Here is a 72089-nt window from a genome sequence, read left to right as displayed (position 1 = left end):
TGTGTCCTCTCGTTAGTCTGGCTAAGGGTTTATCTATCTTGTTGATTTTCTCAAAGAACCAACTTTTGGTTCTGTTGATTCTTTCTATGGTCCTTTTTGTTTCTACTTGGTTGATTTCAGCTCTGAGTTTGATTATTTCCTGCCTTCTACCCCTCCTGGGTGTATTTGCTTCTTTTTGTTCTAGAGCTTTTAGGTGTGCTGTCAAGCTGGTGACATATGCTCTTTCCTGAGTAACAACTGTTTTAATTAAAAATAAAAAGGGCGGGGGGGGGGGGGCAGTGCCAGACAGAAGGCTGGTTCCGCTGTTAGGAGCAATGACTGCTCTTCTAGAGGACCTGAGATCACTTCCCACATGACAGCACCCACATGGCAGCTCACAACCTTTTCTCACTCTAGACCAGGGCATCCGATGCCCTCTTCTGGCCACTTGGCCTTGCACACTAGTGCTGCAGGGACAGAGATTCAGGCAAACACTCATAAACATAAAATATAAATCTTTTTTAAAAAGCAAAAAAGAGGACAATTCAAAATCCTCACACAGGACCTGCACAGACATTTCTTTCTCTAAAGACGTCCATTAGACACCTCTTTTGATGTAGACAAGCTCAGCGCCAAACCTATGATGTCTGTGTGCGTGTGTCACAGCTTCGCAGCCTGAGGTGTTAAGGCAAAATCAGAACAATCCGGTAGAATTTCATGGGTAGATTCATTCTTTCCTTTTTTTCTTTTTTTTTTTTTTTTCCTTCCGGAGCTGGGGACCGAACCCAGGGCCTTGCGGTTGCTAGGCAAGCGCTCTACCGCTGAGCTAAATCCCCAACCCCGGGTAGATTCATTCTTAAAACTGAGCACATTCCCTTCTTTTCTTCCACTGGGAGGAGACAGGGCCCTGAGAGCCACTACACTACCCTCCCTCTGACAGATCACGAGGGTCACTTTAACTCCAGTCCTCCACAGGGGTCAGTGTACCATGAAGCGACTGTGTGACTCACAGGCTGAGGTAAGCAGTGTGGATATGGAGACAAAGGGTGACTCACACCTCAGGCAGAAAGAAAAAGACTGGGGCAGTATGGCACAAGATTCCATCAGACTACCCAGACCAGCACACAATTGTAAACAGCTACACTTTTTATTTCAGGAATCCTCCATTGAGTACTTTTAAACCTTGGCAGACTTAAGGTAGCTGAAACGTTGGAGAGCAATGCCAAACATAAGGGAAGGAGCAGTGCACACAAGTGAGCAGTATGGACGCTGTGTTATTCACAAAGGAAGCAAATCAAATAAAACAGCGCACGTGACAGAGGCTGGAGAACTGGCGCTGGCTGCTCTCCCAGAGGACCCGGGTTCAATTCCTAGCACCCAATGACAGCTCACAACTGTCTGTTTCAGGGGATCTGACACCCTCATACACACATGCAAGAACAACAGTGTATATAAAATAAACATGTGGGCTGTACTGATATCTGAGGAGATGGCGGTACAGGGTAGTTACACACCAGACTATGCCTCTCTTGCTTAATGACCTGGAGTTTCAATCACCAACATCAAGAAAATACCCTTGTGCGCGACAGTGGGACCATGAAAAGTAGTGTGGCACTGGCGACTGAGCTAAGGCTAAAAGCCCCAGAGACCCTAAAGGGATGGCAGAAGCTTTGCCCATTCCGGGGCACCAGGCTCCTGTCACATCAGTCACGTAAGGGCAACGCCCCAAGCCCCACACAGGTAGGCAAGGACATGACCTCTGGTAGGCTCAAGACAGATCTCCATTTTAATGAGGTACCTAAAGGCCTGGAGTTACCAAGCCTTCCTTCTCAGACATTCCTCCCTGCAAAAGGTATTTAATCTCGGACCCACCCTGAGAAGTGCAGTTTTATACATCTACTTTCTGTCCTGACAATAAATGCCTTAAAACCACGGACTGCCTCTTTTCATCATGGTAGAGAGGGCCTTCACCCACAGAGTCACCATCTATTCTCCAGTAGAAGGTCTCTCTGTGCTCCCAGTCATGACTGCCATCAAGCTCAAGCCTTCTACCATCAAGCCAAGAACTCTCCCCAAGGGATCAGCTGGAGCTCCTCCCTTCACCTTCCAGCCCCAGGCTAGATCCAGCCTGTAGGCCCTAACTCCATTCTCAGCTCTTCCAGGGCTTCCAGTGGCGACTGGATGTCCAAAAGCCTGAGAATCAGATGGCTGGCTGTTGCAGGCTTGGGGACCCACAACCATACACACTGCCATTAGAAACCTATTATACTGGACAGGCACTATAGCAGAGTGGTTTCTTCAAAAATTAACATTGAAATTACGACATGAACAGCAATTTCCCTTCTATGTATGTAGAAGCCAAACTGAAGCAGTCTTTAGACAGTCACCAATGGCTAGTCACATAATTAAAAGCTGGGGGAAGCCTTGTGGAACAAACCTATATTACTAGTTGCTCCAGAGGCTGAGGAAGGATGACTGTAGTAGGTTAAAAGCCAGCCTGAACTACAATGTGAGTTCAGGCAAAAGGGCTGAGGATGTATCTCAATTGTTAAATGCTTAGCTGGCACACATTCCTTGCACCCCAGAAAGGGTCCATGGGGGCAGAAGAATCAAAAGTTCAAGGTCATAAACTGCTTTTCTCCAGTTTCAGGATAGCCTAGGCCACACCATCCACTTAGAGCACATATTTAATCCCTGTACTAGAGGTACAGTTAGGTGTGAAACTCTGTGACTTACTGGCTAGACTACTCACCTGACTCAGGTTTCTGAGGAGGCTAGGGAGAGAGACTTGTTTGTTTGGGACCAGGAGTCTACGCTTATCCTGAGCAACCCCAGTTGGTGGTGGCATGCGCATAATGGGCTATTAGTCAACCTTTAAAAAGCAACAACAAGGAGGGGTTGGGGATTTAGCTCAGTGGTAGAGCGCTTGCCTAGCAAACGCAAGGCCCTGGGTTCGGTCCCCAGCTCCGGAAAAAAAAAAAAAAAAAAAAAAAAGAAAGAAAAAAGAAAAAAAAAAGCAACAAGGATATTCTGTCATCTGTTCCACTGGATAAAAGGTGAACATGGAACCATTTCTAGACAATGCCTACATCAGTCAGTCATAGAGTAGAAGCACTGGAGAGATGGCTCGGCGTCTAATAGGACAGGCTGCTCTTTCAGAAAACCAAGTTCTCATTCCCAGCATCCACTTGGTAGCTGACAACATCTGTCACTCTACTTAGAAGGCTCTTCTAGCCTCCATGGTGCATGGACATTAAATGTAGGCAAAACACCCACATACAATAACTTTCCTTAAAGAAGAAAATGGGATGTCGATTAGAAGGGCTGGGTGTGGGATCCAGAACACACTTTACGGAATCTAGTTTATTCCCAAGATGAAAATGCCCTGCAGACCGATGATCAAAGACGGCAATGGTTATACACTCTAGCGGGTTTGGTTTCCAGACAGGTCTTGTTATGTGCCCCAGACTCCCCTCCAACTGGGGATCCTCTGCCTCAGCCTTGTGAGCCCTGAGATTACAAGTATGTGCTGTCATTCCCAACCAAAGATGAATGAATTTAGTATAACAAAACAGTGGGACTGAACTTGGGGTTCCCTGTCTAAAATCAGCTCAGCCCAAAAAGAGCATTTAAAACACACATCGCAGAAAGGTTAGTCATACCATTCAGATCTGCATTCTCAAACCGGACCCAAACTATCTTCTCCTTTTCTTCCGTTAGGGGTGTCCCACTGTAAGCCTGCAGATTAAACAGAAATGTTTTCATTAAAATACGGTATGGCTCTAATACCACAGAAGTTCAAAACAAAAGATGACACCAACTTCTACCCCTCTCTGTCCCTCCCTGCTGGTGACCAGCACATTCTGGAATGTCATTACTCCCAAAACATGCACGTCGGGGAATACTACCAGTCAAAGGCAAGTTTTTAACCTCCACAGACTCATAGATACCTAAATACAATAATCACGATAAGCCATCCGCCACCATCTCTACCCATCAATAAGGCGTGCAGAGTAACCAAGCTCTACCCAACACCTACACTTCTCAAGAACGTGGCTTTTTAATCAGTTATCTGGCTTCCACACCCAAAGTCTCAGTTAATTCATGCAAGCCTGCAAGAGTCAGGAAGATAAGCATTCACAGATAAAGAATGGTGCCAGCACCATCAGTGAAAAAAAGAACCCATCTCTCCACATAGAGCACACTTTCATCTAAAGTTCTCAGGATGGGGGTGTAGCTCAGCTGGCACTCATCTCTCTTCCACGGAGCCCTGGGCTTGATTCCTGGTGCTACGTAAAACAAGGGTTGGAAGGGAAGAGACAGGAGGATCAACAAGTTCAAGATTGGGCTGGAGAGATGGCTCAGTGGTTAAGAGCACTGGTTGCTCGTCCAGAGGTCCTGAGTTCAAATCCCAGCAACCACATGGCGGCTCACAACCATCTGTAATGAGATCTGATGCCCTCTTCTGGTGTGTCTGAAGACAGCTACAGTGTACTGATATATAATAAATAAATAAAATCTTTAAAAGAAGTTCAAGATTATGGGCTGCATAGGAACTGTCTCAAAACACTCACATGCACGGACACACAAAAGTGTAAGATTATATAGAGGAGCAGTGGTCCAAGCTATGAAATCCAAAACTGCAAATGAGGCTGAGAGGGAAGGTGCCAGCCCAGGCAACCTACAATTCCATCTCAAAGGTGGGACATGGGTTAGGTACTAACTCAGTAGAAAACCTGCCTAGGATGAAGAACACTCCAAGTTAGAACCCCAGTACGAGAAAATAAATTGCGTGTATGTGGCTATGTGCTTGTCTTCCTCAGGAGCCACGTTATCTGCTTTTAGAGACAGGGCCTCTCACGAAACTGGATCTCAACAATTAGGTAAGGCTGGGCCATCAAACCCTTGATATCCTCTGTCTTCCCTTCCCCATGCTGGGAAAGTGCTCGCCACCATGCCTGTCTTTCTAACGTGGGTCCTGGAGCCAAACTCAGGTTCTCCTGCTTGCCTGACAAGCACTTAACCAAATGAGCTCTCCCCCCAGATGAGCTTCAGAGTGCAAGCCGGATCAAACTGGAAAGTCTCTTGCCTCAGTCTCCCAGTGATGGGATCCCAGGCACAGCTGTGGTGGTCATCTTGACACACTAGGAAGAGGGCGCCTCAGCTGAGCAACTGCCCTATGAGACTGCCCTGTGGGCAGGTCTGCGAAGCTAACTGATGTGAGAGGGTCCAGCCCACTGTGAGCACGTGGGACGGGACTGTGGAAGAAAGCTAGCTGAATGAAGCCTGGAAGCAAACCAGTGAGCAGCCTTCCTCCACAGCTGCTGCCTCCAGTTTCCTGCCTTGGCTTCCCTCAATGATAGACTTCAACCTGTAAGTCAAAATCCCCTTCCTCCCCAACTTGCTTTTGGTCCGTGACAGAAAGCACAGTAGGACACCAGTTTTAGCTGAGGGGAGGGATGTGGCTCAGGAAGAAAATGACTTCTCTGCGTAAGACCTAGTATAATCCTAGCACTGAGACACCAGAACTAAGCAAGGGTGTGGTGGCTCACGGTTGTTCTAGGACTCTGGAAGCTTTGAGAAGGATTGAGAATTCGGAGCCACTCTGGGACACACAGCAACATCCAGGCCTGGTGGTGCAGACCTGTAAACCCAGCTTGTTACAAGGCTGAGGCAAATAGCCTAGTTTAAGGCTACAGAGTAGGTTCACTGCAAGTGTGAACAACTATCTCAAATAAAGTAAAAAGAGGCCAGGGACAGAGGTCAGTGGATAAACGAGCCTGCAGCAGACACCTGACAGTCTGAGTCAAAGCTACTGCTCACTGACATTTGGCTAGCTACAATTTTACACTGAATTTTATACGCACAAAAGTCAAAGTTTAGCACATGTCTGTGCTGCATTTAAAATAAATATTCCTAACTGAAATGAGCAGATCAAGGGCACAGCAAAGGGTTCCTTCTAGTAAGCAACACTATCAGTTCAGCACAACTCTGTTAGTGGTGACAACGAAGCCAGTATCTAGTAACACGCTCGCCCTCTGTGCAGGGACTCTGCCTTTCCTCCCAGTACTCTGGAGACGGAAACAGGTGGATCTCTGTGAATTTGAGACCAGCCTGGTCTACAGAGTGAGACCCTTTCTCAAAATAAATTTTAAAATGTCACCAAAAGAGAAATTACAGTGTTCAAGGGACAATAAGATCATTCACCTGGATCCTTGGGACACACTGCTGAAAGCAGAAAAAAAGAACCTCCTAAAAGTTGTTCTCTGACCTCCCTGCATGTCCAAACATAAACACAATAAATACACGAAAGAAAATTGTGTTGTTCAGATCCTGTAACCAAGCCTCTGTCTGGGAGGCTAAGTGGGGGAGGGCTGAGAATGAAGCCAGCCTGGAATACAAAGACTCTGTGTGAAAAACATTAGACGGAGAGAAAAGGAGGGGCAGGGAGAAGGAGAGAAGGGAGAAATGAAGCAGAAGTGGGGAGAGAGGAGAAAAGAGGGCTCTCCTGATTAGGCTCATCTGAAGTGCTGCAGCCACTTAAGTAAAAACCATAAACCTACATCTCTGGCTTTGGATCCTCGGTCTCCTGAGGATCCCTCCAAGAGAAACGACTTAATATTTGTTTCACTTTATTTCATTCTCTATGTACCTAGCTTCCTTTAAACCTCACATGAGCCAACAGTGAATACAATGAGCTGCTGTACAAACAAGGACAGTGAGTTGGAAGAAGGGTGCAATAGCTTGCCCAGGGCCAGTAACACACCCTCTAATGTGTCACCAAGTGTCACTAAGGTACCCTCAGCCTGAAACACCCCTACTATCTCTATTTCCTACCCAAATTCACCATGCTTACCTGTGGCACGACATCCTGCAGAAAAGTCACAACGCTTTCCATGTAGGACTGCTCCCTGGCAAAGGACAGACAAAAACTGTCAGAGAGAGAGATGCATAATCTACAAAGTCTAATAAATTCACTAACACAGTAAAATGACAGGGAAGATGAAGAGAGAATCTTATGTATTGGCTGGGAGGCAGAACCAAGTATAACTTCAACAGGAGAAAAAAAAAACCAAAACAAAACAGGCTAGCTCTCACCTTCTTAGCTGCTCACCCCTCGTCTCATTCATGAGTCTGTACACACCATTCTGTCGTGATTTCTACATAAAGCACCTCTTCCTAAAAGCTTGAACCCAGGGACTGTGGAGGACTCCCTGCAACAGACCTAACTAAGAAGGCAGGGCTGGATGATCACTCCCTAGCCAGGCAGAGTAAACTGTTACTGGGAACTCAGAATTTCCTGACCTCTCTTTAAATTGGCTATGAACCTTGTCCCTTACCTCTGTGTGGCAACGTGAATGCACTTTTCTATAGATGCAGACAAGTATCTGTCATCTTATAGCAGCTGAGGAGATGGCTTACTGTGCTTGGGCCTGTTCAATCCCCAGAACCCACATTTAAAAAAAAAAAAAAGTTGGCAAGGTGGTGCAGACATAAAATCCCAGACTGGAGAGGAGAGACAGGAGGGTCCCTGAAGCTCCCTCATCAGCCCCTGCAGCCCACCCAGCTAGTCCAGGATAGTATAACCATCTCAAAAAGAGAGCACTACAAAAGGGCAGGTAGTGTGACATGTGCTGTAACCCCAGCACTTGGAAAGCTGACACGGGAGGATCACGAGTTCCACACTAGCCTGGCCTATATAACTAAACCTTGTACCAAAAACCAAAACAATCAGAGATGGTAACATATGCTGTTAATCCCAGTCCTGGGGAGGCAGAAGTAGAGGCAGATCTCTGTGAATTCAAGGTAGCCTGGCCTATATAGTGAGCGCCAGGACCGCCAGGGTTATGGAGAGAGACCCTTTCTAAAAAAAAAAAAAAAAAAAAAAAAGCATAAAATTAAGTTGTTATAAAAGGGAGAAAAGGGAGATGGGGAAGCAGCTTGATGGTAGAGCTCTTCCTTCTCTTCCTTAGTATGTATGAAGCCCTAGGGTTAACGTCCAGCATGGAAGGAAGGGAGGGAAGGAAGGAAGGAGGGAGGGAGGAAGGAAGGATATAAATAAAAATAATAATGTTGGGCTGGAGAGATGGCTCAGTGGTTAAGAGCACTGACTGCTCTTCCAGAGGTCCTGAGTTCAAATCCCAGCAACCACATGGTGGCTCACAACCATCTGTAATGGGATCTGATGCCCTCTTCTGGTGTGTCTGAAGACAGCTACATGTATTCATAAATAAATCTCAAAGAAATAATTAAGTGTTAAGGACATTAAACGATAATGTTTTGTTTTCGTTTTTGCAGTCCTAAGGATGGAACCAGAGTCTTACACAGCTAGGAAAATGGCCTATCACAAAATGAAAGCCCCAGCTTTGAAGACACGTGAAATAGTAAGTATATGGATGTAAGTAAGGAGAGAAAAATGACTTCTTCAAAATACTAAATATTTCTGCAAGATGTGCGTAATGGCTTATGCCATCATCTCAGCACCTAGGGAGGCCATTAGTTTTGCAGGCCAATTTCAGCTACATAGTGAGATCTCGTTTCAAAGAACCAAATTAAAAGAAAAAAATGGGGCTGGAGAGATAACTCAAAGGTTAAGAGCTCTGGCTGTTCTTCCAGGACCCACCCAGCAGATCTTAGCCATCTGTAACTCCAGCTCTAAGGGATCCTACATCCTCATACAGACATACACACAGGCAAAACACCAATGCATGCGGAATAAAAATAGGTCATAAGTGTTTAAATGTCAGGCATGTGGGCTAGTTGTTAGAGTTTGGCTGGCTCACACCATGTCCTGGGTTCCACCCCCAGCACTGTGGAAAGCTGGCACGGCGGTGCACACTTGTTATGTCAGCACTCAGGTAGAAGGAGGGGATCAGAAGTTCAGGAAGGCCAACCTGAGCTGAGGCACTACCTCAGAAAAGAAAAAAATAAGAATTTTCCTTCAAAAATCAAAACAAAATGCCTTAGAGACCTAGTAGGTCAAGAAAAAACAAAATCGATCACTGAGCCACCTCTACCAGACTCATTCCTCATCACCTCCCTCCTGTCCTCAGTCACAGGCAGCTGCATTTCCTAAGACTCACCACCCTCTGCCCCATCAGGATCTTACACCGCCCTCCATCCTCCGCTCTGCTCCTTCTCTTCTAACACCCCTTCCTCCCACCCACGTTTCCAGCTTCTGTGTGGCTTCCTCAGGACACCCTTGTACATACATTCCCTTCCACCCTTTACCAAGGCTCAGACAGCACCCTGTCTAGTTCCCCAAGTAGACTACAGGCCCCCTTAAGGGAAGTAACCCATCTCTCACATTTACCTTTTACATCAGAACCTGTTAACCAGCACAAGTAAGAAGTTGGTGTTCAAGCATTATTTGTCAAAAGAACGCCAGATGCTGTACCCAAGATTATTTTTCCTAACCCTAAAAACATTTATGTGACAAAAATACTCACTCACTCTGGTGTAAACACCCCATGGTGGGGTTGCAGAGACTACTACATGAGAATACGAGACGCTGAAGACCCACTAACTGGACTCCATCCCAGCTCCCATCCTGGCTATTCCCGATGACAAGTTAATTCCTCTCTGCTTTGTGTCCCTCACCTATAAAAGAAGATAAAAATAGTAGCCTAACTCACAGCTAATAACATGTTTTAACTTGATGCCACAGCAAATATCACAAAGAGACTCAACTTGAGAAAATACAGAAGGGGAATGGCAGCACTGGGATAGCACTGTGTATATAGACATTCTAGTCTGCAAAGACTGTCCTTGTAATGGACTAAATTCCAAAGGAAACCATCTAAAATATTATTCCCTCCAGGCAATTTTTTGAGGCAGCATCTTGCTGCATAAGCCAGACTGGCCTAGAACTCACTCTCTCTCTCTCTCTCTCTCTCTCTCTCTCTCTCTCTCTCTCTCTCTCTCTCTCTCTCTCTCTCGTCCAAGATGCCCTCAAATGCAGTATACAGCCTCCCAAGTACTAGGATTACAGGTCTGAGTCACTGTCCCTCACTTGCTAAGAGAATTTTAAAACACATAAGATGTGGCCTGCATTTGTGACCCCAGCACTATGAACGCAGAACACAGGTGAGTACTGTGAGTTTGCAGAATGTGGACTACACACTAAAACAGCTAAAAAATAAAGCCAGATGAGCATAATGGCCCACACCTTTAATCCCAGCATCCAGCAGGCAGAGGCCGGGTGGGTCACTGCCAGCATGGTCTACATGGGTCTAGGGCAGTCAGAGCTACATAGGGAGACCCTGTCTTGAAAAACACAAGATGAACAAATAATAAAAGTCAGACAGCGTAGCACATGCCTGTGATCCCAGCATCTGGGAGGCTAGGCCAGGAGTGCTAATGGTTCAAGGACAGCCTGGGCTCAAAAGTCAGTGTCAGCCAGGGCCACACAGAAAAATTCCTTCTCAAGAACTTTAAAACGGGGGCTGGGGAGATGGCTCAGCGGTTAAGAGCACTGACTGCTCTTCTAGAGGTCCTGAGTTCAATTCCCAGCAATCACATGATGGCTCCCAACCCTCTGTAATAGAATCTGATCTAAAAACAGCTACAGTGTACTCGTATAAATATAATAAATAAATCTTTAAATTTAAAAAAGAAATTAAAACGGTTGGGTATGGCAGTGCGTGTCTTTAATCGCAGCAATCGGAGGTAGAGGTTGGTGAACCTCTACCAGCTTGGTCAATATATAGTGTGTTCCGAACCAGCCGGGGCTACATAGAAAGAACCTGTCTCCAAAACAAAAAACAAAGCTGGGAATGGGGAATGGCAGCACAGGCTTGGAATCTCGGCTCTGAAAAATGGAGGCAGAACAGTTCTGCTATAGAACAGGTGTTAAAGCAAACTGTCTCAAAATCCAAGAAAAGGAAGTATGCCTATTCCTTATGTCTGTTCTATTGTCTTTGCCAAAAAAGCGCCAGAGTCCAAGCATCCAAAGTCTAGCCTTCAAAGATAAACTCAAAATGTTAAACCTTCTTTTAAAATTTTTACTGTTTTTTACTTGTTTATTTACTGGTGCATGGTGGGAGGGGCCATGTATATGGAGGTCAGAGGACAGAGTTGATCCCCTCCTATCATGTGGGTCCCAGGGATCCAAGTCAGGTCCTCAGGCTCATGGCAATCTCTCACCACGAGCTATCTCAACAACCCCCAAAATGTCACCTTCTTGTGACGCCTCACTACCACTAAAACACCCTCTCTAAATACACATGCTGGTTGGCTGGCATTTCTCTTTCGTACAGATTACAATAATTTCAAGTATATATTTCTTTAAACCATGATGGTTCATAAAGTCCAAAAAAGTATGGCTGTACTGTCATAGAATACATAAAATACAGAAATGCCCTCTTTGTAAGATTTATATTGAGACCGGGAGATCCTTTTACAACACAGTTAAGTAATCATATACGTAAGTACAAATGTATAAATATAACTCAACACACAACAAATATCTAACTTCCTGTTGTGTTGTAGGTGTCTGTGTCTGTCTGTGGTACTAGAGATGGAACCCAGGATTTGAACACTCAAACTCTGACTCATACTCCCAATTCCTATTTCCTTCTATTTCAGATACTGATCAAGGCCATCACAACTAACTGAATGATCCACTAACTCGTGGAACTGTAAGTTTTTAACTCCTTTAGACTTTACCTTTTTGGTGATGCTAGGAACCACACTCAGTGCCTTCCACAAGTTAGGCAAGTGCTCTAGCACTGAGATGCACCCCAAGTCCTCACAGTCACCCCCATGTATAGATGTAGGTCGAATACATCAGCTTAACCCTCCAATTGTTTATTTGCCCTTGACAGTGACATTCATTTCACCTGCATAGCCAAAAAGTAAAAAATGTTTATAGAAGCAAGCACTATCCAATGGATGTTCTGGAAGTTTTGGAGGAGGAGCTGTTTGTTTTCAGACACGGTTTCTCTGTGTAGCTCTGGCTGTCCTGGGACTTGTTCTGTAGACCAAGCGGGCCTCAAACTCGGAGATCTTCCTGCTTCTGCCTCCCAATTGCTGGGATTAAAGGCCTGAACTACCACCACCACCCAGCTCAAACAGATATTCTGAGTGGGAACTGTTTTCTAGAAAACTGTTTTCTTCCGCTTACGTGACGGCCTGAGGGCGGACCACAACTCCACCAGTGCAGCGACTGGGTCTTCTAGGAGAATCTGTAGCCATGGTTTCATTCATAAGACCTGTTTCCAGAATAGAAGAAAAAAAACCCACCATTAGTGTCAGGAAAGAGCGTTTCATGCGTATTCACTAAATATCCCTTTCCCAAACCATGGATTTTCCCAGAAACTCACTATTTAGCTCCAGCTGGCCTAGAACTCCTAGAGACCTGAGTGCCAGACTGATAAGATTATAGGTGTGTACCGCTACACCCAGGAAATTTCTTTTCTTTTAAGATAGGGTCTTACCCTGTAATTGAGGCTGGCCTTGAACTGCCTAACATCTGAAAGTGAGAACAGTTCACTCTTTTGCTGAATCTTTCTTCCTATAATTTAAAACTAGAAAAATAAGAGGAGGATTAAACGGGAACTAGGTAACACAGGGTCACTTAGAAAAACAAATATGAAGCTCACTGTGACATAACATACCAGCAACATACCCAGGAGGGTAAAGCAAGGGAACTGCCATGAGTTCAAGGGCAATGTGAGCCTGAGACTCTTAGTATTACCTTAAAAAATAGGCTGGGGATTTAGCTCAGTGGTAGAGCGCTTACCTAGGAAGCACAAGGCCCTGGGTTCGGTCCCCAGCTCCGAAAAAAAGAACCAAAAAAAAAATGATGATGATGATGATAGGAGGAGGAAGAGAAGGAGGAAGAGGAGGAGGAGGAAGAGGAGGAGGAGGAGGAGGAGGAGGAGGAAGAGGAGGAGGAGGAAGAGGAGGAGGAGGAGGAGGAGGAGGAGGAAGAGGAAGAGGAGGAGGAGGAAGAGGAAGAAGAAGAAGAAGAAGAAGCAGCAGAAGCAGAAGCAGCAGCAGCAGCAGCTGCTAGCCACAGGTGGTGATGCATATGAACACCTGAGAGGAGTCAGGAGGATCAGGCACTCAAAGCCAACCTTAAGGGCGCAGCCACCAATGTAAAGGCCAGATGGCCCATGTGAGCCTAAAAACAAACAACGATACCACTCTGCCTTCAGATAAATCTGCTAATGACAATTAGTAAAACTGTGTGGCTGCATTTAAATAATATTTTACCTCCAGCTACTGTAACGTAATCACCAGCGTGTAAACAAATACAGAATATAAACTCATAAGATATAAGGAGTCCCTGGCTTTTTCCATGGTCCAAGTAAGTCCTGGTCCTTGATTATCTAATGAGCTTCTGAATCACAGAGGAGGTTTGGAGAATACAGAGTCTACTCGATTAAGGTTAAAGAGGGACTGACAACAGGACCAAGGATTTCTTACAAGGTTCAGGAAAGCCCCATAGCCTAAAAGCAGCACTTTTAAGAAGGGTTCACAGTGCCACCTCACATGAAAACTCCCAAACTGATGATCCCCACATTCCTACACAACCCAAACACCACTGTCCCAACTAGTCCAACTACCCCATTCTTAGACAGTACCTTCCACCAGACCCCCTCAGTGCTCTAATCTTCATTCCACCCTCTATTACCCAAACCAGTCTCCCCACCTCTGTCCTTTAAAGGCCTTGTCACCTGAGAACAGCTCCTCGAAAGCCCCTCGGGCCCCACTCTCCCCCAAAGTCATGAGAACAACACTCCACACTTCACCTCCAAAGCCCTACCACCACTGCCCCCGGCCGCCCTCTGGCCTCTTGCCCAGCTCTCCTCCAGTTTCAGCACCTTTCCCTGTCAATTGGGGCTGGTCAAGCCCTGTTCCCTTATGCTGCTTGTCCCTCTCCTTCTCCAAACCTCCCCCAAGCCAAAGACCCGCCAGCCCTCTCACCGGCCGCTCCGCCGGTAAACGCTGTTCTCCAGCTCCAGGCTCACTGTTTGGAGTCTCCCTCGTGATTGACGGCTACCACTTCCTACCACGCCTCGGCGGAACCACCACGTCAGCCAATCCCAGGAGCAAACTGGCCCCGGCGCGGCACCGCCCTTGGAGGTCAGCTTCGCCAACCAGCATGTAGAAAAGAGGCGGACCCGCCTTCAGAATCCATCCAATCCGCTGGGGCTGGAGGGAAAACACAACAGTATGGAAGTTCGGGTGAAGCGGTGGGTCAGGTTCGGTTGTGAATACAGGCAGTAGGGAAGAAAAGGCAGGCGTGTCTACGGGCCTGGAAGAAGCACCCTGGTGGATTTTCTGTTTTAAGAGAACTCAACATGCACCAAACATCTGCGGACCTCAGCCAGGACTCTCCAGCGAGGAGCCCGAAGCCAGGCACACTGGTGTGTTTACATCGAATTCTCGCGACAGCTGATTCGAAGCTAAAAGCACGTGGATGTGGCAGCTGCCAATCACTTTTACCAGACCACTCAGACTGCCCAAGCCCGCCCTCCGTCCCGCCCACGACATTGTGTTTACCTTCCGGGAGTCTAGGTTGGCAGTCCGTGTTCAGTCCTGCTGCCAAGTTTATCTAAATAAGGGGCCTGTAAGAAATCTTGTTGGGGTCCTTAATGGTTACTGTTGTAGGAATGGATGTTCATGAACATCTGGAAATAGAGAGGCCTTGTTGGGCAATACAGGGATCCATAATTCTAAGAAGACTCTGAGGCTTTGCACGATGGCATGGGGAAGATTTTAAGGGGCCCTGGAGTCTGTCTCCTCTAGTCATAGACTAGAGCTCTTGCTCGAGAAACCTACACGCACACTCGCAGCTTTACCTTATCTTTCCCCTGAGCATCTATTAACCCTGTGCCTAAATCTCTTTTTATGGTATTCCGGTAGGCCAACACTGGTCTATATAGCAAGTTCTAAGACAGCCCAGTGCCAGCAAGTTTGAGAACATTAATCCTCCCTAAAGAAATCTTTATAATAAAGTATGATCTTAAAAATCATAAATGGGCCTAGAATTTAGACATGATGTTCCTGCCTAGATGTGAAATAGGCAGCTAGGTATGACCAACAAGGAATAAGTAAAAGGACATTTGCCTATCATACAGGTTAGTGTCAAGAATTGGGACAGGAGGTCATGGCCAAGGCCAAAAAAGTCATTTCTATGGCCATATATGTCTTAGTTAGGGTTACAATTTCTGTGATGAAACATCAAGACCAAAAGCAACTCCGAAGTCGACTGAGGGAAGCCAAGGCAGAAACTCAAACCAAGCAGAAACCTTGAGGCAGGAGCTGGTATAGAGGCCTTGAAAAAAGACTGTGTACTACTCATGGCTTGCTCAGCCTGCTCTTTTGTAGACCCCAGGAGCACCAGTCCAGAAATGGCACCACCCACAGTGAGCTAGGTCCTCATCCCCTTCAATCACTAATTAAAATGCCCAACAGGATTGCCTAATATCTAGATCTTATCTTGTGGAAGCATTTTCTCAACTCAGGTTCCATATCTCAAATGACCACATCATTCCCCTAAATGACAAGGGACTTTTTTTCCTTATTGAGCTCTTCAGAGCTTAGATAAAAAAGACGAGGGAATGGATGAGAATGTTTATGAATGAGAATATTACTTCTGTCTCCAACATGCGGTGTGGATGTGGATCCAAAGGAGGCATACAGCCCAGTGGCTATGAGCATCCCCCTGATTTAAATGTCTTAGTTGACCACAATAGTAGCAGGAAAGGATTTTTTTCCCTTTTCTGTTCTCTCAGACTCAGCAAATTGTCTCTGGATGGGGTTCTAGGGTTTCCTGAGAGAGAGGCAGAAAGGGGTAGTCATTGTAGCTGTGTGGTGAAATGGAACTGCTTGTCCTCTAGTTTAACCCTCTGGGATCTCAAAACCTCCTCTCAGTGTCTATGAGGTGGTTCAGCAGGTAAAGGTCCTTGCTGCCAAGCCTAACCACATGAGTTCAATCCCCAGGACTTACATGGAAAAAGAAAAGTTGTCCTCTGACCCCACTCCCAAACATGTAACATAGCACCCCACCCCACACCCACAAATACATGGTGATTTAAAAAAATTAAAGGCCTCCTCTTTGTTGTTACCAGTAGTAGTAGTATATACTATAGTAGTAGTATATACTACTGCTCTATAAGGTCTTAGTATATACATAAGTATATATAAAGGAAATAGGTAATCATGTGCTTGCAGCAGACATGAAGTAAGGGACATGAACCTAGGTGGTACCAGGGTTCCCAATACCCACCCTGCAAAGGAAACTTTTTAACAAATGAAGGTTGTGTCATTTTTAGTTATTCCCAGGTCTGTTATTCCAAAGTTCTTCAGGGGAATGTGATTATGTGTGTGGGTGGACAGGGAGAGTGCTGAGGAAAGATCAATACCCTGAGCTGGAAACAGAGTTACAGGCTAGAGAAGGCTAAGTGGTGGAGAGGCTAGGTGTTGAACCGTGGGCTATGCAGGTTGGAAGCCAGCCTGGGCTACATGAGACTCAATCTGATTAAACAAAGGTCATAGCTTAATATTGGTGGCTCACACGTGTAAGCCCAGCACATAGGAGGCCTGAGTGAATCTGATGTCACCGTCAGATCCTCAGTGAATTTAAAGCCAGCTTGTGCTATCTGGTGAGACACTAGCTCAAAAAATAAGAGAAAGGGGAAAGGAGAACGAGAAGAGACACTCCCGACCCATTTGATTTGGTATTTGCTTTCAACACCAGTTTGAGGTAACGTTGATAAACAGTAGATTCATCCCCATTCACGTTGTCCTGTGATAGACAGCACATGACATTGGTTGGTCCCAGTTAGCCCGGTGACCTCACTAAAGGTATGAGGATGAACTTGAACTCCTGACCTTAATCTCACTCCTCAAGATTCCTAGACTATAGGTAAGCATTACACCACATCTAGATACTCCCTTCATAACCATGACTATGGTGTTCATTTTCAGTGGAAAAAAATTGTTCTGATTGTTACTAAGCATTATTTTAATAAATTACTCGCTGAGCACATGTAAGATTTATTACTATTATATTACCTTTCAAATGACTACAAATCAAAACCCTAAAGTTCCCACCTGTTGAGGTAGTGCATGCCTATAACCTAGCACTCCAGAGGCTGAAGCAGGTTGGTAGCAAGTCCAAGGTGAGTCTGGCCTACATACTAAGTCTGTCTCAAAGAACAAAATAAGAAAATGAATTAAAGGCAGGTGAAAATTTTAAAACAAAAACATATCAAAGAAAAGTGAAAGGAAATTAAAACGTAAGAATGTGGTGTTAGTTCGCAAGGTCAGAGGTCCTGCACCTCACCTGGGCAGCACAGTGAAGCTAGCCCTGATAACGGTGAGCCAGCCTTCTCATGAGGGCGTAAGAACGTGTAGATCTATGTAGGGCCTCCTACATAGATCACTCTGGTGGTATAGATAAGAGAAATCCCACACACCAATCACCTCAGCTACTACCCAGACCCAGATCCAGAGCTCTGAATTGGCCCACCCCAAAATCCCAACAATCTGCAAACATTTGGGACATGTAAAAGGGCCAGTCCTGCTGATCCAAAGCTGCAGGATATCCATGGCACAGACACGGGGCAACAACAGGATAACCAGGAGGCCCAATGAGAATCCAATATTGATGGTGTCACAGAAGCCAGAGATTTCAAACCAGACCAATGACTCGTTGCAATGAACATTTGCAAGTGAAGATGTGGACAGAGCGGTATACTGTGGGACACACTGAGACGCACTATAGCTTCCATGATGAGATGGTTTCTGTTTTGGGGGGGTTGGTTTTTTTATTTGTGGGGGAAGTTGCAAGTTAGAAGAGTGAACATGAGGGGGCTGGGAGATGAGCCAGACTGGGCCGCGAGATGTGCAACTCATAATCAAGAAGATGTTTGTAAAAGGGGGGGGGGGGTGCGCTAGGAAAAGTTAATAGCTGAAAGATACCTAAATTTGGTAAAAAATACAAACCTACAGACCCAAGGTCAAACAATCAAAAGAATTTAACTCAGGAACCATTCAGGACCTGGTAGTGGCAGAAATGAGGAGATAACAGCTGAAAGACAGACCTAAAATTGCAGGGTATGTTTTTTGAAGACATGTCAATGAAACCAACTAATTTATACAATTAGCATATTTAGTAATTACCAAGAGACCTATAATCCCCTTTATAAGAGGATCCCGAAAGCCATCCTAGTGGGTCCACCTAGGTTTCAGTATTTCAATAGTGCCATCCAGAGAGACAGAATTCAAAAGTAGTAGGCAACATAGCATATCCAAGCCAGTGTTTGTTTTTCTAGTGTTACGGATCAAATGCAAGGTCTTATGGCTAGACATAGCTCAGAAGTTAAGAACACTGGCTGGTATTCCTGAGGTACTTTTTTTTTTTTTCCTTTTCTTTTTTTCAGAACTTGGGACCGAACCCAGGGCCTTGCGCTTGCTAGGCAAGCGCTCTACCACTGAGCTAAATCCCCAACCCCCCCCCTTTTTTTTTATTTCCAGCACCTACTTACTGGTCCACAACTTGCCTTTAAGTCCAGTTCACGAGATCTGACACCCTCTTAGGCCCCCACAGGCACTAAGCATATACGTGCTGCACATACTGCCATGCAGGCAAACTAATCGTACACATACTAATGAAGTTCTCTTCCCCCACCCCACTCCACCAGAGCTGAGGACCAAACCCAGGGCCATAAGTACTTTACCCCCAAGCTAAATCCCCAACCCCTAATAATTTTTTTTAAATGCAGGGCTTTGCACCTGTTAAGCAAACAATCACGTAAACCCTCACACTAAACCCCGAGTCCTTTTATCTCTCCTGCTCCTCATTTGTCTCCCTGGTTTTGTTTTATACACTACTATTTTCAGACTCGGTCTCATGATTCTCAGGTTGACCTAAAACTTTGTAACAAGGATGACTTTGAATCTCTGATCCTCCTGCCTCTAGTTTTTGCAGTGCTGGGATCTAGCCTAGGGCTTCCTGTGTGTGAAGCAAGCACTCACCCAACTCAAGCACATCCAAAGCCCTCAATGAGGTTTCTTGTTCCAAATTAAGGGCTTAAGATAAGATGTTCCTTTTTTTTTTTTTTTTTTTGGTTCTTTTTTTTTTTTTTCGGAGCTGGGGACCGAACCCAGGGCCTTGCACTTCCTAGGCAAGTGCTCTACCACTGAGCTAAATCCCCAACCCCCCAAGATGTTCCTTAAGAAGCACAGTTGTACACATACCACATTTATAGAATCTTAGAGCTTCAGTACTTCCCTTGAGCTTTTATTCTATTACCAAAGGAGACACAGCTTTACTGAACACTTAGAACCTGTAAGTGAAGCATGTTGTTAGACATTTTAGTTCATGTCTGTGTTCTGTATTAATAAAAAATGAGTACTGTATGTATTTCAAGTCAAGAAAGCACAGGTATATCTCATATCTGACTGTTGGTACCTACTGTGAAGAGTCACCAACAAAACGCCAGCAACGTAAGGGCAATAGTTCACTGATTTATTGGATAGACATATTCATATAACCAATGAAAGCCTGTATGATATAAAATAATTTAGGAAATGTTGGGTATTAGCAGCACCATCTGTTATTGAAATAGCAAGAAAAACTTCACGTATTTTAAGCAAACACTAGAAGAGAGTAACTATATGGCCTAATGCCACTGGTCTGGGACAGATAGTGGTGTGTTAGGCAAACACACCGCCATCTGTGCCAGAGATTTCAGTAAGCACACCAGATGTACTGTTCTAGAAGAATGCTACTGAAGTTACAAGATACTGCATAGTGTAAGTGGGACAAGGAGACTAAAATCAGCTACATTAGCACAGCTCAGTATTTTTCCTATGAAAGGTTTACTTCTGAATTATGAAATGTGAAATAAAATGTAATTTTAAAAAGACACTGATGGTCCCTAGGAAACATTAAGTGGAGCACAGAGCACTATGAAAATACTTCACTTTTCCAGTTTGCTTAGTAATTTTCTTTAAAAAGTCACGTGTTCTTCACAAGGGGTGTATACAAGTGTGTAATAAGCATTTTAAAAACTTTAAAGACATTTTTAAAATCGTAAAGATTCTTCTGACCTTTCTTCAACATTAGCCCTGTTGTCACAATTACTGTGTGTCAGAATAAGAGACTAAATTTGTGTGAAGGATACAAATGTACACACATTTTACAGCAACTTATTCCCTACATCTACAAATTTCACATTTATAATACAGGCAAGTACAAGGCCAGAATAAAACTGTTAAATTCCAAAAAGTCAAACTGTATACTCTTTATTTTGTCCCCTTAAAAAAAGTTCAACTTCGGCACCAAATGTAAAAAGCCCTCAAGTCATAGGAAGGGAGATCCCCACTTCCCAGGCCCACCTCAGCACACACACACTGTTTTCCGGTGCTGATGTAAAAGAGGATTCCCCATCTTCTTCTGGCCCCGGAGTCTGCGCCTCATGGTCAGTGTGACAGAGTGCCTGCGCTGGGATGCTGTGGGGAGACTCGAAGCTTGGGCCCCGCTATTTCGACTTAAGCCATTTCGTCGATGCTTCTTCATAAGGGGACCAGAGTTGGATTCTTCTAATGTCCTTTTAAAATTGGCTGGAGGGGTTCTTTCAACTTCTTGAGCTTTCATTTGACCTGGAGTTGACATCTTTAAATTTTTTTGGTCCATGATAGTATTTGTTGAATTGGTTGGCATGAGGCCAACTGACAGAGTATTATTCAAAGAATCATGAATCCTTAAAGTCAGGGCTTTGGGGCAATTTTCTTCAAGTGTCTCTGAGTCTTTTGAGGTCATGACTACAGTCTGGATACTTCCTCGAGCTATCTCAGCTGGGACCTCTAAAAACTTCTCTGAGAAGGCATTACTGCGAACAAGGGCAGGTATATGGTCCTTAGAGTTCAGCCTTGGCCATGGATCTTCTTCCAGTGACTGGGGGGAAAAAAAGGAAAAATAAATATTTATCCTATGCTCGATAAACTGATACAGACAGTAAGTTCTTAAGACATTATTAAGAGGGGTTGGGGATTTGGCTCAGTGGTAGAGCGCTTGCCTAGCAAGCGCAAGGCCCTGGGTTCGGTCCCCAGCTCCGGGAAAAAAAAAAAAAAAAGGAAAAAAAAAGACATTATTAAGATAGTAAAACCAGCTGGACAGTGGTAACACACACCTTTAGTTCCAGCACTCAGAAGACAGGCAGGTGGATCTCTGTGAGTTCGAGGCCAGACTGGTGTACAAAGCAAGTTCTACACAGCCAGGGCTACACAGAGAAAACTTATCTCAAAAACAAACAGATGGCAAAAGCAAGGCATGCACTCACTTTCCTTCATCGTAAATTCACTGCACTAAGTTGAGGGTTACAAAGAAAGGAGTCAGTACAAAGGAACCCAGAAGGAACCCATCTCATCACAAGAGATAGCATCATGTACCTAAGGGGAGAAAACCATGTGCTCACAGGTCTTCCTGAATTACAGCTGGGACCAAGTAAAATACTTGAAGGCTTCAAAGCAGACCCCTTAAAACAGCCACAAGCACACACTCTACCAAGACATGCACTCTGTGCCCAGATGCAGAAAAGGGCTAAATTACTGCTTTTGATATTTTAATTTCTTTACCCAAACTCTATATTTTACTTTGTTTGTTTGTTTGTTTGTTTGTTTGATGAGACAGAATTTTTCACTGAAGCCCTGGCTGCCCCAAATCCTGCTATATCAGGCTGGTTTCAAACTCTTAAGATCTGCCTGCTTCTGTCTCCTAAGTGCTGAAATTAAAGTTATATAAAACCACTGCCAGCAGAAACTCTGTATTTGAATTTTATGTACAGTAATATACTACTGATGAACTAGCTCTAATTATTTTACATAAAATCCTTGCTTTTTGACACAAGCCCATGACAAACTTAAGCTGACATCCCAACTTTCTGGTTAATCAAATAATGCTTGTTTTCAATTTTAATTATGTGGCATAATGATGACACAATTGGGATGAAAAGGACCAAATTTCTATTGACTGCATTAAGACCTAGAGGCTTATATTACTGTCCTGCCATGGCATGTATGTGTGAAAATATGGACACACAAAATAAATGCAATTTAAAATTTTTGTTAACTTCTCAAAAGCTTGTGTGTATATGAGCATGCACAAACAGTATGCATATGTAGAGGTCAGGAGGCAAGTTACATGTGATCTCTCCTCACACCCTGAAGACCCCAGCATTGAACTTAGGCAGCAAGCACTGTCTTGATGCCTCTCAATGGCCTTTTCAGAAAAAAAATTGGGACAGTGTGTCATGTAACCCAGACTGGCTTTGGACTTGCTTTATAACTAGCGATGACCGCAGATTCCTGATTCTCCTGCCTCTACTTTACAGTGCTGATTGCAGAGACCCACTCATCTTATATACTCAATCAAGCCTGGGCCTCATGCTTGCTGGGCGAGCTATCAGCTGAACCCTACATCCCCAGCCCTATAAATGGCTTCTTGACAAAAACTAGTTAAAACTAGCGATCTTAAAACTATAAGTGAAAATTTTCCAGGGTGTTCTAAAAAATCTGTGACTATTATCCATCTAGGAACTATGAAGTACAATATTAAAAGCAATCATACCATAATGGAAAAATAGATAGTAATTTCCCATCCCGTGAACATTAGACACCAGATGTCAACTGAAAAGACAGGTCATGAAGGGACCTCAGTGAGCATAGTAATAGAACCCCCTCTTTTTCTGAGACAGAGTCTCACTATGTAGCCTTACAATCATTTCCAACTCTCCGTATTGCCCTTGAATTTGAGAGTCCCACCTCAGCTTCCCAAGTACTAGGATTACGTGTGCACGACACGATGCCAAAAGTGTGTGTGTGTGTGTACATTCATGTGTGTGAGTGCAGGTGCTTGTATGCCACGGCTCAGGTGTCATTTTGCTTTTGTTTTCTGTTGTGTATGTCAGCTAAGCTGCCCATGAGGGTCCATGAATTCCCCTTTCTCTACATTCCATCTCCCCACAGGGTGCTAGGATTACAAATGTTCCTGCTGTATGTCCAGCTCTCACATTGATTCTGGGTATTAGGACACAAGTGATTCTGCTTGCACATCACCCATTTTACCCACCCAGACATATCTGTAGCCCTTCCTTTTCCTTCCTAAGAGAAGGTCTTGATGATATTACCCATAGTTCTCCAAGAGTCCCAGTGCTAAGAAACGTTTGTTGTCCGCAATAGTATCTCACCCTGTAGTCCAGGCTGCTCTCAGACTTGCAGAAATCCTCCTGTCTAAGCCTCCTAGATTTTCAGATTACAGCAGGAATCACTCTGTGCCTAGATCCTAACCCTAAGGGACCCTTCTCTATTTGCCTAAAGAGCAACTCCATTCTTTGTTTATTTGATGTTAGTGTAAGTACTATGGGCTATTGAGATGGTTCAGTATGTAAGATAAAGATGCGTCCAACAGGAGTCTGGCAAACTGAGTTCAATCCCCAGGACCCACATAAAATCAAGAGGAGAAAACAGCATAAAGTCATCCTCTGACCTCCTCATGAACGCTGTGGCACACACACCCACACTCCCATAGCGATGAATTCAAAAGGAAGCTGGGTGTGGTGTTCCAAGTTTAATCACAGCATCTGGAGGCAGAGGCAGGCAGAACTCTGTGATTTCAAGGCCAGGGGTTGGGGAGACTGGACTACACAGTGAGTTTCAGGACAGCAAGAGCTGTCTCAAACTACAAAGCAAGCCTGGGATCACAGCAATTCAGGTGTCTAAGGCAAGAGGACCGTAAGTTCAAGATGAACCTAGACTATACATTAAGTTCAAGGCCAGCCAAAAGTAATGAGCGAGGATATAACTTAGCAGTAGAGAGTTTATGCTCCATTCGATAGACCCCAAGGTCTATCCTAGTGCAAAAACAACCAAACTAGACCAAGGGAGGAAGAAAGGAAAACTCACTGTCAATTACTGATGACAGACTACACCTCACCTCATTGCATGTATATTTTTGTCATCTATGTGAAATAAGAGGTAACATAGTAACGATAAATTCCAGACACTGACTTTCACAACCACAGTACCCAAAGTAAAAGTCCTCCCAAGGCCTTTTGTCTTAGGACAGGCCTATAATCCCATCATGTGGAAGTGGGGAGGCAGGAGAAGCAGGAATTCAAAGCTAACCTGGGCTACATGAGAGCCTATCTAAAAACAAAACAGTTCAGTGACCCTTTTAAAATTTGCTTAAAAGATGTAGCATACAGGGTTGGGGATTTAGCTCAGTGGTAGAGCGCTTGCCTAGGAAGCGCAAGGCCCTGGGTTCAGTCCCCAGCTCCGAAAAAAAAAGAACCAAAAAAAAAAAAAAAAAAAAAAGATGTAGCATACTGCTTTATTTCCCACTTTGTCAGTCTCCTAAAAAATAAAACTCTAACAAAGCCAAGTTAACTGAGTTCTACATAAATCAGGAAACAAATGCTATACTCATTTAAGTATGCTCCTCAGCTTATATTTTTTTATTAAAGATTTAATTTATTTTTATTTATGTGTATAAATGGGTGTGGATACCCTAGGAGTCAGAAGAGGCTATCAGATCCACTTGAGTTAGAATCACACATGGTTTTGTGCTGCCTGGTATGGATGCTGGGACCCAAACTCAAGTCAGACAAGTACTTTAACCAGTGAGCCCGACCTCAGCACATCTCAAACGCATTCTATTTTATTTACACTAAGAAATTGAATAATCAGGCATGGTGGCATACTTCTATAATCACAGCACTCAAGTAGGAGGATCAGGTTGGAGGCCTGAAATCATGTGTCAAACAAGTAATGTAAGAAGCTAATGCTATTTCTTATTTACGCTAATAAAAACCCAAGCCTGGGGTTGGGGATTTAGCTCAGTGGTAGAGCGCTTGCCTAGGAAGCGCAAGGCCCTGGGTTCGGTCCCCAGCTCCGAAAAAAAAGAACCAAAAAAAAAAAAAAAACAAAAAAAACAAAAACAAAAACAAAAAAAAAAAAAAACAAAAAAAACCCAAGCCTAAGTTCCAATACCCTACAGGCCAGTTCAATCTTGATTCTGTATGACTTTGCTCAAAATATTTAACCTCTCAGTGTTGTTGTTGGTAACATGGATCACATCAAGATAACTCTGTATTATAGGTTTAAATTAACTCTCCTGTGTACAAGTGGTTCCCAGATTTATGCTTTACAAATATTCATAGATTCATAAAAAGGATCAGTAAGTTCCACATATTAACATTTTTCAGTGACCACAATAATTTTTCTATTAAATTATATGCATACAACTGACTTCAAATTAGTCCTGTGTGAGAATGGCTCTTTGAAGAACTGAGAATGTGGTTTAGTGGCAGTATGCTCAGCATTCACAAATATCAGGGCAGAGGGGAAAGGATTCTTTCCAGCAATGAATTAAACAGCAAAGATCCATCACTTTCTTGAACTAATTTGAATAAAAACTTGTCTTAATTAACTAGTTATGACTGTAAATACTGTAATCCCAGCACTTGGGAAACAGAAGCAGGAAGATCAGGAATTAAAGATCATCCTCAACTGCACAGTCAGTACAAGGCTGCCAGGGGCCACACCCATGAGACCTTGTCTTAAACACCAACAAGATGTGTTGGAATGAATGAGAACGCCCCACCCCCTCGATATCTGAACACTTGGTCCCTAACTGGTACAACTGTTTGCAAAGAATTAGGAGGGGGTGCCCTTACTAAGGAAGGTGTGCGTCTCAGAGGAGGCTTTGAGATTTCAAAAGACTTGAGAGACTCCCAGTGCTCTCTCTTGGTTGTGGATCAAGATGTGAGCTCTCAGAGCTGGCGAAATAGCTCAGCAGTTAAAGGTACTTGTGCTTGCAGAGGACCCAGGTTGTCCACATCCCAATACCCACATGGCAGCTCATACCTGTCCAGATTTCCAGCTCTAGGGGATCTACTGTTCTCTTCTTACCTCAGCTGGCACCTGGCATGCACATGGTAAACAGACTTACATTCAAGCAAAACACTCATATACATAAAATGAGATCTAAAATAGGAGAGATCTCAGCTGTTCTTTGACTCCGACTCTCTGAAACCACAAGCCAGATTAACACTTTCTTGTCATGGTTAGTCTTGGTCATGGTGTTTTATCAGGAAACACACACACACACACACACACACACACACACACACACACACACACCCTGTAGCACTGTGTACCTTGACTGGTGGTGTAGAACTTGGAGAAGGAGTCATCACACAGGTTTCTTGGCTGTTGTAAGTAGGGCTATCAGTCAGGTTCAGAAAGAGCTCATCTTCATTGGTAAAGTTCCCTTGATTATCTACTTCTGGAGAGATGCAGATTACTATGGCACTTGTGTTATCTGCTCGAAGCATACGCTGCCTCCAGCGGCCAAGTGCTCGATTCACAAGCATTTTAGCACAAGACTGTCCTTGCTCACCCTATATTTAAAAGAACAGAAGAAAGAACATTAACTCTCAATTACTCACCACTGCATATGATTCAAATCAAAAACCTGGTGGATCGGGTGAGATGGCTCAGTTAAGGGTGCCTGCTACCAAGACTCAAGGTCTCCATCCAGTTCAATCGCTAGACCCACATGGTAGGAGTGACCAGCTCCTCTTCAAGCTGCCCTCTGACCAACACATACACATCACATGCATAAACACAATAAAACAAAAATTTAAAAATAATAAAGCTAAAGTATGGCCAAATAAGCTAATAAAATTAAAATTTTCAAACATGATCTAAAATTTCTATAATCTTGCATCTAAATTAAAAAATTTTTTTAAAAATACAGCTTGGGGCAGGGCATTGTAGTGCAAGCCTTAATTCAAGCACTCCAAGACAGACACATCTCAGTTCAGGGCCAGACTGGCCTACATATCAAGTTCCAGCATAGCCAGCTCTTACAGACCCTGCCTCGGAAGGAAGGAAGGAAGGAAGGAAGGAAGGAAGGAAGGAAGGAAGGAAGGAAGGAAGGAAGGAAGGAAGGAAGGAAGAAAGGAAGGAAGGAGCAGAGAGAAGAGAAGAGAAGAGAGGAGAGGAGAGGAGAGGAGAGGAGAGGAGAGGAGAGGAGAGGAGAGGAGAGGAGAGGAGAGAAGAGAAGAGAAGAGAAGAGAAGAGAAGAGAAGAGAAGAGAAGAGAAGAGGGATGGGGGAGAAAGGGACAGAGAGGGAGGGAGAGGGAGGAAGAGAGAGACAGGGAGGGAGGGAGGGAGGGAGAGACAGGGAGGGAGGGTGTGAGTGAGTCTTCTCTGGTGATTAAATTAGATACTGGTGTACCAGGTGTAATGATACAAACCTCTAATATCAACACTGAAGAGGCTGAGGCAGGAGGATCACTATACCAGGATGGGAGATAAAGGATGTACTTTTATCTCTTTAGTCAAGAAGTTTGGTCTACTCTAAGGAAAGTTACAGAGAAGTCACCTTTAAGAGGAAGTAAATCATTATAAATATAATAAATTTGGGGATTTAGCTCAGTGGTAGAGCACTTGCCTAGCAAGTGCAAGGCTCTGGGTTCGGTCCCCAGCTCCGAAAAATAAAAAAGAAAAGAAAAAAATAAATATAATAAACAAATGAGGCAATTAGATATGGTAGGAAAAAACTCGCTGCAGCGGCCAACTTCCACATAACTGAGAAGCCCTCTACAGTGACCTGGTCCAGTAACGCCAGCTACCCGGAACACCATAGGAAGATCACTGGTGCCCAAGAACAGGGAACCACAGTGACAATACACAGAGATAGCCCAGAACATCCTAGAGCTCACTGTGTAGCCCAGGCTGGTCTGCAACTGGTAGTCCTCCTGTTTCATATACTCACATGATTATAGACATGGAATATTATGAGTTTTGAGTTATAGAAACATTTTGTGTGCCATAAAAAAAAATCACTGTCAAATTATAATACATTTGGAAAAAGGATTCTAATTTTAGTGATGTTAAAAGAAGAGTCTTATATGAGGGTGCACACTTGTAAATCTACCATTTGTGACGTTTAGACACAAGTATCAAGAATTCAAGGCTAGTCTCACTGCCTAAGTATGAAACCAGAGGGCTTCATCAGAGCCTGTCTCAGAAAACCCAAACATAACAAAAGGTGGAAAGTATGCATCTAAACTGACTGAGGGCAGTGTCCATGGTTATCAACTACTGACTCTCCCACACTCTTCTGGGCACATAGTTCACATGGCAACACAAGCCATCAGGACTCACTGTGAAGCACTCCTTTGCCCTTCACTTTTCAGTACATCTGCTTTACTTCTCAGCAAAGCTCCATGGAGAAAAATAATTCCATACAAGCTATTTCTTTCATTTGTTCTTTTAGTTTTTCTTGTTTCTTGAGATAGGGTCTTACTATATTGCTCTGGCTGTCCTGTAACTCACAATTTAGACTAGGCTGGCCTCCAACTCAGAGATCCACCTGTCTCTGCCTCCCGAGGGCTGGGACCAAAGGTATATGCTATCACCACCCAAGAAGTTATTTCATCTTTGTTATTATCTGATAATTACTAACTGTAAAACACTAAGTGTGGGTAATAAGAACGAATGTTGAAATAACAACTCTTAGCTTTAACAAACTCACAGTTTGATGGAATTGGCATTTATAGTCTTTTTTTTTTTTTCAGACTAGGCACTGAGGACTGAACATGAGGCAAGGTGATGTATACCTGTCATCTCTACTCTCAGGAAGTAAAACAGGAGAATTAGTCCCAAATTTTAGGTCAGCCTATACAATCTAGGAGACACCCTATCTGAAAGTGAAAGAAAAAAAAAAGACTGGAGGTATAGCTCACAGCTAATGTATTTGCCTGGCATCTGTTAAATCCTGAGTTCAATGTTCAGTGCCAAAAACCAAACATTACATTACATTTTATGCTAAGTGAATACTAGATTTAAAAGGACATTTGGTATATCATCATGTGTATAGGAAAAATCCGAAGTAGGTAAGTACATAGGTACAGAAAAGCCCAGAGGTTGCAAGGTGTATGGAAAAGGAGGAGAGTCACTGGAAACGGTTATGAGTTTGTTCAGAGCAATGATAAGACACAAGACAAACCTCCTGAGCTAGACTCACAACCATGGACAACAAAACAAACACTTCAGACCACATCAAACCTAAGTCACTTCTCACCATCAAGTATTTTTTCTCCTCTTGGTCTTGGCACATGGAGATGGCATCTTGAGGTGGAACCATATTCCAAAGCCCATCACTTCCCAGGATAATATACTTGTGCTTCTGGGGGTCAAGTGTGTGGACACTGGTGTCCGGTTCAGGTGACACCACAAACTTACCACTGAAGAAATCATAGCTCCACAAGTCACCTAGGGAAAGGGGGCAGAAGAAGCACTAACTATTACTTGCAAGAGAGTCACATCGCCGACTGAAGAAAAAGAGTCCCTAGGTCCATTCCTGTAGTGCACTGCAACTGACAGCATTTAAAACCCACACCAACATATCAGGACAAGAGAATTCCATCAACATGCTGAAGAACCAGCATGGGAATTTGCAGCAAACACCCTCCTCCTTAACCTTAAAGTAGTGTTAAATAAAGCTGCAAAATGAACTAAGCACTCTCAGAATATCCATGTTTTCTCTCATTTGTGGCTCTGAGATTTTAAGCAAATACACAAGTTCATGTACGTATGGAACGAAATTAGAAATGAAACTATCTAGGGGAAACAACTGGGACTAGTAAAAGAGGATGTCAGGAACAAGATAGGAGGGCACAGCAGACAATATACTCAAAGGACAGAAACACTTAAATAAAAATGACCTCTGTAGGTTTAGGGTCAGTACTTGTAACCCAGCACCATGTACAATTTAAATACCAATGAAAAATATAAATCAAATCTATGCAATGGGATAGAGATATACATCAGAAATAAGAGTACTTGCTTAGGATATACAAAGACCTAAGTTTGAGCCTCAGAATCAAGGGAAAATAATTAAGGACATATTTATTAACTCTTTTTGAACAACAACAAAAGAATACTTTATCTTGACTGCTACCTTTTTTCCAATACTATGCTGGAGTTCTTTCTCAGCACTGTAGGATGATTAAAAATACAGGTGAATTGAATAGGAGGAAATTATTCATGGGTAATTTCATTGTACAAAGAAAACCACATAGAAAATAAAGCTAAATATAGTAGTGCACACTCGTAATCCTACTATTCTGAAGAATGGGAAAGGAGGATTGATTCCAAGTTTGAGCCAGCCATGGTAACTCAGTAGGACCCCATTATGAAATTACCAAGATGGGGGTTGGGGATTTAGCTCAGTGGTAGAGCGCTTGCCTAGGAAGTGCAAGGCCCTGGGTTCGGTCCCCAGCTCCGAAAAAAAAAAAAAAAAAAAGAACCAAAAAAAAAAAAAAATTACCAAGAACTCAGTGCAGCTAGGCAGGAGAGTGTTGGCTAGCATATGAGGCCCTGAGTTCAAACCCCAGCACCATAAATAGCTCTGCAAGCTTGTTAAACCCAACAGAGAGAAGTCAATATATATATACACATAGACATATATGTTTTTCAAGACAGGGTCTCTCTGTGTAGCCTGGCTGTCCTAGAACTGACTCTGCGGGCCAGGCTGGCATCAAATTCAGAGATCTGCTTGCCAAGTACATGTGCCAACATGTTTATAATAAGTGTTTTTAAAATGAAGCACTGTTGACACTTGCTTCTGAATGGCTATCTTCCTCTCAGTCCATTTCCTCACTAGAGAATGCTTTTTTCTTTCTTAATTAAAAAATGTTTAATGTGGATAACATAGATTTAATAGGCACTGGGCCACTGAGATGATTCCATAGCTAAGGGTGACTGATACCAAGCCTGACAACATGAGTGTGATATCCCTGGGACCCACATTGCTGGAAGGATAGAACTGTCTCTCAAAAGTTGTCCTCTGACATCCGCATGTATGCTGTGGCATACGTGCACAAATACAAATGCATCAATAAATGAAAAAAATTATAAAGAATGATCATTAAGAGTAAAGAGGGGTTGGAGAGATGGCTCAGTAGTTAAGAACACACTGGCTGCTCTTCCAGAGGTTCAGAGTTCAAGTCCCAATAGCCATATGGTGGCTCACAAACAACAATAATGCCAGTCTCATGGGATCTGAAACCCTCTTCTAGCCTCTAAGGGCACACCGCACATACATGGTGCAGAGACATATGTGCAGTGTAAATACACATACACATAAAATTAAAAAAAAAAAAGAAGAAATTTAAAGCAGACTACAGAAGAGGCACTGAGAAAAATGGCAGTATATACCCAAGACACAGATGACAGGCTTCTTAAGAGCATTATCCAAAAAGTTCTTGAGATGGTATTTGAAATTGCTTTGAATTTGTTAGTTAAAATTCCTAGAGTCTGAAAATTTAAATTCATTACAACATACTTATAGCCATCTCCCAATAGCATCCCAGGATGTCTGTTCTGTAGATCAAAGGGAGGAGGAGCCTTAGGCAGATGCTTGCCAAATGGCGGTCATTTCCCTTTCCACCAGTAGAGGGTGCTGAAAAGACACCAGGAGCAGTTCCTCTGCTTCCAGGGCTTGGCTTTCAGAGAGCACCAGGCAGCTCAAGTATCAGCAACTGTCAGACCACCACCCAACTTGCCCCAAACTGTCATCAACTCTGTGGCTGCTTGCTGACCTCCTCCCTGTGGCTGACCTACTACAAGGGTGCCCTTGCTTCAGTGATCTAGTATCAAAACTACAATCAAAATACCTTTTTATGACAGAAATCCTGAAGCCAGTCATGGTGAATAGTCACTGACTATAATAGCACTTGTGAAGTAGAGGCAGGAGAATCAGGAGTTTAAAGACTGCTCAGCTATACACCCAATTCTTCAAGTCAGCCTGTGCTAAAAAACTTTTTTTTATAAAAAGAACAGAAAGAATTGAGTCGATGACTGACTTGGTGGGTAATAGCACTTGCCACCAAGCCTGACATCCCGAAATAAACCCCCAGCACACACACGATGAACAAAAATCTTGGGAGATGTTCTCTAACCTCAAGAGCACTGTGGCATGTATATACCCATATAATTTTCACTTCCAGTCTGTGAATACAGAGCATACAGAGCATATTGTTAGCAGCCTGTGTCTTGACCGAACTCATTTTTCCCTCACCAACCCAATCAAGCCTTTGCTTATTTTTGAGACAGGGTGTCAAATAGACCTTGAATCAAAGTCATTATGTAGTTGAAGATGATCTTAAACTTTTGATCCCTCTGCCTCCACCTACCAAGTCCTGGGATTACATGTGTGCACTCTGACAGCTAGTTCATTCAGTACTGGGATGTAACACAGTCTGTGTGCATGTTGGGCAGGTACTCTAGCATCTGAGTCACATGCCCAGCCTAATTCCAGCACTGTGACAATTCCTGATACACTATATAATCTTTCCCACATCGGGATCCACTCCTGAAATATTTTCCACAAAACCAGTCAATTCTCCACTTTCAAGATACTCTCTAAAAGTGGCATTTCTGTCACAATGTATAAAGTATTTTTTCCTTTCTTTAAAAAAAAAAAAATTCAGCACTGTCTCTTTCTTTCAAGGGATTTCCTGATCTAAAGTCACTTAATTTACATCTTCACTGACTACCACTCCCAGCTGCAAGGGGTTATTCACCAACAACAGTCTGTCCGAATTACACACCCCAGGCATTACACAACCAACACTAGGTTACTCAGCTATCTGCTAGGCAAAAGCAAACTGTTATTTTCTCATAGAATTTTCTTTTATTTATTCTTATTTTATGTGCATTGGTGTTTTTTCTCCATATATGTCTGTATGAGGATGTCATATCCCCTGTAACTGGAGTTAAAGACAGTTGTGAGCTGTCGTGTGGATTCTGGGAATTGAAATGGGGTCCTTTGGAAGAGCAGGCAGTGCTCTTAACTGCTAAGCCATCTCTCCAGCCCCAAGAATTTTCTTTAGAAAAACTGCCCCTATGTAGACGAGTCAAAGCAGGTACTTCATTAGTTATAATTCTCTAATCTCAGCTTTCATTAGTTATAATTCTCTAGTCTCAGCTTAGGTGGTGACCACGCCTGTAACCCCAGCCAATTGGGAGACAGAGAGAGGAGGGTCACTGTGAGGACAAGACTACACAGGGCCATCATTTATTTCAGGCCAGCCTGGGCTACAATGAAATCTCAAAAATAAAACAAAACAAGAATATTTCATATTTCTCCCATGGACTCCTTCCGACTCTCAGGAGTTCTCTCTCAATTTTTCTTAAAAAAAAATTTTTTTTTCATTCTGTTCAAAAATAAAAAAAAAAAATTCCAGTCTTCATTCTAAAACCAGAAGACTAGAAATAAATAGTTTTTATTTTGGCATGAACAATTTATTTTGCTACAGAAAGTACAGATGAAAATTAGTAAGACTGCAAACATTAATCATAAGCAAAGAACAACTGGTGCTAAACTATGAACTTCAATTCTTCCCTTGCATTTAAAGTACTGTCATACAGTTTCCTCATCTCTAATCTTACCATCTAAGGTCTCATCTCTCCACAGCGTCTTTTATTTCACCACTGTATAGAGCAGAAAATACAACATGATTTTACCAAATATAAGTCCATCTTACCAAGTGCTCTTGCTACGGCCAAGAAAGGAATCTGATCAATGACTGTACTCCTTCTCACAGGTCCACTGTGAGTGAGCCGAGGTCTTTTCCAAACTACACGATTCACTCCAGACTTGTTCATCACACTAAAAAGTGAACAGAGTTCATAAGTAGTCTAAATGATTAAAATACAACCAACCCCGAGATGTTAAGAATTAACAAAATTAGACTATGTTATCACAAAATAATGACATACATTCAAGTACAAAGATATAACAAGCCAAGGTTCTTGGCTATAAAAAGACAGACAAAACAGGTTAGGATTTACATGAGAGGGATTTGACTAGATTAGGCCAAATAGAACCAAATGCAAATAATATGAAAATGAAGCACAGGACGGCAGGACTCAAAACAATAAGAAGGGTGAAAAAGAGCCTTGATAAATGGACACATTTATATATAATAAATTTAAAAGTGTTTTGCCGTTTTACTGGGATTGAGGGAAACAGAGGAATGTCCGCTACAATGATTCTGCTTTGAAGGTAACAGGAGCTGGGCATGCTTACCCAGACCTCCAGGACCCTGGAAGGCTGTGGCAGAAGGCTCAGCGCCTCTCTGGAGCACATATTCCTATATAATCCAAAGCATGAAACTAGACCTCGAAAATATAACAGCTTTATTGATATATATCTGGGAGTTAAAAGATAGGAAAATCCTCCTACAACTTTGCCAAAGAAGCAATAAAAATCTTTATACAGGAGTTAGTCACCTCAGGGTACCTAAAACTTTCATAAGTATAGTTAATTATTTCTTTAAAAGAATCAAAGTATAATGGAGATGATTGCTAATTCTGTGCTTGCCGTGACTGAATGGGATTTACTTAAAAGAAACTGACCCTTATTTCAAATTAACCATGCTTTCTCTGTGCCACACCCTCCAACACACACACACACACACACACACACACACACACACACACGCACGCACGCACGCACGCACGCACGCACGCACGCACGCACGGTTTCTCTGATTTTTTTTTTTTAATGTCAGTAGAGGAGCTAGAGAAATAGCTGAGTCTATGAAGTGCCTGCCATGAAAACAGGAAACCTTTAGTTCTATCCTCAGAAACCAAATAAAAGCAAGGCATGCTGGGCTGGTGGTACACCCAAAGATGAATGCAGGCTGGTGAGTCTGACAGAAGGATCCCTGGCTCGCTGGCCATTCAGCCTACACAAGTCAGCAAGGCCAGGACACAGAGAGAGACATCTCCAACACCAGGTGAACAAACCATCTCCCAAGGTATGTTGGCCTGGGTACCTGCAATCCCACCTACTAAGAAGACTGGGCCGGAGGATCATGAAATTTAAGGTCACCTGGACACCTAATGAGAAACTCATCTCCAAATATAATCAAGGGGAGCAGAAAGATATTCTGGGGGGTAAAAGGGCTTGCCACCAAGCCTGGTGACTGAAGCTCAATCCACAAGCCCCACATAGTAGAAGGAAAGAGCTGTTTCCTGCAAGGTGTTTTCTGGCCTTTATGCATGCCTACACAACACAAATAAATGGAATAAAAAATTCAAAGTTGACAGAAGATATGCAAACCACTTGATATGAAAACTTTCCCCACCCCACTGGTGGGAACTGAACACTGAACCTTGAGCATGCTAGGCACCCACCTGATTTGCCACTAGCCCAACATACTGATTTGCCAGATAGACTCACTATTAATAAAAAGTCTGACACACTGAGGCATGTGTCACCTTATTAGTTTACTGTATTGACTTTGAGTAGCAGGGCTCTATCTCCCTAAACTAAGCGAACACTAACTCTATGTGCACTGAGAGTCAACTGGCTTCACAGTCTGGAAAACTAGACTAGGGATACAGCTCAATTGTAAAGCATCTGGCTAGCATATATGAGCCCTTAGGTTCAATATCCAGTACTACAGAAAAAAAAAAGAAGAAAAGACTAAAAAAAAGGACAGTAGTGATGGTTGAATGCACTGAAGCACTTGAGGTTGCAAGCCTGTCAACCTGAACTCAATCTCTAGGACTTATGTAAAAGCCAGACATAAGGGGTTGGGGATTTAGCTCAGCGGTAGAGCGCTTGCCTAGCAAGCGCAAGGCCCTGGGTTCGGTCCCCAGCTCTGAAAAAAGAAAAGGGAAAAGCCAGACATAAGTGCAGGGACATCTGTAATCCCAGCACTACTCCAGGGAAATAAAAGACAGAGATAGGAGAATCAGTGAAGCTTTCTGGTCACCTAACATGGTATATCAGCAGAAAAAGAGCAAGAAACCCTGTGTCACAAGGTAGAAGACAGGAAGAAACGTCAATTGTCCTCTGACCTCTACACTTTCCATGGCGCACACACTCCCAACAAGACTGACAGGGAGAGAGTAAGTAGACAAGTTTATCTAAAGAGGACAAGCAACACGAGTCAGGAGAGCCAAGCAACAGTGGGAAATGGTCAATATGCATTGTGCTACGTTAATACAATGCTAGGAAACACTGTAAGTAGGAAATGGGAAACTGACTCTATAGCTTAATTTTTATTAAACTTAAGCAGTCACATGTGGCCAGTGGTCATCACTGATATGGTGACAGTACAGCTGAAACAGATTGAAACAGAAAAACCAAAAATGTCTATATAGAGCAGAATTCCAAAAAGTCCCTTGTTCACCATTCTTTTGGAGATTAAGTTCACCTTTCAGTTCTAAAACCAGGGAGAGTTAGAACACTAAAGGCAGTCACTTTCTTATGTTTCTTCAAAGCTGAAACTCAAATGGGGAGAATGAAGTAAACTGGCCATTCACAAGAAGATCAAACAGGAGCGATGCAACAAGAACCAATACCAGCATTCTGTCCTCGAACCATCTTAAAGCCCAAGTGTTCTCTCTAAAGACTACACACCTGACAGGTGAGCCTCAGCACAGAGCAATTCCAGGAGCTGTCTCCAACACAAATGCACTCAAGAGTTCCCCTGAGAGTTCACTGGCAAGGATATTATGGTCCTTGAGTGTCTGAGAAACAAGACAAATGATGGTACTGTTTGTTTAAGAAAAAAAAAGTCTAAAACCAAAGCAAAGTTACAAGACACTACACTTTCACTGCACACTCTGCTCTTGTTCTGTATTAAAAGGCAAATGGAGAGGAACAGCCTGACACGCAGAGAGCTGACTGCGCATCAACAGAAGGCTGCAAAAACAAGAGTGCTGGCCAGCAGCCTAGGTCAGGATTGAGGGAAGACAGGAAATAACTTATCATAAAATGGCTCAATTTTTGCAAAAATACACCTGCTCCCAAATGGCAAAAGGCATGTGTCCAACTGTCCAGATGGTATTTTTAAGTGAAAAGGCAAAAGTTATAAACTCTTTCTTTTTAAATGCTATTAAAGATCAAAGAAAAAATCAAATAAAATAACTAAAAATTAAGTTAAAAACCAAGAAAATAATCAAGAACAAAACCTTCTTAAAAATATAATGAAAAGACACCAGACCCACCAATATTAAACATATACAGAAAAAGATCAGTGGCACAATTAAATGGCAGAGATCTGCCTACATGTGCAAGGACTGGGTCTGACCTACAGAAATGCCAAAAAAGAAAATAATGCCTCAATTTAAAATATTGTAAGGGCCAAATATGGTGGCACAATCAGGAAGCAATCACAGATAATCTCTGTGAAATCAAGGCCAACCTGGTCTAAAGCCAAAGCTACAGAGTGAGACCCTGTCTCAAAAAAATAAGAAAGAAAATGGGGAACTGGAAATACAAGTCAGCAGGAGGGTGCTTGCTTAGTATGCATAAGACTTTCAGTTTAATCCCAAGTAACACTAACACTAACACACACACACACACACACACACACACACAAAAGGAAGGAGGGAGGGAGGGGAGGGAGGGAGGGAGCGAGGGAGGGAAGGAGGGAAGGAGGGAAACAGGGGAGGGGAGAATATAGTACTAGTAAATGAAAGACAGAAAAAGACAATTATGTGTACAGCTATCTCTCATAGGACTATAACCTGAAAACAGATTCATTTAAGATTGCACAGTATAGAACAAAAATAATAAAAATATCCAAGACAGCAATTTCAAGGTCAAAGGAAATCTTGAAAACAATCCTTAGGATTCTCAGGAGTCCCTCTGTAGCCATCAAAATGACTGTTTTGTGGCCTTGGCTCAGAGAACTTGCTTTGTAGATAATGCTGACCTCAACCTACAGCAGTTTCCCTGCCTCTGCTCCCAAATGCTGGGGTTATAGGCAATTGCCACCACTGCTGGCTTAACAGATTTTCAATAAACACCCACTCTGTAATTCAGACCTGACTACAATTTATTATTTAACTTGGGCTGGCTACCAACTCATGACAATCCTGCTTTATGCCCTAGAATGCTGGGATAGTAGGCATGAGCCCCAATACCCAACATAATCAAGTAAGTTTCATATGTGCCAGGAACTCAGCATCTTCTAACAAGACTGCAGGGCTAGTGGTGGTTCAGCACTGAGGAGCACTTACTGCTCTTACAGAGAACCTGAGTTCCATTCCCAGCAGCCTCACTGGTAACTCACAGGCACTTCAATTCCAGGTCCAGAAGATCCAATGCCCTCTTCCAGACTCCACAGTGACTTGCATATATGTGGCATAGATTCAAATGCATGTATGCACTCACATATAATAAAGACCTAACTATAAGGTCTGTACACAAGTTAAACTGCACACTTGTTGGAAGCCACAGCTACGTTTGTAAATAGAAATGTGTAGTCTATACAGAGTCTGTAGCCAGATGAAGCTTCACCCCAGGGTCATTTTACAATAAGCAATGCTGTCCTACAACAAAGCTGACATTTGTTTATCTTAACCAGAAAAAGTACAAGAAGAAGATAAACTCAGGCCATCTTTCAGCAAAATAAAAACAAAAGCCTGGTCAGCCTCCTAATCAAGAAGAGGTCTGTAATTGTCCAAGCAGTTATTCACTGCCGAATAGAAAAATATTCCCTGTGTCTGTACTATATTGCTTAGGTTTTTTTATTTTTGAAATTCTAGTTTAAGATTAAAATCTAAAAGGTGAAGCTGAATACATATTAGAAATAGTGTCTCTCAAAATGCAGTCTGGAGAGTCCTCAATAAATGCCAAAGCTTTCTGAGCAGGTGTGCAGAGTCAGCTGTTTTCATATGAGGACCATGTGATAGAGATAGTTTTTCAGGAGTAGAAGACTGGCTATGCTACAGAACCCCAGGAGAAGTGGTTAAATGATGAAATCATGTACTACAAAACCTAGTATGAGGGCTTCTAACCACATACTATTCTGGAATAAGCAAAACTATGACAGTGAATAGGTCACTGGTTACCAACAATAGGAATGGGCACTGAATAGGCAGAGTGCACAGATGATATTTGTTTTGCTTTTGGGAAAAGCATCTCTTCTATGTAGCTCATACTATATGGCCCAAGATGGGATCAAACTTACAGGTACACAGTCTTGTGGCTGTTAGTGCATAATAAAACTACTTTCCACGTAATACATTTACTCTTCCCTGGGCTTGGTGACACATACTTTAATCCCAGTACTTGAAATGTAGAAGTAGGAGGACCTCTATGAGTTTAAGGCTAACCTGGCCCATACAGTGTCTCAAAAAATAAACATATTAAAAATGTGTGTGTGTGTCCAGCTATTGCAACCAAAGGTAACATTCCATGACAGACAAAAGACAGAAGATATGAAAGACTAGTTGTCACCTACTAAACACTGCCAAGTTCTGCAAAAATAGAAAAGCATGCTATTCTTGTCAATGAAGTGTTTTCTCTCACTGTAGACTGTACACACACAATACATATATACATATACAACACATACATACATACATACATACATGGCCCAAGAGACTTAAAAAGGAGAACACTTTTCTAAATATCTAGGATTATGATAAAGATAAACTGTAAAAACAGTATCTGCAAGGTACATGGCCTAGTCTAACTGTTCTGCTCTGTCCAGATTCTGAAGGTCTTGTATTTATTTGAAAGGCTTAAAATAAAATTCTACCTACTGTTACTTGAGATATTACTTCTCCTTTAGAACCATTTTCATAAGTAAAGCAATCCAAAATAAGGTAAATATGAATATATAAATATTTTTGCAACAAGCACATGAAAACCCATAATACTAGAAGATCAAGTGCTTTAAAAAGGAAGCATAACAAGTATAGCTGCCATGCATGTAACCCCAGCAAAGCACTTGGGAGGAAGAGGCAGGAAGATCAGGAGTTCCAGGTCAGGCTCAGCTATATAAAATTCTATCTCAAAAAAAGAGTGGGAAGCAAGAGGAAGGATTCGTGTATAATCCCAGAACTGTGGGAACTAAAGCAGAGAATAACAAGCTGGAGACCAGCCTTGGCTGGAGTGTGAGTTACATATCAGGCCGGACTACATAACAAAACCTTGCTTCAATAAAAGGTAGTGGGGGGGTGTAGAAAGACAAAAGACAGAGTAGATACAGTTAGCTAGCCAGAACCAAAATAAAACAGACAAAACAATTACCTCCCGCCAAGTCCTTCAATTCTTTCTCTTTCCTTGGGAAGTTCTGGCTTGTGATCTTGTGTCACCTCCACAGCTCTCACAAAATCATCCTTTGGGTCATCCTGAATTCCAAGGACCACTCCAGAGTCACCTACATGAGCTACATACATCTTCATGCCCCGTATGATAACCACACTGGCAGTTGTTCCGGACGTGCTGGGAAGACCTGTCATAGTCTTTGGCCATTCTGCTGTAGTAAGAAAGAAAACATTTTTATATTTTACTTCTCTAGATATACACATTAGAACAGTTATCAGAATATAAAAAGCAACCTGTCTTGAATTGGCATGTTAATGAGTTTGTACAGCAAAAAGCTTAAGAAAAACATCTTGAGCAGGAGATACAGCTCGGCAGCAGAGCATTTGCTCTAGTATTCTCAAGATTCTAGATGCAATTCCTAGTACAGAATGAACAGGAGGGAGGAGAGGGAGGGAGGGAGGGAGGGAGGGAGGGAGGGAGGGAGGGAAAGCTTAGAATCAACTTGTCTGAGGTAGGGTTTCCATTGCTGTGATAAAACACCATGACCAAAACAAGCATGGGGGAGTTGGGGATTTGGCTCAGTGGTAGAGCGCTTGCCTAGCAAGCGCAAGGCCCTGGGTTTGGTCCCCAGCTCCGAAAAAAAAAAAGAAAAAAAAAGAAAACAAGCATGGGAAGAAAAGGGTTTTTTTTTTTTTTGTTATCTATTTATTGTGTACAGTGTTTTGCCTGCATGTATGCCTACACACCAGAAAAGGGCATCAGATCTCATTATAGGTGGTTGTGAACCACCATGTGGTTGCTGGGATTTGAACTCAGGACCTCTGGAAGAGCAGTCAGTGCTCTTAACCTCTGAACCATCTCTCCAGCCCCAGGAAAGGGCTTATTTCATCTTGCATTTCCACATCACATTCTATCATCAAAGTCGGGGCAGGAACTCAAGGCAGGAACCTAGAGGTAAGAGCTGATGGCAGAGACCATGGACGTCTTGCTCCTCATGGCTTTCCCATCCTGCCGCCTTAGATAACCCTGGACTACCAGCCCAGGGGTGGTGCTGCCTATAGTGAGCTGGGCCCTCCTGCATCGACCATCAATTAAGAAAATGCACCATAGGCTTGACCAGAGGTCAATCTGGTCAAGTATTTTCTTAGCTGAGGTTCCCTCTTCCAAAATGATTCTATCTCGTGCCAAAATGACATAAAACTAACTAGAACGCTACCTGAGAATTTAAATTAAATCCTCTAATCAATACATTTATTATAAATATAGAATAAAACTATAAACCAATACTGAGAAAAATTACAGGATAAATTTTCTATTTCCGTAGAAGCAAAGGTATGTTAAGTTCTCTTTGTTTTCTTTGTTAGGAAGCAAACCCAAGGCGTCCCACATGCCACACAAATCTACCTACCAGTACGCAGCAGCCAAGCTCTGCAGTACAGTTGGTTGTAATACCATTTTGTCAAATTCTAGCACCTGTATCTCTCCTGAAATAACCACTTGGTCTTATTTTTAAACAACTTTTAAATATCCAAGTATTTGGTTTTGGTTTTTGGGGTTTGGTGGGGTTTTTTTGTTTTGTCTTGTTTTTTGAAACAAGATATCACTATGTAGCCCTAACTGGCTTGGAACTGGCTATGTAGATCATGCCTATTCTTGAACTCAGAGACTCTCCCTCTGCCTCCCATATTTTCGTGTGTGTGTGTGTGTGTGTGTGTGTGTGTGTGTGTGTGTGTGTGTGTGTGTGTGTGTGTGTCTGCGTGCGCGCGCGTCTGTGTATGTGATTGACTATTATGTGCACCATGTGTGCAGAGCCCAAACAGGCCAGAAGAGGCCATCAAATTCCCTGGAGCTGGAGTTATAGGCAGTGGTCGGTCTCCTGATGTAGGTGCTAGGAACTGAAGGCAGGTCCTCTGCAAAAGCAGGATGTGCTCTTAACTGCTAAACCATCTCTCCACCCACCTAACAACATTTACTGAACATCATGTACAAGGTTCTGTACAAAGAAGATTGAACATATTACTTCAAATACTTACAAGTAAGCCTGTAAGACAAAATTATCCTAGTGGTGGTACACATCTTTAATCCCAGCAGTCAGGAGGCAGAGGCAGGCAGATGTCAGTTGGAGGCCAGTCTAATATACAAAGTAAGTTCCAGGACAGCCAAAGCTACATAGAGAAACCCTGTCTTAAAAAACAAAAACAAATTATTCCTATTTCATCTTACAAATGAAGAAACCAACACTTTGCATGGTAAAGAAGCCTGCTTAAAATAAATATTAAATAACAGAATCTCAAGTCAATTTCAAACCATATACTGTCTAGTTAAATTCAGGGACAGTCAATTCTGTAGTACTAAACTGAAACTGTAAATTCATGATGGCAGATTGAATCACTTATCAGATATTCTGCTCACTGAAAGTCTACCGACAGGACAAAATATAAAAGTAACCCTATAGCAGACATGAAGCACAGAAAAGGTCACAAGCAAATAGTCCAGTAAGTTGGAACAAACAGAATTATACTAGGATAACTGCAGAAGGCAGTCATCTGATAAGCAAGAAAAGTTAACAAGAAAGAATAAATTGGTTCTCCTTAATTGAGTTCAAGAAAAATTAGTAAAAGCTGAAGATAATGGGTGGTAGCAAGGCCGGAGCCCCAGTCAGTAGTGAGGAGCACACGCTGCTCAATCACGAGGACCACAGCATCCACACCTCTGACTCCAGCCCCAAGAAATCCAACACCTTCTGGCCCCACCAGTTTACTTAGTAAATTACCAAAAACAGAATCAGAAATACTTCACAGAATGAAGGAAGCTATACAAAATGTTCCTAAAACTGAAATCAGTCAGACAGGCCACCTAAGGAAAAAAGAATATGCCTAAATAGGCCTACAGCCAAAGAGAAAACAAAAAGGCATGCAAAGGCATTCGATTTTGATTCAGTCACCTGATAAACAGTAATTAAAAGCCACAAGAGAGCACAGCATGAGTACACCTGCTTAAAGTATGACACAGCAAATGTGGCCAGAAACACCGAGCAACAACCAATCAGCTGCTGCAGAGAGCATGCGTGTAAACTGGAGCACTACAGGAGCACTTGGATATCCTGCAAGAGGGAAGACAGGCTCCTCCTCAACCACGCTTAGGAATACACCACACACTACTGCAGAAACACATGGCCAGGGCAGCACTGTTCATAAAGGGGAAAGAAAAGTAAACATCAATCCTGATGCCCTCTACGTAATGCCTAAGAATCTCAGAAACTCCTGAGATAAAGGACATATACAGTGACTTACCACAAAAATACTGTGTTCAATTCACCTGATCAAACTACTAAAAACATCAACAAGCAGCACAGAAGGAAGGTTCAAGTAACGGTTACTCCTTGGAAGTAAACAAAAACATGAAGTCACGGTGGCAGAAAACTAATCCTACCTACTAGAAGGCTGAAGTGGGAGGATCAACAGTTCAAGGCAAGCTTGGGCAACTTCATGAGACTATCTCAAGAAAGTCAAAAGGAAAGCCTATCAAGAATGCACTGACTTCTATATTCAATACCTAGAACACAAATAAGACCAGCATAGATATACAGGTATGTGTACAATACAGGCAATGTCACCTTCTCTACCTGGACAGTACATATACTTATTCATTACTGACGTTCAGCCATCTGTGATGCCAGGCATGTAGTCCTAGTTCTAGGGAGACAGAGGCAGAAGAGTTGATGAGTTCAGGACCAGCCTGGTCTAGATATCATGTCCTAAGCTAACCAGGGCTACACAGAAAGAACCCATGTGTCTAAATAAATAAATAAACAATAACAAAAGACAAATTCAGAAAAAAATACAAGTAATTGAGTCATGTTCAAAATCCACCTGAGAGGGGATTTAGCTCAGTGGTAGAGCTAAAAAGCCCTGGGTTCGATCCTCAGCTCCGAAAAAAAAAAATCCACCTGAGTAAAACGGGTAAATGTGTGTACAAGTAAGACAGAGCCACAATATTATTTAAATCACATTTCTGAATCTGACTTGATGGTACACACTTGTAATATCAGCATTTGGGAGGTAGAAGGAGGAGGATCAAGAGTTCAAAGTTATCTTCAGCTACATACAGAATTCCAGGGCAACCTGTCCTATATGAACCTCTGATTCAAAAAAGAAAATTTATAGTCCGGCATAGTGGTGAAAGCCTTTAGTCTGGAAGGGAAAAACAGGTAGAGTCTGTTTGACATGGTGAGTACCAGGTCAACCAGAGCTATATAGAGAGACCATATTCAAAAAGGGGGGGTGGTGAGAAAAGAAAAATTTTAAAATGATGGCTCAGCGAGCAAAGGTACTTGCCCCCTAGTTCCTGGAAACCATGACACCTCGAGAACCAACTCCTACAAACTGCTCTCTGAACTTCACAAGCTGCTGTAAAACATGTTTCCACACACATACACAAAATAAATAGATAAATGTAAAAGAAGCCCATGAGCAAATTGTATGAACAAATGGATATTCTGCAATGGACTAAAAACAATGAAATTCACTTGAAATGCTACCTTTCTCATGTTATAATTTGTCTCAGATGTAGTTCTGAATTTAAACTAGTCTATTTATAGCATTTGATAACTGAGTTAAAGCAATCCTCCACCTGTTCTTTAATATTCTTATATATGTTTTCAAAAAAAAAAAACACTTGGTTTTTAGTGTTTTGTGAAGGTTTTGTTGTTTTTAATATGAAGTGTCTCACTATTTTCCAGGCTAGAGGGAACCCATGACTGTTGTACAATTATAACAGGATCGTGGGCTATGCACCACTGCACCAGAGCCAGGATAAATATATAACATAACTAGCTTCACACCTATATGGGTGGCTAATGTGTACACCTACAAAGAACCCTGCCCTTCAGTGTGTGTATCACAGCAATAATGTGGCATTTGGGGAGGATGTTGGGATGTTGTTGTTGCTATTATTTTCCTTCATTACCCAGACTAGGAACAACCACGAGATCCTCTGGCCTCAACCTCCCTAACTGGAATTTCAGTCTTACCTTGAACCAGGTAAGATTCAGTACCTTTCTTCTTTTTATTCATTTATTTTAAAATATTTGTTTTAGTGGTACTGGAGAGTGAACCCAAGATCTTACGCATCCTAGGCAAATGAACCACCTCCAGTGTCTTTTTTGTTTTGTTTTCTAAAGATTTTTCATTTTTATGCATGTATGGGCATCTGCATGCATATCTGTGAATCACATGTATGCCTTATGCCTAAGCAAGCCAAAAGTGGGCACTGGATCCCCTAGAACTGGAACCAAACCTGGGTCCTCTACAGGAGCAGTGAGTACTCTTAACTTCTGAACCATCTTTCTATCCCCAAACTTTGAGGTAGGATTTCATTATGTAGCGAAGGCTAGCTATGCAACTCAGACTAATCCTAAACTCATAGTAATCCTATAATCTTAGCCTCTGTAGTGTTGGGATTACATTCTCAGCCAACTTACTCAGCTAAGACTCAGTTTTCTTTAAAAAAATAAATAAAATAATAATAATAGTAATAACAACAACAACAACAACCTTTTGAGTTTGGAATGGTGACATACACCTGTACTCCAAGCTCCTGGGAGGAAGAGTCAGAATCAGGTTCAAGGAGAGTCTAGGTTATGTGAGATGGATAAAAGCAAGTAGGAAAGAGAGGAGAAAGATTTTAATAAAAAAAAATTACAAATAAGCAAAAAATGTACGTGTACTTTGTGGCAAATTTAAAACTTAGGGAACGGGGTTGGGGATTTAGCTCAGTGGTAGAGCGCTTGCCTAGCAAACGCGAGGCCCTGGGTTCGGTCCCCAGCTCCGAAAAAAAAAGAAAAAAGAAAAAGAAAAAAAAAAAAAAAACTTAGGGCACATACTGTATACCTGCTAGCAATATACTCATTTAACTCCTAGGAGGTGGACAGAACTGTCATCAGCTCCACCTTACAGATAAGGACACTCTGGCACCATAGTCTTATGCAAAGTCACAACGTAAATAAGAAAAGCTTGATTTAAACCAAGCCAAAAATCCCTTCCTAGCTCTTACCATGTTGGGAAGCCTATTATGGGGAGAACAGATTGTGTACAGGTCTTTGGGGACATGGTGAAAGTAACACTCTCCTCCAAAAAACACACTAAAAGCAATTATCACAGTCTCTAAAAAATCATAAAGACTGGCACAGATAGTAAAACACAAAGGAGCAGAGCAGATGATGATATATATCTGTATATAAACTTTATTCATCTCAACAATGTAAGAGGTAGCCAAGCATGACAGCACTTGGGAGTCTGAGACAGGAAGATCACCATGTGAATTCAAGGCTAGCCTAGGATACACAGTGAGTTCCAGGATAGCCCAAACTACAGAGTGAATGCTTGTCTCAAAAAGAAAAAAGAAGGGGTTGGGGATTTAGCTCAGTGGTAGAGCGCTTGCCTAGCAAGCACAAGGTCCTGGGTTCAGTCCCCAGCTCCGAAAAAAAGAAAAGAAAAAAAAAAAAAAAGAAAAGAAAAAAGAAAAAGGTCTGAGAACCCTTGGAAAATGACACAATTATAAATCAAATGATTTAGAAAATGAAATGAGGCTGCAGTTTCTGATTCATATTCCTTATTTTTTTTTTTTCCGGAGCTGGGGACCGAACCCAGGGCCTTGCGCTTGCTAGGCAATCATATTCCTTATTGAAATAAATATAGACTATTACAGGAAAAAGACCTTAACAAAACCATCCTAGAATCTGGCCAAGTCCCCAGGCTTCTGACCTTTCTAAGATCTGTTCCTTCGGTTTTGTACTTTCCTTTCTGCTCTGGCAAAAAGTCAACTTATTTTCTTGAACTAATACTGAGTAATTATTCATAGTACCTAATTCCTACAAACAGGAGAATTCTACATCAGTAATCCTAAACTGGTTTCTACTGCTCTAAAAAAATAATTAAGACTAGGTAATTATTTTATTTCATTTTGAAACAGGATGTCACTCCGTAAACCTGGCTCAAACTTCCAGTGACCTTGAGCTAGGATTACAAGCATTCACAAACACATAGTGAGACCCTATCTAAAAAATAAATCCATTAAAAAAAATTAAACTAGTGCTATATTTGGTAATTTAAGAAGTATTTGTCAGGTTTTCCACTGTAGTCTATTTCCTTTGGAATTAACTATTTTGGGAGGAAGCTATCTGAGGAGACGAAAATACATTTTTAGTGGGCTGTTATTCTTCTGAAACCTGTGAGTATGGCACCATTCGGAAAGGGGTCTTTGCAGATGAAAGTAGGTAAAGATCCTTAAAGAGATCATCCTGGATTAGAGTGGGCACTCAGTAGAGAGAAGGGAAGACAATGCAGAGAAGGGAATACAAAGACCAGGCTGAGATGCAAAGATGCATCCATCTTTAAACCAAGAAAGGCAGGCAAAGGATGGTTGACAGCCACCAGGGACAGGCGTAGAACAGATTCTCCCTAAGGAGCCCACTCTCATGACTCCTTGATTTCCAACTTCTGACATCCAAAGCCATAAAAGCCATCTAAAGTTTCTACTGTTTCAAACCACCCAGATACTAGAGGGAGCACTCCTAGGAAGCTAGCCTAACTCTGTTGGATAAATTTTCACTGATGAGTTTTGTTTTATGTTTACTTATTTATTTTGTGGGCAGGAGATTCAAGCCACAGCTTACAGGAGGTCTTAAGACATCTTGAAGTCAGTTCTCTCGTTCCACCAAGAGTTTCCAGGGATCAAATCCAAGTAATTAGGCTTTCCAGCAAGCCCTGCTATCCACTGAGTCATCTTGCTGCCCCAATGCACAATTAGTTTTGTATGTCTACGTGTATGTATAAGTACACATGTGCAGGACACCGGCATATGTGTACACATGTACATATGTAGGAGGCCAAGACTGGTCCCGAGCAGCTTATGGGGCTGCTGTTAACACCTCTCCTGCTTTCCTCCTCAGCATAGTGCACCTGCTCCACAGGTAAAGGTGTTTCCTGACAACCCTGACAACCTGAACTATCCTCAGGGCTCAGATAACACAGAGGAACAAGAACCTACTCCTACCAATTGTCTGTCCCCTGACTTATACCCACTCCCCACACATAATAAACAAACAAATCAATGTTTTTATTAAAATATGAAGAAGCTGATTTATGTCATCATTATACCAGACAGATTTCAACTAAGTTCAACTGACTGTTGAGCCGCTACTTTACTTCATGTGCTGTATCGACAACCCTAAGAGTCTAGTTACAAGTAAGGCAATTGCAGCCAGCAATCTCAAGACTCAGCTAAGAGGCAGACTTAAGGACATGCTGGTCTCTCAGTGGTCCATATGATCTTTAGAGAAGTTCCTCATAATAATTCTAAGAGCTCATCTGCCCTTTGTGCTATGTTGACTCATGCACTGGTGGTATAACTTCGAGTGCCTTATCAGTGCTCATGACAGAAGCCTCAAAGTGGGCTAGCTGTCACTTTATTCTTCATAGCTACTCCATTATAGCTGGGCTTGGGGGAAGACTGGTAAGGCATACCTGTAAACCTAGCACGCAAGAGGTGAAACAACAGGATTAAAATCTCAAAACCGGGGGACTGGGAAGACAGCTCAGCTGGTAAAATAATGCAGAACCTACATAAAGTCAGGTGCAGAAGGAAGCTAGAGAGATGACTCATCAGTTAAGGTTACTGGCTGTTCTTCCAGAGGTCCTGAGTTCAATTCCCAGCAACATGGTGGCTTCTGATGCCCTCTTCTAGCATACAGGTACACCCACAGAAGAATAATCATAAACATAAAAAATAAATCTTTAAATGAAAAAAAAAAAGTCAGGTGCACTAAAAGCTTGTAATCCCATCCCTAGAGAGACAGAAAAAGATACCTAGGGTCAATGGCCAGACAGCTTAGCATAATCAGTGAGTTCTACCTCAGCAAGAGACCCTGTCTTTAAAAAAGAAAAGAAACAGTGGACAGACAGTATAACTGAGGAATTACCAAAGGTTATCCTCTAGTCCACACATGCACAAAGACTTCAAAGATAGCCTGGACTACATAATGCAGCCCCATCTCCTTTTAAAAACAAAACAAAACAAAAATGCATTACTTGGTAGTCCAGTGCTGTAATCCCAACCATGGGAAGTGAAGGCAAGAGGATCAGAAATTCATGTGCAGCAAATCAACTATCTGAAACCATGGCTCAGGGGTTGGGGATTTAGCTCAGTGATAGAGCGCTTGCCTAGCAAGCACAAGGCCCTGGGTTCGGTCCTCAGCTCCGGAAAAAAAAAAAGAAAAAGAAAAAAAGAAACCATGGCTCAGGAGGAAAAAGAAAACAAGACAGAAAAGATGAACAGACCCAATGGTGATGGTACATGCCTGAAATCCCAAAGCCAAAGAAAGGAAGAGCAAAGTCAAGGCCCTGGACTATGTGACAGATAAGATCCTACCAGAAAACAAAACACTTGCTTATTTGATATGTATTTTCTTCAAAACAAGTAAGTTTTCTCTCATAAAGAGTATGCTAGAGCATGATGAATTTCTAATTGCCATTTGGAAGACTCAAATGCATATCCAGCAGAGTACCCTACAGCTTCCCACTAAAATCTTTTCTTGTGGCATCAATGATAGTAGCCTACTTATTTTTTGTATCACATGCTTAAATGTATCACTATTCAGAAGATATTAACTCACAGTACCATTATTTTCCAAATGAATGGCACACCATGTCAAAACTTACACATAGGCAGAAACTGATTCAAACCCCAGGAGAGGAGGGGCTCAGGCTGAGAACCCAGTAGCAGACTTGCCTAACATGTACAAAACCCCAAGTCTGGTAAAGGGAAAGAATATTTTGTTTTGCTTTTTTTTTTTTTTTTTTTTTTTTTGGTTCTTTTTTTCGGAGCTGGGGACCGAACCCAGGGCCTTGCACTTCCTAGGCAAGCGCTCTACCACTGAGCTAAATCCCCAACCCCGTTTGTTTTGCTTTTAATAGATGGGGCAGATGATTTCCAGGGGTCACTTCATATTGAGGAGCTATAAACAAGACAGATGTTGGAGGCTGACATCATATTTTTAGATTATAGTATAATTGTATCTTCTTTCCTTTTCCCCTTTCTTCCTCCAAACCCTCCCATGTGCACATACCTTCAAATTCATGGGGTAAAGATCTTAATGTAAGACTACAAATTTTCCATTAGTGGGGGGCTTCAAATCACAACTCAACTAAACTTAAGATGAAACCACTTAACACAGAATACTCAGTGACCTGAAAACACTAATATAATATTCCTTTTCCTACTACACCTGTATATAAAGGTCCTTTCTTTAAATCTACTTCAACCAAATAAATAGTACAAGAAACTAAGTGCAGAAACAGATGAAAACTAAGATGTCTTCCATTAAGCCATACATTAAGAGAGTTGCAAAAATATAAAACAATGCCATTCTTTACACTAAGAATTCTTATTTGGAAATAATATATACTTAGGAATGCTGAGTTTATTATTGTTCTTATTTTTATTTTTAAAAAAAGACTGTATTATTCCTAAGTACATACGTTTCTAGGCTGTCTGTGGATGTGTACCTGAGTGCTGGTGCCTGTGATGGTCGGAGGTACTGGATTCTCCTGGAGATGAAGCTGTATGTAGTTGTGAGCTGCCCACATGGGCACTGGGAATCCTATTCTGGCCCTCTGCTCTCTCCAAGTCTGGTTATCACTTTATAGAGACAGGTTCTATTGTATAACCTGTTGTGGCCTGAAACTAGTTAAGGAAGACCAGGATGCCTCAAACTGACAAAGATCTAACTGCCTCTGTTTCCCAAGCACTGGAATTAAATACATGTATTATTATCCTTTTTAAGTAGGATTTTTACTAACACTGATAGATGTTGCCCACATAAACAACAGCTCCCAGGTCATTAATAACTTAATAGTCCAGGAGCCTGGAATAACAGCTCAACAGTAGAGCATGTACATAATGTATGAGGCTCTGAGTTCAATCTCCAGCACAAAGAAATAACTGCCTAAAAAGCAAAATATTTAAGAACTGCTATTAACCAGTGAGTATAAATAGAGAAAAAAGAATGCTCAATTCCAAAAGAAACTGTAATGTCACATAAGAAATACTGTCTTAAAATCTATATGATTGGGGTTGGGGATTTAGCTCGGTGGTAGAGCGCTTGCCTAGGAAGCGCAAGGCCCTGGGTTCGGTCCCCAGCTCCGGAAAAAAAGAACCAAAAAAAAAAAAAAAAAAACAAAAAAAACTATATGATCAATATATTTTTTGGTTTGGGGCAATAAGCCTAAAAATAAAAAATGTTTTGTTTATTTATGTGTATGAGTTTTATTTGCATGTACGTATATGCCTGGTGCCCAGGAAGGTCAGAAAAGGGTGCTGAATCCACTGGAAATGAAGTTACAGATGGCTGAGGGCTGCCATGTGGGTGCTGGAAACAGAAACCCGGGCTTCTGAAAAAGCAGTAAGCGCTTTTAACCACCGAGCCATCTATATAGTTGCCCTAACCCACTGAAGTTTGTAAGTGTGTGTGTGTGTGTGTGTGTGTGTGTGTGTGTGTGTGTGTGTGTGTGTATAGTGAGTGTTGCACACATGCTCTGAAATGTGTTTTGTTTTCTAAATGTGTATATATTTAAATGTGTGCCTGTTTTGTTTTCTCTTTTTTTTTTCTTTTCTTTTTTTCGGAGCTGGGGACCCAACCCAGGGCCTTGTGCTCGCTAGGCAAGCGCTCTACCGCTGAGCTAAATCCCCAACCCCATCTGTTTTGTTTTCTAAATGTGTATATATTCAGTTTGTTTTACACAAGGTCTCATTATGAAACCCTGACTGACCTGGAACTTGCTCTGTAGACCAGGCTGGCCTTGAACTGAAAGATTTACCTGTTTCTGCCTCCCATTTGTTAGTAGAATTAAAGACATGAGACACCATGCCAATCAAAAGTGAATTATTGGGGGTTGGGGATTTAGCTCAGTGGTAGAGTGCTTGCCTAGCAAGCGCAAGGTCCTGGGTTCCGTCCCCGGAAAAAAAAAAAGTGAATTATTTTAATGTGCCCTGGGAAAATGTGATGACAAAGATGACAAAAAATGGTTAATTAACACAAGTACAGAGGAAGGCTGACTACAGACTAAAAAAACTAAAGAAGACTTTGACTTTACTTAATTGGTAGAAAAGGAATAGCTGAATAAAATTAAGACTTGAAATTTTTTTTAATTTATATTTCCTATATCATAATTCTAATTTACTCAAAATATTTTTAAATTTAAGTTTTAAAGATGGAGTTCATTTAATGCTTTTTTTTAAATTTAAGTTTTGGTTTGTTTTTTTTTTTCTTTTCTTTTTTTCGGAGCTGGAGACCAAACCCAGGGCCAAGTGCTCTACCACTAAGCTAAATCCCCAACCCTAAATTTAAGTTTTAAAGATGGAGTTCATTTAATGCTTCATTCAGTTAAAAAAAAAAGTGTGACTCAATAAGTATTTGTATGTAAGGTTGGAAATATGGTACACCCAATTAAGAGCATGTACTGCTCTTCCAAAGTACCCAAGTCCTTGAGAGTTCAGTTCCCAAAAGCCACATCGGGCATCATGACCACATGTAACCTTAGACCTCAGGATATCTAATGTCTCTGATTTTTTTTCAGGCATCTATACTCACATGCATATATCCACACACATACACATCATTTAAAATACAAAATGTTTTTTGAAGCTTTTTATGTATGTGAATGTATAAAAATACATTTACAATTAACAGTATGACCTCCGCTTTTTTAAAGGGACACTCAGGGACCACAGAAGTAGAGCTTGTGCTTATGTGAGAGGCCCTGTGTTCATTCAATTCGACACCAGCACATAACATATTAAAATAAAACCAAATATAAAGTTCAAACTCTTTCTCTTCTCTGTGATGGCCTATTTTGTGGTCCTGGCCCTGAACGCACACTGAACCTCCTTGGTCGCCACCCAAGCACTGGGATCACCAGCATGAACACCACACTCCAAAATAAAGCTCGGGGTTTTTTTTGTTTTGTTTTGTTTTGTTTTGTTTTTTCAGAAAGGGTCTCTCTAGTATGCCTGAAACTCTCTCTGTGGAGTAGACCAGGCTAGCCTCAATTGCAGACATACCTGCCTACCTTGGCCTTTCAAGCACTAGTATTAGAGACATGTACCACCACATCTAGCTAAAGTTGAAATATTAAAGGCTTTTGATTTTTAAAGCGTATGGGAAATTCGCATGCCCCAAGTGTACTGCAAATAAATGAACTCTGTAATAGTTCTTTGTGTCTAATCTTAATCTCTTTGTCTCACTATCCACATTTAATTCCCCTTCAGCCAATAGTATAATGCATTTCTAGAATAAACTACAATGCTTTCAGCTCTACTCTGCCCACACAAAAACAAAATAAATCCATGATGGGGGCCCCAGGGATTAGCTGGGAACTGCCTCCAAAAACCTGAGTGGCTAGTCTTCCAGTCAATCACATACTTGGCAAAAGGCCCAACAGATGGAAAACAGACTTTGAAACCAGCTAGTCTATACCGTATGACAATGCCTTTCTAAAAACAGTGTATTTTACGATCTGTAACAGCCTTTTCTGTGTCTGTCTCTTTAATGAAAATAGAGTAACTTTCTTACACCACTATAAACAAAGGGTTTTTAGTGGCAGGAGCATAAATTCTTTTCTGTGACAAAGATATGCACCACATACTCAGAGCAATAAATAAGCAACCATTTAATCCTTCGTCATTTATGTTATATCCAGAAGTACTGTGTGTCTCACAATCAAAATTTAGATGGACTACAATTACACTTAACTTTTAGGAATTAAGATGCCTGTTACCAAAAACTACTTTGACGACTACTTACATGAATGCTTTTTACTATGAACCTTTGGAAAACTGAGTGCAATGAGCGAAGTATCCGCCCTCACTCTTTCCCTCTCCCTCTCCCCGCCTACACACACACACACACACACACACACACACACACACACACACCAAGAAGTTAATGCATACCCCTAACACGGGTTCAATTTAAAACTTAACACGTTGCGCACCTTTCTCATAAACAATTCAAGGGGTGACCCTAAAACAAGATCACAACAGAATTGCTTCCAAAAGTTAAGTTGCCTATGTTACACCTCAGCCCTTCTAAATTGGCTTACACAGAACCATTCGGGTCAATCTAAAGAAGTGACACCACCGATAGGAGGCAACCAAGAGGGCCAAGCCCAACAAGAACAAAATTATGACAGATGCTAAGGGAACGCTCCAATTCTTGCCACCTCCTGCTTCCTTCACCTGGCCCAGGCAGAAACGTTTCTTAAATTTACCCCTTGGTTAGAATCTGGCGCCGGCTTTCAAACACTTCTGAGCGTGCTGCTATCAAAGTGAATTAGCGAAGGGAGAGGGGACTGTTGCCCCCTGATCGTGGGAGGGAGGAGATAAAGCAAGGAGCGGTTGCTGGGAGACAAGCCATCCTAGCGTTTCCGAGGCCACTCGGTGTGCCCAGAACTCCAACCCTGACAGTCTTCACTCACATCCCTTGTTGGACTGCGTCGCTTGATGGTTAGCGCTCTTGGTACCCGGGAAGGCCCACGCGGTGCTGATGCTATAAAAAGCTCAGGGGGAGAAAGGGAGAAAAGAAAAAGGAAGGCGGGCAGCACACAAGCCGGGGAACTTACCCAGTTTCTTCCACATGGCGAGGTGACAGGCGAGGAAGCCTTTGCGGATGGCAGCGCACACCTTGGCGGGCTCGGACGAGGTGAAGCCTTTCTGCTTCTTGATGAAACCCCACAAGTGCTCCCGGGCAAACTGTGCCGCCTCCCGCCCGCCGTGCCCGTCGCACACAGCGAAGAAGGCCACCGAGGAGCGGCGGCGACAGCAGCGTCCAGCGGGTAGCGAGGCCGCGGCGTCCGGGGCAGGGTCGCGGGCCGCCGCCGGGCCTTTTCCCGATGGCCCGACGCCGACGAGAGATGGGGTCGCCGGCAGCCCGAGCGCCCGCCGGGGTACCGGCGCCGGCTTGTCCTCCGCAGCGGGCTCGGGTTCCACCACAATCTGAGTTACGTCCTCCATGTACTTCCTCCCGCCCTGGTCAGAGAAGACGCTCACTCCCAGAGAGTACAGCCCCGCCATGGCCGGCTGCCCGGGATCCCGCCGTTCCCACGCAGCCCGCGGAATTCCGAGGCGGGAGACACACTCGCCGCTCGCCGGCCAACTATTGTTTATCTTCGACGATGCCGAGAGCGAGGAGGAGGCGGTCCCCGAGGTGGGGGGGGGCGCGTGATGTCGGGACTTGTCCGCGAGAGCTGGGCCGGTCGAGTCGCGGGCGAGCTGAGCCGAGCAGCTGCGCCTGCGCACTGCACGAGCTCCCCGCCCGCGCCCACCACACCAATCTGACGTTCCCCCCCGCCCGCCTGTGATGTCACTCGGCTCGCTTAGAAGGACCAATCAGGAGTCCAGGAGAGCGAGTTCGCCCCCGCCCTCCTTCCACCCCCGCTTCAATTTGCAACCGCTGCTCTGGCTCCGCCTGCCGCCTGCGCGAGCGCGCGCCTTGCGGGGTTTGTTTTCTCCAGCCTAGGGCTTCTGTGCCCTGGGGGTTTTCCGCTGTCACTGAGCGGCTAACTCCTCAACCTGTCACCTTTTTTTATTTTTCCCTAAATCCCTAGGGTAAGATTTCTGGTTTTTCCCCTGTAGTTCTCTTGCAGAGCCAGCTTTACAGGCTCCGGCCTCCCGCGATTGTGGAAAATTTGCAGAGGTCAAGGGTGGACTCGACCTTACACTCCTTCAAGCGAAATGGCGCGAAAATGCCTTAAAAGTCGTTGGTCCGTGCGCTGGACCAGGGTAGCGCGCGTGAACTGGCTTGGGTGGGACATGTCCGGCTGGAAGTTAAAGGAAAGCGGTCGAGTTTACTTAAGAAGACTTGGAATTTTCCACCGCCAGTTATGCAGTCCTATTTTCCGAGATAACGTTATGTCGGAGACCTGTCAGCGAATTTAATTCCTAGCAATTCTTATTCTTTACAGCACTTTTTTAAAAGGTTTTTTGTTTGTTTGTTTGTTTGGGTTTTTTGGGTTTTTTTTTTTTTGTATTTTTCCTCTTTTCAGCCTCGTTAATACTTTTTCGGACTAGTCTTGAATACAGCTATTACTGCAGAATCTAAGTTACCGTTTGGAAAAAGAGCATACAACAGACTCTCCATGCCCTAAGGTCTGTTATTTCCCTCTATTCACACAGAAGGTGACAGTCCAAACAACAAAACGCTTGCTTTTAAACAGATTCCCACGAAATTGAAATAAGTCCTCGAGTGATCTATTTAATTGATTGTCTTAGTACCGTATTCTTTTGAACCAGTCAACTTAAAGTTAACCTGTTCCTTTGTTATTTCCCACACAGCCTTTGAGATTTCACATGGAATAGTAACAATAGTGGTGGGAATTTATATACAGCAGCACAGGAAATGCAAACACAAGGAAAATCTTTACACTGGCCTAACTTTCAACATGGTGTTGCAACAATTTCTATACCTCCCAAGACAGTTCTTTTTAAGATTTTCACTAAGTATTTATTTCATTTTCATTATACGTACATCTCTATGTGAATGTGAATGTGAATGTGAATGTGGAGGCCAGAGGCTCCTCCTACAATTGGAGTTACAGGTGGGTGCTAGCCAGATCTTCTGGTGCTCCAAACCAAAAAGCAGTGCAGGCTCTTAACCACTGAGCCATCTCTCCACTCCCCTAAAACAGCATTCTGAAATAACTTGGCCTAAACATTTTTTTAAATTACTATTTTTTATGAACATTGGTGTTTGGCCTGCATGTATGAGGGAGTCAGATTCCCCAGAACAGAACACTTTGAGCTGCCATGTAGGTGCTGGAATTGAACCTGGATCCTCCGGAAAACCAGCCAGTGCTTCTAACCCCCATCTATCTCTCCGGGCCCTTTAACAGTTTTTAAGGCAGTTATTTGTTAGAAATTGAACCCAACCTCTAACATGTTTAACAATTATTGGTGTGTTTGTGTGTATGTGTGTGTGTGAGTGTGTGTGTGTGTGTGTGTGTGTGTGTGTGTGTGTGTGTGTGTGTATGTTTTGAGACAGGGTTTCTCTGTGTAGCCTTGCCTGCCCCTGGATCTCACTCTGTAGACCAGGATGACCTCAAACTCAGATCTGCCTACCCAGCCTCCCAAGTGCTAGAATTAAAGGCCTGTGCCACCACTGACCAGCAGGGGCAACTATTTTAAACTAAATTTTTGAGACAAAAATCTCACAATGTAGCCCTGACTATCCTGCAACTGTATAGTCCTGGCAGGTTCCAAACTCCCTGCTTCCCAAGGGCTGGGAATAAAGGGGTGTGACACACCTAACTTCTACTTGGGCATCTTTTTACCGGGAGTGAAGTGGGAACCAGCAAGATAGCTCAGCCACTGAAGATGCTTGGTGACAAGCCTGGCAACCTGAGTATTGTCCCCACCCACAAAGTAGGAGAGATTAGCACATGTACGTTGTCTGCAGACATCCAGAGTCAGAACATGGCATTCTCAAGCCTACATACACACAAAACTACTGGGAGGCAGAGGCAGGAGGATCTCTGTGAGGCCAGCTTGGTCTACGGAGTGAGTTTCAGGGCAGTCAAAGACACACAGAACCCTATCTCAAAAAAATAAATAAAAGCGGGGGGTGGGGGAGGAAGGAAAAGAAAAAAAAAAAATATATATATATATCACAATCTTTTATTGTTTTGGTTTTTAAATTAAATAGAATTACACCATTTTCTTCTTTTCCTTTAACCCCTCCTGTTGTGTCACTTCCACAAACATGGCCTCTGGCTTCATATAAAATATATATGTATATATATTCATAGGCAAGATCAATTAAAGAACATACAGAGAAAGGTCTAAGTAGATAAACCTGTAGGCCAGACATAGCCATACGGATCTATAATTCTAGTACTTGGAACGCAGAGGCAAGAGGATCAAGAGTTTAAGGTTGGGGGCTGGAGAGATGGCTCAGTGGTTAAGAGCACTGACTGCACTTCCAGAGGTCCTGAGTTCAATTCCCAGCTCACAACCATCTGTAATGGAATCTGATGCCCTCTTCTGGTGTGTCTGAAGACAGTAACAGGGCCTCTACACATAACAAATAAATCTTTTTTAAAAAAGAGAATTCAAGATCATCTTCATCTTCAGTTACCTCAGAAAAAGCCCTCTTCACCAACTCTCTAAGTTCCATCCCTGGAACCCACTGAGAGAGTGGTAGGAGAGAACGTTTCCTGCACATTTCTCCCTGACCTCCACTTCACACTGCTGAGGCACTCACCATCCATACACACTAGAGATTCTTATACACCAAAATAAAATTAAAATGCAATCCAAAATAACACCTTCTCAGGGAAGACTACATTAAGATGGTAACAAAGTAACAAGAATGCTGGGCTTCCCTTGGGGCTTGGGTGGGGGCTGGAGGTCCAGGTGGACAAACGCTTCAATCCCAACATTCAGAAAAGGCTTGGGCAGGTGGATAGATCTCTGGGTGGGAAGCTAGAGTATGAGTTCTAGGCCAGCCCCTCACTCTGTAGTGAGACCTTATTTTAAACAAACAAACAAAACACTTGGGTCCAAGAAGGAATCTCATCGTGTTTAATGGGTGATCATAACATTATCAAAAACCAACAAAAGTGCAAATGTATAGGCATATTTTATAACTGCATTGTAAAATTCTAATGAGATCGTAGCAGTGATGCTGCAGCAGCCTCCATCCCACGAGTCCTGCAAGAAAGAACAGCTTATCTACTTCCCTTTACATGGCCACCTTAGTTTGCCTACCTTTGCCCAGCAAGAACACCAGAAGGCAATTACATCGTGAACCTTGACACATTCCCTCCCAGGCTCAGCCTACGGGCTCCAGTCAACCATTCTAAACCATTCTATACTAAACTCCGACTCTATGGCGTTCATTCCACAGTCATCCTAAGCGTTTCAACTTCTGTTGCCAACCATCTCCACGTTATCTCAGCCTCCTCTGGAGATGTTTGAATCAACTAACTTCCTGTCCCAGACACTTTTCAAGCCTGGGGACAGTATTCTCTTCCTTCACAGTATTCTTTGCTATCTCCGTCACCTCTTAGTACCTCCACACACCTACCTCTTCTGTAAGTCACGTAAGCTCTGACTTCCTCTTCATCCCTCCTAGCTCTTTTATTCATGGCTTGCTATCTGTCCCAGTTTGCTTCTCTGTGCTGTGATAAAACACTGACTAACCAGGGGAGGAAACAACCAGGCAGGAACTCAAGGCTTGAACCTGAAGGGCTAGGCTGAAGCAGACCACTAAGGAGAACCGCTTACTGGCTTGCTCAATTTTGGGGGGGGGGGGGTTCTTTTTTTCAGAGCTGGGGACCGAACCCAGGGCCTTGCGCTTCCTAGACAAGCACTCTACCACTGAGCTAAATCCCCAACCCCAATTTTTTTTTTAATTTACTCATTTTTCTGTGTATGCGTATTTGGTATATCTGTGCACCATGTGTGCCTGGGACGAGAGGAAGCCAGAAGAGGACATTGGGTCACTTGAGAATGAGTTATGAATGCCTTCGAGCCTCCATGTGGGTACTAGAAGAGGAAGAGCCACCAGTGCACTTAACTTCAGAACCAATACCCCAGCCCCATTCTCTTCTTACTCTTTGCCGGGGGAATGTATCTTAGTTGATAAAGTGTTACTCTAGCATACATGAAGCTCTGGGCTTGATCCCCAGCACCTACTAAACTAGTTGTAACCCCAGCACTTGGACTGATCGATGCCAGATGATCAGAAGGTCTAGGTCATCCTTTGCTACATAGCAAGTTCCAGGCCATCCTGGGATACAGGAAACTGTACCTCAAAAAACATCAACAGTTAAGTCATTCTTGTCCCTGCCATGTCTGTTTTCCCGTTTATTGGTTTTGGTGAGTTGGTTGGTTTTGATGTTGGTTTGGTTTGATTTTGTTTAAGAAAGGATTTCTCTGTCTATCACTGGCTGTCTTGGAACTCACTTTGTAGACCAGGCTGGCCTCAGAATTGGACACTGCATGTCTCTGCCTCCCAAGTCCAGAGACTGAAGACCACCACTGCCCAGCAATTTCTTGTTTGTTTTTTTTAACTGAGTCTTCTCCATTTATATGCAGACATGCTTTCATCCTAGTATGGTGGTACACACACACCTGAAGACCTAATACTCAAGAGATTGAGGCAAGAGAATTGCCACAAGTTCAAGGCCAGCCTGGACTATATACAGTGAGCTCGAGACCAGCCTGGACAACAGAGTGAGGCCTGTGTTAAAAAGATCAACAATAGGGGTTGGGGATTTAGCTCAGTGGTAGAGCGTTTGCCTAGCAAGCACAAGGCCCTGGGTTCGGTCCTCAGCTCTGAAAAAAAAAAAAAAAACAACAATAAATACCACCATGCTCTATTCTATATTACACACACACACACACACACACACACACACACACACACACACACACACAATACTTTAACCTACCCTACATACTCTCTCTGTGCTACAAGCTCTCATTCTGTAGACCTGAATGGCCTAGAGCGTTCTCTCCTCTCTCTCTTTCCTCTCCTCTCCTCTCCTCTCCCTCTCTCTCCTCTCTCTCTCTGTGTAATCAAGTTGGCCTCAAAGTCATTGAGACGCACCTTCTGCCTCCCAAGTTCAGAGATCAAAGGCTTGTGCCAGCACATCTGGCCTAATTCTTTTTCCCCCCACCCCTTACTTCTCTTTCTTAAAAGACAGTGTCGTCCTGTGTGGCCCAGGCTGGCCTTAAACTCAGGATCCTCCTGCTCAAGTTTAACTACTGGGACTACAAGTTGCCCACCACCCCAGACTTACCTCTTACTTAGTACCACTTACATAGTATTACTACGTCATAGCTGATTCTAAACTACTTCCAGTCAAGCAAACACCCCATTAAACCATGAAGATCGCTTTTCGACAGCCAGATCTGCCTGATTCCATAACCAACCGTAGCTTTTATGGTTTGCTTTGGCTTGCCTTGGATTTTTGTTTCTTCTTGTTTCGTATGCAGGTCTTGGGGGTGAGGGCGTGTGGCTATGGCTGTGTGGGTGCTCTCACTCTCGTGCTCTAGTGCTGAGACCAGAGGAGAGAGTCTGGTATCCTGCTCCAGCATTCTCCACCTTATTCCTTTGAAACAGGGTCTTACTCTGGAGCTAACTATCAAATTCCTGCCACCCTCTCCCCCTCCCTCAGTCCCTCCCCTCCCCCTCCCATAGCACTGTGCACCTCCACGTCCAACTTTTTACATGGGTGTTAGATTTGAACTCAGGTACTCATGTTTATTCAGCAAGTGCTATCTGTCTAGCCCCTTTTTTTTTTTTTTTTCCGGAGCTGGGGACCGAACCCAGGGCCTTGAGCTTGCTAGGCAAGTGCTCTACCACTGAGCTAAATCCCCTGTCTAGCCCCTTTTTAAATTTATTTTTTTTTTTTTGGTTCTTTTTTTCGGAGCTGGGGACCGAACCCAGGGCCTTGCGTTTCCTAGGCAAGCGCTCTACCACTGAGCTAAATCCCCAGCCCCTTAATTTATTTTCTTAATAGTTATTTGTGTCTGTGTCCTGTATACACAAGTGTGTGCACACAAGTGTGTATTTGTGTATGTGTAAGTGTGTAGACTAGAGGACAGCTTTCAGAAGTTGGGTATCTCCACTATGTGAGGTCCAGAGGCTACATCCAGGTCACTAGACTCAGTAACAACCATTCATATGCACAGAGCCACCTTTCTGGCCTCTTGCTTTACTTTTTTGAGACTGGATCTCCCTATATGACTTGGCCTGAAAAACACTATGTATCCTAGACTGACCTCAAATTCGACTCAGTCCTCCTCCCTCAACCTCTGAGTCCCTGGATTGCAGGCATAAGCCACTACACACATCTACACACAGGGAGGCCTGGAAATGGTGAGCCTCTTGCTTGCACCTATGGAATGCTGGGATTGCAGCCATGCACCACAGTTTCCTTTTTGGTTTTTTGGTTGGTTGGTTTGGGTGTTTTTTGTTTGCTTGTTGTATTTGGTTTTTTTTTTTTTTTTTTTTTTTTTGGTTTTTTTGAGAGACGTGTGGCTAAGGACAACTTTGAACTTCTGATTCCCTTACTTTTGCCTCCCAACTCGGGTTATAGTCATACGTTGTCAAGCTTCATTTTCCTTATGTTTTTGTTTTGATTTCGTACTTGATACAAAGCCCTGCCTTACCTGGTTTCCCCTACATAGCCCAAAATCTTTCTAGATATCCCAAAATAGTCTTAAGCTCATCTCCGGCCTCCACCTCCTGAGTGCTGGGATTATAGGCATGTGCCACTACATCCAGCTTGAATTTATTTTTTTCCTTAAGATCCATTTATTATTATTTTATGTGTATGAGTGTTTTGCCTGAACGTATGTCTGTGCACAGTGAGGCCAGAAAAAGGCAGCAGACCCCTGGCACTGGAGTTGAAGTTGTGAGCCTTGGTGTGAGTGTTAGGAACCAAACCCAGGTCCTCTGCCAGAGGAGTAAGTGCTCTTAACTGCTGAGCTATCTCTCCAGCCTGTTGACTTTCTTTCAGTTAGCTGTGTTTCCCTACATGCTTTGTAAAATCGCCTACTTTTAACCACTGGTCATGACATTTCTTCTATTGGGATCTACTCCAGGGTTAGGTGCCTCATCAATTGATTGGATTTTGAAGTCATATCTTGCTTTTAATGACCTCTTATTATGTCCCTAACTATTAGCATACAAAATTGGCAAACACGCATTTTTTTTTTACTTGATTTGAGCCAGGTACGAGGTTCTCTTTGGTCCGAAGGCTGTGGGCAGGCAGGTGGTGTGCGGGCTGTGGAAGGAGCACCTGATGTGGGGTTTGTTTGTTTGTTTGTTTGTTTGTTTTTAAAGATTTATTTACTTATTATATATAAGTACACTGTAGCTGTCTTCAGACATACCAGAAAAGGGCATCAGATCCCGTTACAGATGGTTGTGAGCCACCATGTGGTTGCTGGAATTTGAACTCAGGACCTCTGGAAGATCAGTCAGTGCTCTTAACCTCTGAGCCATCTCTCCAGCCCTTTTGTATTGTTTTGTAAACACACTTTCCTTAAACATGTACTTTAAGAATCAATTTTAGGGGTTGGGGATTTAGCTTGCGCTTGCAAGGCCCTGGGTTCGGTCCCCAGCTCCAAAAAAAAGAAAAGGAAAAAAAAAAAAGAATCAATTTTAGTATAAGAATCTAATCAAAGCTGCCGTGGTGGCATAAGCCTTTAATGCCAGCACTTGGGAAGCAGAGATGGATCTCTGCGAGTTCAAGATTAGCCTAGTCTGCATATTGAGTTTCAGGACAACCAGAACTACATAACAGAGAGACCCTGTCTCAAAACAAACAAACAAGCAAAAAACCCTCTGTTTGCTACTGTTTCTTTCCATAAGTCTACAGTTCACCTATTAGAGCCACCTGCATGTTAACTAGGGCAGATAAATGAGGTAAATGTGTCTCAAGACGTTAAGTTCTGTAAGTCTGCCTTTACTGTAACCCCTCTGTGTCTGGAACCCAGTGTTTAAAAATAGTCTAACATGACTACTGCTGTCACACTCATCATATGTGAACATAAACAAGTGGGAGACACAGAACTGCTGTGGCCAGACTCTCAAAAGTCCTGTATGGGCTCCCAGTTATGGAAAATCAATGTCATATTCTCTCCAGAGAGCTGGGTTGAGTCAATCATATGGGAAAAATATTGATACCTTTTCTCTCCACTTACACTTGACTGTCTTACACACCTACAATTAAAGGTTTGACCGCCTATGCCTTACTTGGTTTTTGGCCTTTTTTTTCTTACTCAATTGATAAGATATAATTGCCCACCTAAACATACAAAGCCCAATACACATCCATCCCTTAAGAACATTCATAACAACCTGTAAAGGTACAATGTGGAATCTTAACGTCGCCCGCCATATTGTCCTGCCACAGCTTCTCTCCCTCTCCCTCCTGTCTCTTCCTCCTTTCCATTCGGTTTTTGGCTTTTTGAGAAGGTGTCTCACTATAGTATAGGCTAGACTGTAGCCCAGGGTGGCCTTGAACCCACAGCAATCCTCCTGCATCTTCCCCCAAAGAGCTAGGATTATAGGCCTAGCTAAATACATTGTTTTTCCTCAGTGATATGTTTCCCTTTTTTGTTTTTTCACTTCCCTCAGAAGTTAAACAAAAGCTTTATTTTCTAATTGGGCAGCTGAGAGAAGAGGTTCTGCAAACAACTCAGGAAACACAGTGAGAATCCCAAATCTCAAGCCAAGTGTAGTGTGGGGCAGGCTTGTAGTCCCAGCATTTCACCAGTGAAAAGCAGGAGTTTTCAGTTGGCATTGGCCACCCATGACCCGTGGGAGTAACTCAGGTGTAGCACACGTGACTCTCTTGCTGGGTTCTAGGTTCAGTCCCCGGCACTGGAATAATGAAAACTTCGTTTAAGTAATTTAATAGTAAGGCTTGGTGGTACGCACCTGCAATCAGAACAGTGGAGAAGTGGAGACAGGAACACCTAGAGTTCAAGGCCATCCTTGACTACATGTTAAGCTTGCTTAAGTTATGTGAGACCCTGTCTCAAAAGGGAAAAGCAAAAACAAAACAACAAAAAACAGAATCAAGTGAGAAGTATTTTCTTGAAGTAATTACTATATTTCTTTTTTTTATCTTTTTTTTCTTTTTTTTTTCTTTTTCTTTTTCTTTTTTTTCGGAGCTGGGGACTGAACCCAGGGCCTTGCGCTTGCTAGGCAAGTGCTCTACCACTGAACTAAATCCCCAACCCCATTTCTTTTTTTTAAAAGATTATATATATGAAGTTTGTGTGCATGTGAATATAGGCACCTGAGAAGTTTGGAAAAGGGAGTCAGATCCCCTGGAACTGAATTTATAGGAAGTTGTAAGCTGCCTGTTATGGGTGATGGGCCTCAAACCAGGGTCTCCTACAGGAGAGGCAAATGCCCTTAACTGCTGAGCTGCCTCTCCAGCCTCTACTATGTAGTGTTTTAACTCAGCAGAATTATGTATTCAACGTCTGTGGAGAAAGCTTTAAGCCCCGAGTAATGTGCCCTTCAAACTTTGATACAAAATTAGCAAAGAACACCTTCAAAATATAAACTAGTAAATTGTATCCCCCTCCCCATTCCCCTCTTTTCTTGAGGAAAAGGCTCCTTCCTGTGTAGCTTAAGTCAGCTCTTGTGCTTGGGTGGTCTTCCTGTGCCCTCCTTCCAGTGGCTGCAGGTCTACACCCAGCTGTAGTCAAATTTAAAGAGCATTTGCTTTAAGGTGTGAACTGGGCAAGTCTATTTCTGAACTACTATACAAACAGGTCATTTCGGTCCACTCACTACTTCTTGTGTGTTAGGCGATAAGGACCAACATTTCCCCCTGCATCTTCTGCCTCCATCCAATTTGTGAGACTTGAGTGAACCTAAGAATGAACTTCCCTGCTGGGGAGATGCTCAGCAAGTAAAGGCATGGTACACCTCAGTCTGGTAACTTGTTCCAAACTCAGAACCCACCCAAAGGTTGAAGAATCCAAAATGTTTTCCTTTGATCTCTACATACACACATGGCCCAGGTGCTCACCTCACACCTCTCTCTTCTCCTCTCTCTCTCTCTCTCTCTCTCTCTCTCTCTCTCTCTCTCTCTCTCACACACACACACACACACACACACACACACACACACACACACACACACACGCTCGCGCGCGCGCATTTTTTAAAAAGAGGAACTTCAAGTTAGGGGTGTTGTGAATAGTGTCTTTTAAAAGGCAGGAAAGGAACTTGCTATTTAGCCCAGGCTGGCCCTAAACTCCTGATCTTCCCGCCTCCACCTCCCAGATGCTAAGGTTACGGACAAATGGCACCATGCCACTTCACCTTCTAACTCCTTAGCCTGGCCCATGTAAATGCAGGGAGGATAGAACCATCCACGGTGCTGCAAGCTTTAATCTCCACACTCAGGAAACAGAGGCAGACAAAAAGCATGTGAGCTGGAGGCTAACCTGGGCTACCAAGTGAGACCTTGTCTAGAAACAAACAAAATAAAGAAAAATCAGCGTACCATAGTGCTGATATACAATAAGCTGTGTCAGCTCGTCTCGTTTTCTTGTTTGTTTGTTTGTTGGTTTGTTTGTTTGTTTTAATGAGTGTTTTGCCTGCCTATATGTCTACATACCGTGTGTGTGCCCCTGGTCCTACAGAGATCAGAAGACTGTGTCAGATCTGCTGAGCCTAGAGTTACAGAAACTTATAAGCCACCATGTGGGTGCTGGGTCCTCCAGAAAAGCAGCCAGTTCTCTTAACCCCAGCCCCAGCTCTCCTCATTAGTAATAGTTTTTTCCATCACCTTTTAAATAATTTTTTTCTCAAGAGATTGAATTCTTTATTCTCCTATGATAAGACTTCCGCACCCTCGGGGCTGGGGATTTGGCTCAGTGGTAGAGCCCTTACCTAGGAAGTGCAAGGCCCTGGGTTCGGTCCCCAGCTCCGAAAAAAAGAACCAAAAAAAAAAAAAAAAAAAAAGACTTCCGCACCCTCTACATTTTAACTTGCCAGCTCCTGTCTCCTGATTTCCTATTTCCTAACTCTTTGCCCTCTCTTTTTCATTTGATGACTTTCGCCATACAGATTTTCAGGAGTCTCGTTTTATTTTAACTAATAGTACCAACACATGTATTTGCCAGCCTTCTGCTGGTGACCAACACTTTACTTCAGACGCATCCCCTATTTGGTGTTCAGCTTCCCCCTTCTGCTATAAACCACACGAGTAGACAGCTGTCTACAGCTTTCAGCTTTGATCTCTTTAAATCAGAATAAGAACTTTAAAATACTGTGGGCTTCCAACACAAACTCACTTGGACTTTATGATTTCCCTATTCTCTTTTTTAGGAATATATATATATTCCTAAAAATATATATATATATTTTATAGTCATTCCTCTGTCTTTCTGCACCCCAGAAGAGGCCATCAAATCCCATTACAAATGGTTGTGAGACACTATGTGGTGCTGGGAATTGAACTCAGGACCTCTGGGAGAGCACCCAGTGCTCTTAACCACTGAGCCAGGTCTTCAACCCCCTGACTTCCCCAGTCTACCAACAATTATTTCTAGGTAGCCTCACCTGAACCCAAGCAGCTGCCCTGTGTGTGTCTGTGTGTGTGTGTGTTACATGTATATAGTATATGCACAGGGAAGTGGGGTTCAGAGGAGGGTGCTGAGGGTCTTGCTAAGTTGAGGATCCTTCCCTATCACTCTCCTCCTATTGCCTTGGGGCATGCATGCTCTCTCCTGGAGCCTAGAATAGACCAGTGACCAGAAAGCTCCGTCAGTCCTCTGTCCTCTGCCTCTTCTATAGTACTGGGGTTACAGATGCAGGTGACCATGCATGGCCTTTTTACAAGTCTGAGGAATTGAATTCAAGTCTTCATGATTTCAAAACAAACAGTCTCCCCTGCTATCAGCTCAGTGCCCTTTTTTTTTTTTTTGTGACAATTGGGTCCAAAATTCAGTTATTCTTAGTTCCATAATAATGTCAAGGTCAACCCAGACTTGATTGGAAAAAAGGAGAGATAGATAGGGTCTGGCTATGCTGCTTATATTGGCCTTGGACTCACTGTGTAACCCAGACAGGCTTTGACTTGCAATTCACATGCCTCAGCCTCCTGAACACCTAGGATTACAGGCTTGTACCACCAACCCTGACTCTCAATCGCATTAAAAAAAAAAACCCAAAAAACAACAACTTGATTTGCCTTGGGTCTTAAGGATGACTTACCAGTGAAGAGAACTTGTTATTCTTTCAGAGGACCCAGTTCGGCTCCCAGCATCGACATGGTGGCTCACAACCATTCATTATTCCAGTTCCAGGGACCAGCTGGTCCCTTCTGACCTTCAAAGGCATGCACATACTTGCAAGCAAAACATGGACATACATAAGTAAATCTAAACTTTTTTTTTTGAATAAAAAGATTGCTTTGGCTTTTCTCCAAAGTATCCAATTTATTTTTCATAGAGAGAAATAATTTTCCTACATTCATACTGTACATGTTACATAACATTTAATTAAATATCCACTTAAAACAAGACTAACTAGAATAAACCGGTTTGTGTACAAGCACTGACCCAGCACATGGGAACAATAGTATGTGGGTATATCTCAGCTAAAGTCTGTTCCCAGGGGTTCATTGTGTTCTGGGGTTCAGTATCACTTTCAAAGCAATGGAGAGCATTTTTGAGTCAGGTATGTCATCTAAGTAGTGACTCGTTAAAGGAGCTTCTATTGGATGGCTTCCAGATGGGCTTCAGATACTAATGAGGTGACACAGTCAAGATCACTTCGAGTTCTAAGCCAACCTGGTCTATACACAGCCAGGACCACACAGAGAGACCCTTTGTGGGTCTTAACATCTCCATAAGCCCTCCCCAAATCCCCACAAGAATGCCAGACAATATAAGACATATGTCTTAAAACAAAGATTAGAGGGGCTGGGGATTTAGCTCAGTGGTAGAGCGCTTACCTAGGAAGCGCAAGGCCCTGGGTTCGGTCCCCAGCTCCGAAAAAAAAAAAAAAACAAAAAAAAAAAAAAAAAAAAAAAACAAAGATTAGAAAAAAGAGAGGAAGTAACGAAGAAAGTAAGGAAGAAAGAAAGGAGGAAAGAAGGAAAGAAAGAAAGGGAGGGAGAAAGGAAGGACGGAAGGAAGGAAGGAAAAGAAAAAAGAAAAACGGAAAAGAGAAAAAGAAAGCATCTTTTTCTTCAATGAAGCGTTCAAAAGATACCAAGAAGCCTCTTCCCCTGCCGAGGGCAACACGTTTGAACAGAGTCCAGTTACAAATCGAGAAGGTCGAGGCCGAGAACCAAGATAAGGAAAACACCCGGTTCAGTCAGCAATTGCTGGTAGTCGAGGCAAGCAGCTGCAGGGAGCAGGCACTTTGTCCTCCTACATCATCTATACCGCTGCCCGCACCTGGTGCTGCGCCTGCGTAATGGCGTCACCCGGCCACCTTTCCCCCACCTCCACCAGGACAACTATGACAAAAATGGCCCAAATTTTTATGCTCCTGCATTCCTGAGCTGTGAAGCCATACAAGGAGCGCGGGCACACACAATCTCCACACCGAGAATAGGGTCAAAGCAGAGAGCTGCCTGCAGGTCCAGGACCCTGGAGCCTTTAAACAAAAGGAGCCAGAAGTAGGCCTGAGCTTGTAATCCCAGCATTCGGATCTGGAGTTGAAAGTCATCCTTATTAGCTACACAAGTGGTTCAAAACCAGCCTGTGACATGTAAATTCCTTTTTCCAACAACATATGTGTGAGGTAAATCTGGCTGCCACCCCATTAATTAACAGGACTGATTCTGCTGATCTGGCTGGCCAGGAAGGTGTTCCCTCTTCCCTCACCACTATTCTATTCCCCTTAGAATGCTGTGCTAGGTCCTAGACAGCCGCCTTCCCTGTCTTCAAGACATTACCTCTTTTTTATTTAAGATTTTATTTATCTTATTTATACGAGTACACTGTAGCTGTCTTCAGACACACCAGAAGGGGGCATCAGATCCCATTACAGATGGTTGTGAGCCACCATGTGGTTGCTGGGAATTGAACTCAGGACCTCTGGAAGAGCAGTCAGTGCTCTTAACCACTGAGCCATCTCTCCAGCCCCCCTTTTAGTTTCTTTTTTTTCTTTTATTTATTTTTTTATTAACTTGAGTATTTCTTATTTACCCCCTTTTAGTTTCTTATCCAGCATCTATTCTTCTATTTTCTTCTAGGTGAGCGTTCCCTGACCCACTCTGAGGAGAAACGGGCCCACATCGAGCTTTGGAAAACATCTCAGACGATGTTGGGCCGGTCCACACATTCCATCGCCATGGTTTTAAGGATCAGTTCATTAATAAACTTAAAACCAGAAGCCAATGAGGCATAAGGACATGTGCTGGAGCTCATGGGAACAGGGGACTCATTCCTACTAGCAGAGCTACTGACAGAGAAACAGCCTTTCCGGGACTCTGAGATCCAGAGATGTAAAACTGTCCCTGTTTCATCCATTAAGTGAAACAAGCCAAACACAGAAAGATGGGCTAGGGATATGTATAGCTCTGTGGTAGTTTACCTCAAATGTGCCAGGCCCTGAATTCAATACTTAGTACCATTTTTTAAGACAGTCAATCAGCTGTCAGTTATTAAACAAAACTCTCAGTGCCAGCAATTTGCCAAGGAGGCCCCAAAGCCTCCAATAAAATACAGGCAATTGCCACAGGTTTGGCTTGCCCACCAGAACCAGTCAGTAAAGATCGTATTGCCTTGTATGAAGAATGTGCTGGTTTGACTGAGAGTGGCCCCATAGGTGTATATTATTCTGCCTGCTCAAAAGCCCCAAAAGACCACCAAGAAGCTGGCTTCAGTGTAACCGCATTAGGGTCTCTTTATTACAAGCTTGAACTTGTGTTCTCAGTGGAACAGCCCTGAGCTCTCATCAGGATATAAGGTTTTATAGGGAATAGCACACAAACAAGGGGGTGTTAAGACAACAGGTGTGAGCTCTGAAGCAAAACCATGAACAATCACAAACGGTCTGAAAGTACATCTGAAACTATCAGACTAAGCTTTGATTGACTGTTGCTAGGAAGTCGCTAGGGTGTAACTCAGGCAAAGGACAAGCTGTGGAGTCCTTCCTGGCACTTGGGTGTAGCTTGGGTTCAGATGCAGGTCAAATTCTCAGGCTCTTTTCTTTTAAGACCGGTATTGGTGCCAACATGGAGTAGGTTTGGCCTCTCAATATATCTGAGTGCTGAATCACCAGGGAGTGGAATTCTTTGAAATGATTAGAAGGATTAGGAGGTGTGGTCTTGTTAGAGGAAGTATGTCACTAGGGTACACTTTGAGGTTTCAAAAGACCATGGAAGGCCTCATCCGTCTCTCTTCCTTTCCGTTCCTCTCCCCATCCCCTGCTTGAAGATTAGGGTGTGTAGCTCTCAGCTACCTCTCCAACATCATGCTTGCCTATCAGTGTGCTTCTCACCATGATGATAATGGACTAAACGTCTGAACCTGTAAGCCAGACCCCAATTAAATGCTTTCTTTTATAAGAGTTGCCTTTGTTAGAGGAAAATAGGGGAGAAGGGTTGAAAAGGGAAAAGGGTGATATTGGAATGATAAGATAAAGGGTGGGTTATTAAATCTATTTTTAGCCCAAAGAACATTAATAAGCCAAATACTTTACATTTGGTATGAACTTTGTATGTTGATGCAGATTTAAGATTGTATTTTGTTACTACATACCATATTCATGTTTCAACTCTTGTTTAATGTTCTTAATGAAACTCATTGACAAGTGCAATGTGAAGTTCTGGTCCTTTTGAAAGTCGCTATTATGAACTTTTTTAGGATTATTAAGAGATACAAGGGGCTGAGGATTTAGCTCAGTGGTAGAGTGCTTACCTAGGAAGCGCAAGGCCCTGGGTTCAGTCCCCAGCTCCGAAAAAAAGAACCAAAAAAAAAAAAAAAAAAAAGAGAGAAATACAAGTTAGTAGTCAATCAATCAAACTCATGGCCATGTTAGATACTATTTTAGTTAATTACAGAAATATGTTTTCCTTCAAACAAGCCATGTTTGCCTATTCAGATATCCTACAGATAGAGTGATGGTCTTTAGGAACCTCAGAGCTCTACAGAACTTGGCATTTAAAAATGTTTTATTCATAAAAGACTTTTCATGGCAGAGATTTGTCAGCTCCTGGCAGCACCCCATCCTACTTCAAAGAAGATGATGAGCATCAGAAAAACCTCCTTTTGGAGTTAGCTTCAAATGTAGCAAGCTAGCCACCAGGTAAAAAACTACCCTTGCCTCCACCACAGACAGAAAGTTGTCCAAGCTGTGGCAAATGTGGACATGGGGAACTCAATTACCAAGCTTTGCTAAGACAAGGTAAGTAGTCCTTCATAATTTCTGCCTCA

General features: G+C 42.9%; 2 protein-coding genes across 22 annotated transcripts in view; both read right to left on the bottom strand.

The window, feature by feature from the left end:
• The window catches only part of Bcas3 (BCAS3, microtubule associated cell migration factor), a 459006-nt gene extending 445025 nt beyond the window's left edge, over positions 1–13981 (bottom strand). For 10 of the 20 annotated variants that reach the window (XM_087573445.1, XM_087573450.1, XM_087573449.1 and 7 more), the window contains exons 1-4: positions 13912–13981; positions 12104–12191; positions 6836–6890; positions 3642–3717 (exon numbers count right to left, since the gene is read on the bottom strand). In XM_087573445.1, the coding sequence (XP_087429571.1) occupies positions 3642–3717; positions 6836–6890; positions 12104–12186 (214 nt within the window). In that variant the 5' untranslated portion in view covers positions 12187–12191; positions 13912–13981. Of the gene's footprint in view, positions 1–3641; positions 3718–6835; positions 6891–12103; positions 12192–12416; positions 12507–13636 lie in introns of those variants that run through there. The other 10 variants (XM_087573451.1, XM_087573459.1, XM_087573448.1 and 7 more) reach the window with 5 other exon arrangements.
• A 5463-nt stretch (positions 13982–19444) lies between these two features.
• On the bottom strand, positions 19445–55444 carry Ppm1d (protein phosphatase, Mg2+/Mn2+ dependent, 1D). 2 transcript variants are annotated; one of them, NM_001105825.2, is made up of 6 exons: positions 54776–55444; positions 40080–40308; positions 33562–33686; positions 29094–29284; positions 26157–26399; positions 19445–20896 (listed from the first exon to the last, which is right to left on the bottom strand). In NM_001105825.2, exons 1-6 carry the CDS (start codon positions 55224–55226, stop codon positions 20339–20341), a joined length of 1797 nt encoding a protein of 598 aa, NP_001099295.2. In that variant the 5' UTR covers positions 55227–55444; the 3' UTR covers positions 19445–20338. The 2 variants fall into 2 exon arrangements, with proteins under 2 accessions (NP_001099295.2, XP_087426736.1); XM_087570610.1 differs by lacking the exon at positions 54776–55444 and adding an exon at positions 42131–42281 and having other exon boundaries at positions 20229–20896.
• Positions 55445–72089: the final 16645 nt, after the last annotated feature.

The sequence above is a fragment of the Rattus norvegicus genome, chromosome 10, assembly GCF_021556685.1.
Source record: "Rattus norvegicus strain SHRSP/BbbUtx chromosome 10, alternate assembly SHRSP_T2T, whole genome shotgun sequence".
Taxonomy (NCBI): Eukaryota; Metazoa; Chordata; class Mammalia; order Rodentia; family Muridae; genus Rattus; species Rattus norvegicus.
The sequence above is the reverse complement of the archived record's forward strand: the minus strand, read 5'-3'. Positions and strand labels throughout refer to the sequence as shown.

Bases quoted from the DNA above. Each gene is read 5' to 3' on its own strand.
- Ppm1d (NM_001105825.2), bottom strand. From the start codon at position 55,226: ATGGCGGGGCTGTACTCTCTGGGAGTGAGCGTCTTCTCTGACCAGGGC. The intron at 40,309-54,775 runs GTAAGTTCCCCG...TTCTTACTACAG, and splicing joins CGCCATGTGGAAGAAACTGG to CAGAATGGCCAAAGACTATG. The intron at 29,285-33,561 runs GTAAGATGGACT...CCCTTTCCCTAG, and splicing joins GGCCGTAGCAAGAGCACTTG to GTGACTTGTGGAGCTATGAT.